Here is a 72,089-nt window from a genome sequence, read left to right on the forward strand (position 1 = left end):
AATTTTAAATATATGGGATATAATGGGTGTAATATTATTTTAGAAAAATAATCACCAGGGTTTTGGCATTACAAAACTCACAGCACTTGACTTGAAATGCTTAATTCCTCTTTCAGCATTTTGCAAAGAACATTGTATTAATTAATAAACAATGTCATGTTACATTATTTATTTATTTATAGTTGTAATTAATGTTATTCATCAACATTAAAAAAAGAAAATGCAGCTTGTCATATTAATAACCTTTGAAACTCTCCAACCTGAAGACACCTCGTGCATCAGAAAACTTTCAACTTTACCTGACTATTTCAACATACTCACACTTGTTACTCCTTCTAAAAATAAATACCTCTTCGTAAAAAAAAAAAAAAATAGACATTTACCATATCAAACACAACATACCCTCTCAAGTTTTTTTAATCTGACTACAAAACAGTTTCTAATGTGAGTCATGAAAATAATCATTATTAAAATCATTAATACGAAGTAATATATTAGGACAGGGACAATAATGCAATAATATAAGTAATGTAAACCTTGTGGTTAACCTGGTGTCAGAGCTGCTGTTATAGATTTAATCCTCATTACTAATCCTATCAAATAATCAATTATTCATAACCTCCTGACCAACACATTTAACACATTCTGTTCCATGAATGATCTACAATAGTCTGCTTCTTAGAAATCTCGTCGCATGAGTTATTCTGAGTTTAGCTGGTTCCTCTGCATGTGTGCATTTTCAGGCCTCTGAGCTGACGCTGAAGCAGATGAAGGTGTGTTGCTCTGTTTTCATCCTCTCGCTTTCTCTCTGTGCCCTCAGGGCTGTCTTCTCTCTGCCTGCGTGAAACCTACTGAAACGTCCCCTAATTAGTTTTGCCACTGTTTCATCCCAGTGTTTGAGAGTTGATCTGAGGATTTCTCTCTCTGTTTTTCTCCCTTTTTCTTGTTCTCTACACATAGACATATTCAAAGTGAAATTTACAACTTAATCAATACAACAAATGTCGTTTATAAAGGAATGGTTTTAACTCCCACGATCTTACTGGCAATAAAGGAACTATCAACTACCAATAGTAGGCAATAACTGCAAAATCACAGTCAGAAAGAACAGGAAGAATTTGATTGACCATTGCTATTATGCTGAACTGAATCACCTGCATTTCTCTGGCACACTGGGAGTGGATAAAGGTCCCCTCGAGCTACAACTGCAAATGAACCCTTTGTTCAGCACTTGCTGCTAGAAGAAAAAAAAGCCACAGATTGGAAAGCAGATAGCTCTGATCAATAAGAGGTGCACTTTCCCACTTTTCTCCCTGGCCCTCTTTCATATCTCCATGCTTTCTTCCGTCCATAAGGGGACAGGTTGGGGAATGTGCGTCCGTTAGGGCACTGATGAGTTGAGAGAATGGGGGGGAACTATGTGGTGGTGTAGGCGGTCTCGAGCCCCTTTATCAATCAGGTTTTTAATTATACACATCCCGGCCGACAGCTAGATTAGAAACCAATCGACACTATCGGCCACAAAATCTAATTACTGTTTATTGACAGATAAGGCCAGGCCCCCTTCACTTTCCCAAATAAGATAAACCTTTTATTTTGCCTCTCTTCCACGCTCAGAGGCCACCATGCTTACTGTCCATGAAAGACTTCATAATGAGTAGCTTGTTAGTGCTGAATAAATGGTTTTAACACCAGGTGCTACTTATAGATCAAACACAGCTTGGATACAGTATTAAATGCATCTCAAACAAACAGCTGGCAATTACTCGGTTCAGCTTTTTGGCGAAAGATTAAAGAAGACAACTTGGGATACCAGCATGGGGACATGCTAGTACACCACAGGGCAACATAAGAACACATACATTCACACTTAGGGATAATTTAGAATCACCAGTCTACCTATCAGCATGTTTTTTCACAAGATGGGAGGAAACTGGTGAAACCAGAGGAAGCCAAGGCATAGAAAAACATGTAAAAACAGCAAAAGACAAGCAGTTAGACGTTTCCCTAATGATATCCTGTCCAATGTTACTTTCTACGAAGCAGAACAATTTTCTCTTCTATATCTTCTAGTGATTAGAACATGTGACTACAACTGTGACTACATTTGCAAGCAAACAATAATTGTGCCTCACATGATATACTGAAGTATACTAAGGGGCCCATGTGCCACAATGTGTTAATGTGTCATTAGGCAAAATAGTTGAGAGTATTGAAATGAAGTTTTGAGCACCGATTTCATCGCATCTTCATTGCCGTCATCTAAAAACTCAGTATGTAGCAGAACGTCACTGCTCACGTTGTCAGTTTCACTGCTGTTGAGTTGAAAAGCTCATTTTATTTTGAATATTTCTAAACACTGTGATGTTGTAACTCTCCACTCACTACAGTCTTCTGTATGAAACGAACACTATTTTCTTCAGTGCATTACTTAAAGCTTCACTATTAACAAAGATGTGAATGTTTCTTGGGTTAATCTGCCTTAAATAATTGGATTATTGTCCTTTCATTTGGCTGCGTGGTAATGGCTCAATGATAAACATTGCAGCGTATGGATTTCCTGTCAGATCCCATGAAGTAGACATCCTCATTTTGCCTCAGAACCCCACCTCTTGTGTGAAACAGCATCATTTCAGAACGAGGAGATAGAATAATAGAGTGAAGGAGAGAAAGAAAGTAATCAAATGAAAGGATTAAGGATGTATAAAGGAGAAGGAGGTTATGTGCCATAGCTGCACTGCACATCTACTCCAAAGTCCATTCAAAGATTTTAAAAACCACTTCAATACTGCTTTCCATTTTTGTTAACCAAGTAACTCTACCAGATGAAGTGAAGTAAAGCAAAAATACCTCGATTGTGCAAGCTCGGAGAGCGAGAGCGTCTTCCAAATTTCATTTGGAGATGCAGAGGTTTGAGAGGAGTGGACTTTAGCTGAGAGTCTGGTGTCTGATTCAGTTTGAGTAAGGCAAAGAAGAATGCTGGGGATTTTGAATTATACAATGTTCAAAGGGGCAAGTTTAGATGAATGCTTGATTCCTTTTGATATGAGAACATATTTTACCTGTCTATCCAATCCAAATGTGAGTGACTTTAACTCGGTTTGCCATGATGCTGTAATTCAGTTAAGGAGCAGCTTACAACCGCAGAGGGAAAAATAGCTGAATACTCCTTTGTAAAGCAACTATAAATACGAGCCTTTCAAAATATGTGTGTGTGTGTGTGTGTGTGTGTAGTCTTCATTCAAATATTATTGACTGAGCTTAATATTATAAAATAAGCTGTCCTTAACTGAGAGAGCACTTTTTTGTTAATATTAAAAACTGCCTATATAAAGATGTGCAATATAAATATGTGCAATTTAGGGTCATCATAGTTTGATCCTGAGCTTGGGCTTCTGTCTCTGTGGAGCTTCAGTGCATGTTCACAGAGTCCACAGAGGTTTCTTCTGGGTTGTCCAGTTTCATCCCCTTTCCACAGAAGTTGGGCTAGTCATGATTAAAAAATGTCCCTAAATGTGAATGAGTGTGTGAATGGACCAAATGTCATATATAAGGTTATTTCCCACAATATGTTCAGTATTTCTAAGATCTACAGCAATCCTGAACAAAGTGGTTATTGAAGATAATGATAAAGATGTGCAGTTTATATAAGAAGGTACCAAGTTGTTTAATTTTAAATTCATATATATATATATATATATATATATATATATATATATATATATATATATATATATATATATATGAATAGTTGCATTCATGAACAAACCTCTTTTGAACTCTTTTGGATTCTTGTGAAACAGTGCTCCCTCTAGTGGAGCTAATCAAATGATTCACTTTGATTCTGGGACGCTTTCAGAGGTTTATAAGCGGTTTTATCCACACGGTGGCTTTTTAATGAAATCATATTTGTGATAATGACAGTTGTTTCTCCTTTAGGCCAGTCTTTTAACTGAGCCGATGGTGCTGGTGCTACTGCATGTGGAGAATACGAAACATTCCATTACAATAATAAATAAACACGTAATTAAAAACAGATCGGAAAAGTACTATAATAATAACAATACTACTGCTATTATAAGTGCAGGTGATTCAGAATCGCGCATCCCCTGTAGATCCTGCGCACTTCACCACATCACCACACTGAAATGTTTAGTCACCCAAGTTTCTATATGGGAAATTGATCATTTCCTGACGTTTTCAAAAGAAACCAAATATTTACTTTGGGGTGAAGTTAACACGAATGATATCCGACACCGTTGCCAAACTCTTAGCTCACCTGCCCTCAGACGCGACGCTAACAGTTATCTCGTAATTTATTCATCGACGGTGGAGTCCGAGCCCTTTAGCCCTTTAGACCGCTCTTTCTACCCCCGCAACTACGACATGGCTCCAGATTGGCACTGCCTGCCATCCTGCCAACTCGAATTTCCTTTCGCTAAAACTACACGAAAGCCCGACGTCGTTTGGGAAGAAGAGGGAGAAAGGGATCGTGAACGCGCGTGTATGAGTGGATGAAAGTCTCGGGAACGCGCTCGAAGGTGAAGTTTATTACCGCAGGTTAGTGTTTGGGTTGGAAACGCTGGAGCGCAATTCAGGTGTGTTGTGGGATACAGTTAGTCAAAGCTGGAGGAGGGTTCACACACACACACACACACACACACACACACACACTTGTACAGCACGAGGAGTCAGTTTGGGAAAGGTAAGCGCAGTCGGGACAGGAGGAAACACATCTCTCTTTACGCACTCACACCTGCCTGCAGGAGAACTCGAAAATGGCCTGTATGTGGGAAAAGGTAGAGTACTTTCCCTCCACCTTTCTCTTCTTTTCTCTCTTTTTTTTTCCAAACCAAACCTGGAGATTTATTTTTGCTTCTTTCTTTTAATTGAATTAGCTCACCTTGGCAGCTCGTGTGCGCGCACAGCCGCGGTTGCGCGCCGCGAAAACTTTGCGAGTTCAGGTATCCGGAAACACGGCGTGTTACCTTTAGCGTGCACCGGAGAGCATTTTACATGTCTGAATCAATAGCGTGGAGTATCCATCACACTTATTAAACCTCTTAACCTCGGGATGCTGAGCACTTAGAATGCGCTTCATCCACTCATAATACACTTTGCTGGGAGTTTCCTTCTTAAATGAATAGGTGCAATCTCGGACACGACATTGCATGTAATTGAGTGTCTAATTTTTTTATTATTATTTCCTTGAAATAATTCGAATTCTAATCATTCTTTTTCTAAACTGTTCGCGTCACGTGAACATGACGTGGAAAAATGTCCAGGAACGGAAATGACGCCACCAGATCTAAACATCAATTTAGAAAGAAAATATAGTGCGGTAATGATTAGTGTCATGTCACATTAAGGAGGGAAATGATCTCTCTCTCTCTCTCTCTCTCTCTCTCTCTCTCTCTCTCTCTCTCTCTCTCACTCACTCAATCACTAGCAGTAGTCTATAGAAGTTACCTTAGTTACATGGGACCTCAGGTATAGCTGTGATGCAGCATTGACATCATTTAAGAGCACAATGGAAGAGGAATTGATTTTGGTCTGAATGTGACTGTACACTGACCCCAGTCTGCTCCCTCCGCTTTCGGTGTGCTCACTTCATTAGGAAGCTCCAGTGCACTAGATGGCTGAGTGTCCCTGGCTAGTGGGGTGGCCTGTATGGCTTTTACACAGTTGACCTGATTTTATATTGTACACACCAAAACAGTGAACACGCCGTTGTGACCTCTGTTACACCGAAACACTTCGTCATCCAATTTCTAGAACCTGTTCATTCTGCATTTTAAGCTTTTTTTCCCCCCCTATATATTCAGTGCATGGCATCATTTATATTCAGGTTTGCATTGTGATTAAATTCATAGTGCATCAAGCAAAAAATTTGCACTACAATCACAGAAAACAGTCGACCGAATACACGGAATTAGGATATTTTTACTCTTTCTACAGAAATATCTTTTTTTTTTTTTTAGCTATGTTTTTTTTTAATTATGTATTATGTGAAATGCTGTTTATTCTATAAAATATACCTGCATATAAAAAACCATTCAATTTCTCACTAAATCAATACTCATTTATCCCTTTTCTGATTTAAACAAACAAACAAAAAATGTTGCTTAAACGTAAATCTCATTATTTATTAATTATTATATTGGTAAACTGAGTTAAGTACACGTGTAAGGAATAGTGCATTAAAAAATGCATGAAGCAGCACTTTTTTTTTCTTTTCTTTTTTTTTTTTTTTTTTTTGTGCAGGATCCCAAACGCCTGCCACTTAATAAGCATTCCAGAGGGATTCTGCGTTCCCCTTAAACCAAATCAGGTGGATTAAAATCTCGGATGAATGACCTTTAATCCCATGTTTTGCAATTAAATTACAGTATGTTACTGAATTTCTGAAACATCAGTCACCTACTCCGTATGAACCCCCACCGTTGATGTGTTTAAAAATAGTTTAGCACTATTTCCAGCGGTGGTCTTTGCAATTTCACATGCATGTTGGAGTGAATGAGTGTTTTACTATTTGATCTTATAGCATATATTCATATTAAGTAAGAGGACGTCATTTTATTTGTATATTTATTTCAGTTGCTGTTTTAGATTCAAAAAGTCAAAAGACTTCGATTTACACTTTGATCATTTTTTTTTTTCTTTGGCTGTCATGTTATACCAAACTGTCGTGTGCTTCAAACAAGCTGTGATGTCCATCTGAATAGGCGGCGTCTTATATGCAAAGTAAATTTGAAGGCCTGCAGTAAAGCATCAATGGGACCTGTGATGATCAATAGGGATTGCATGATGCTTTAGTATTGATTATGGAAACGTGAGCAGATGAATAGGACTGGTTTCTCTTAAGGTTATGCTGAACCGACTAATAACAAGACAATCCTCCCCCCCCTTCAGAGCCTTCTGGTGTATTCCAGCAGAAGGTGAGCACAAACAAATAGGAAACATGCACCGCTATAGTCGTGTAGTATGATTATTAAATAGAGTTTCTTCATTTGCCCAGCATGCCTCAGTCACGGCAAATGCTTTATAGGATTTATTCATTTAGGTTTTGTGGGACGCAGACAGATACATCTGTTCATATTACCCACTGGCTTTGCCAAAGCTCCTTTTTGGATGATACGGTGTGCCGTTGCTTTTATAAAATGGGATACAGTAACATGGAGACGCTCATCAACTGTGAAATGGTATCTGCATTCCCTGCATAGTTCCAAGGCTTGATCAACAGCGAGACACTGGTGTTTTTGAAGCCGCGGGACACTGAAGACAGGCGAGGATTTTCTGCCGCCTTAGAAGCTGATGGGTGTCCAGTTTGAGTTATTACTTGAAACATTTCTCACACTTGCTCTGAAACTTCCACAAGATGGTCACTGTATCATGGTGTGCATGAAACTTCACAGATGCTCTGATTTATGGCCAGAGCTGAAATGGCCACTGATCATTGATTTGGCAGCGTTTTTTTTTTTTTTTTAATGTAAAAAATGAATTGTGTGGACTTTTCTTTGTTGCTTGTTCCAGTTCATGAATAAACATATTGAGGAACAAATAAAAAATAAAAACTACTATATGGATATGCAAAATAAACTATATAAATGACATAAAAATGCATTTAAACACTAATAATATAATAGAATGCTCACTTAAAAATAGACAAAAAAAATGCAGAATTGCTTTTCAGATATAATCTGTAAATCTTTAGTTCATTCTAGGTGATAATAATAATAATAATAATAATAATAATAATAATAATAATAATAAAACAATTTCTGTAGTAAATAGTACACAATTTTTTTCTTTTTACAGGGAACAAGTCAGTTTGATTAATCTAGTCATTTGCAAAATATAAAAAAATTGCTTAAATAAATTAACTATAGAGTGCTATACAACATATGTATAGAGTTTTAACATGATTTTTGTTTTTATTTAAATTATTTTTAATTAAAATGTAATTTTGACAGAAATATCACACATGATTTTTTTGTGGTAAGTTTGCCATTAATTTGTACTCATACAATACGACTTGATGATAGATCTCAGAAGTGTGTATAGCGGGTGATGTGATTGTCTGTGGGGGCATTTAAGACACCCCTACCCCACCCCTTCCGACTCTTCTCCCCACCCCCTCCCATGTGTTCCACCAGCGCTCTATGTCGCTTTAAGTCCTGCCCCCCGGAGCCAGCCAACAGCAGCTGTTCCATATTCATCAAGCCCTTCAGTCTTAAAGAGCCCTATCCCGAGCATGGAAAGAGTCATTTCTCTCTCTCGCTCTCTCCCAGCCACTCCATCTTACCGCTCTCTCCCACCTCTGCTGCTGCGTCTCTCACTCTCCTTCTCTCTCTCTTTCTCGCTCTCACCCCCCCTTTAGCTGTCGCCAGTCCCCCCCTACACTCCGGCACATCCTCATCCACACACAGATACGTACACACGTGCACACACACACTACTAACTTCCACACACACACACGCACACACGTGCACTCGCACACAGGCGCACCCACTTGTACCTGTGCAGACTGGGGGGTACCGTGCTGCTGGGTGCTTCTCTTTTTTGCTTTTTCCTCTAAAGGTGTCTGCCTCTCTTTTTTTGTGGGGGGAGAATTAGTTGTCACTTGTTTTACTCTTTCCTCCTTTTCTGCTTCCTGGAATGCTAAAACTGGACTGATGGACGTTTCAGAACTTTGCATCCCTGACCCTCTCAGCTATCATAACCAGTAGGTGCACCTTTCCTCTCTTTCATTTCTGCTTTGTTTTAACCCACTTCCCTCACTGCGCTTCCTTTCACTTCTCTTTCTATTTCTCAGCTTTTTTTCTTCTTCTTCTTTGTAAAAAGTATTTGTTCGAAAGCAACTTTTTTTTTTTTTTTTTTACTGTAATTGCAGAGACTTTCTACTTTTATTTCGCTCTCTCTGTCTCTCTCTCACACACACTCATACACACACACACACACACATACACACACTCATGCATATATTCTCAGTCATTCTGTTTTGTGGTAAATGAGGCTTGAAGACACTTTTAACCACCGGATAGCAGGTGCTCTGAGATCGTACCGTGTAGGACGCAAAGAAATCCGTCTCCTGAAAGCCGGTGGAGAGCTGTGTGTGGCACACTCTTTGCACATTGCATTAAGTGCGTAGCCAATCAATTAGAGGCTCCTTAATGCGATTTCCTTTTATTTGTAAGAGTGTGTGTGTGTGTATGTGCGGTAAAAAGAAACAAAAACCGAAACACTTCTGAAGGTCCTTCATGCTGGACAAAAGGAATAAGTGACGAAGCCAGGAAGCAGCACTTAGACTCGTGCCTCCTGTTAAAGGTGCAGGAATAAAAGGAGAGAAGGTTAAACAGATCACATGGAGATTGGCTCGGCTGGGATTATTTGTTGGTGGAGAGGGAGAGAGGAAAGGATGATAATGGGGAGACGGGCTCAGTGCGGTGCTGCTCGGGACTCGCTCTCACACACTCTCCACACACTCACACACTCTCGCGTCTGTCCCGTCACGGCGCTTCATAAACTTCTGCTTTTAAATCCCCAATGCATTGTGATTCCCATACAGTTTAAAAATTATTGAACCACAATGTAGTTTGTACTTTACCTTCTGCACATATTGTGGAAGTGTTTTATATAATTTAATTTTTTTAACTATTTGTTTAATTGTTAAAAAAAAATCATAATACCTCTGTCCAGTTCTTCAAACTTCTATAAATATCTACATATAAATATGAAAACCTTTTTCTTTGACTCTACTGCTTGTGCAATATTTCTCCCAATTTATAGCCAGCCGAAGTAAATTTATTTCTTTATTCCTGTGCTCACTAGGTGATCTCTACATGTACGGGTATATATCATGCTGAAAGAACAATCATAAGCCACACTGAAAGCGCTCATAATTTAAGACGATAACTCTTTTCATGCTAAAAATCTAATCAGCCAAATGTGTGTGTTGTGGCTGGATTATCATAAAATGATACACACCGTGGCAGCTTGAAAGATTGATATGATTGAAAAGAGTAATGGCAAGTAGCTCAGACGTATGTTTTGTTTTTTGTTGGCTTTTTGCGACGTGTGAGACACTGAAGGAATGGAATGAAACATGGCTAAATTGACAGTGCTACAAAATAGTGTGTGTGTGTGTGTGTGTGTGTGTGTGTGTGTGTGTGTGTGTGTGTGTATTTGGGGAAGTGTGTCTGTCGGCTGCTGACCACACTGTGCCCCGGCCGAGCTCGTTAACTCCTTAGCCACGCATATTTTAATCTGCTTTGTAGAACTAAGCAGGATTAGTGAGGTTCAATAGAGCTCTTTTCTAGGTGCACAGAGAACAGCCTGGACTCGAACCTACACATTCACACAGTTTTTAAAACAGCTCATAAAATAGAGTGGAAAATAGGAGAAAATGTGCATGTAGGTGTAGTTTAGTGCTGTGATTTTTCAGCATATGCTGTATGCATATATTTTTCATTATAGTAAATTCATATGTATATATTTATTTTTCATCAACATCAGTTTAAATAGAAATTAATGTTAATATCTCAAATATTTCATATATGAAAATAAAAAAGTACCAAAAAACTATGAAACAATGAAAAGATTCCTCTCATTACTAAATACAATTTTTTTATATATATTTATTCTTGCAAAAAAACTTGCATTTAATGTCAATAATTATCATTTATACACAGCCTGTGTACACTTTATACTATTTCATAATTCTATGTCATCCCTTCTATGTTAATATATTGTTAATGGTATTTTGTTTATGTTTTTGTTTGTAATGATGTTAATTATATAAAAATTTTATAACAAGCTCACAGATACAGACAGATTTTTTTTAATTGTTACATACGCATTTCTGGGGACAATTTTTGCTACACAGAAGTGACTGGTAGAAGCTTGTTTAATACATACACACTGATTATACGCGTGTGTGCACTGTAACAGTTCGTTACAGATCAGGCCAAGTCATACATTAGTCCATCATATTATATCTAATTTGATAAAAAAAAATTATAATAATTTACTTTTCTAATAGTGTCTTAGACACACCACAGTATTGAGGTAGTGTGTAATCACAGAGACATTATTTAAATGTGTGACAGTAGCATGCTACAGAAAAAAAGAATGAAGCAAATTTTTCTACCAAGGCGGAGTGTATTTGAAACAAATACAACATATTTAGGTTTCTATTTTGTGCTAAGTTGATGTGGTAACATCAACGCTTAGGTTGGGTTTGTTGTGTGTGTGTGTGTGTGTGTGTGTGTGTGTGTGTGCTTGTGCTTGTGTGAAGCAGGTGTGTTCTAGAATGAAATGAATTAGTAATTTTTATAATAATATAGCATGTGTGTAAATGTGTGTAGATAGGGTTGTTAGATTACTTTTGTATTTGTATTTTGTGGTACTGCTAATGGATACATTTTATAATACTAAAACTGGAAAGCTCGAAAATTATTAGCTAATTGTAAAAAACAAAAAGTAAAAAAAACAAAACAAAAAAAAAACAGACTATAATTCTAAAAAAAAAATGTTTGTTGAAAATTAAGGTTAGGAAAAATAGAATATTTGGTCCAGTTTAAGTTTTAAATATAATTCATATAATACAATATTTTTTTAAACGTTCTAATAAATCATCTTTAACTGCAGAGATTGATCTCGAGTGAAACGCTCTTGTTCAGTGTGTTGAGTTGTGCATTAGTGTTCCACTGGTGAATTCAGTATAGATCTTATACTGTGACCCATCGCTTTATCCACACCGATAATGTAAATAATACATTCATTAGTATCAGATGTAGAGATCTTTGATGATTACGTGTGACATTTTCAGAGGACCGACATCGATGAGCATGAAATGTTTGCGGATCCGGTTTTCTGCTAAATCTAATAGTTGTGTTTGGCCCATGTGGCAATCGTGTTTGTCTGTTACGCTTATTTTTATAGTGTCTTCTTTGTTAAGTTTGCATGCCAGAGCGCAGGCAGCAGCTGGGGGGATATGTCTCTGTTTATTGCCCCTCTCGAGTTGTTGTGGTTCTTCTTTACTACTCCAAAATCTGGCAATATTGTGCCTTGTCGCTTCGAGTTTTTCTTTGCTCTTAGCATTCACAATGAGCAAGAATGAAAAGAGACAGGACTTTTTTATGTGTTCCTCACTTACTGACAAGCCTATCTTGTTTTCTCACTCACACCAGTACCCCCTTCCCGTGTTAGTCTATAGCCGAATGACAGTGCGATTATGTATTTCTGTGGCGAACCTCCATAAGCACTCAATGATGAATTACACTTAAATTTGTTTGACTTCATTCCCAAGTTGGCGCATTGAATGCTTAAAATGCACAACCCTCCCACTGCTTTTGCTCTTTTTTTTTTTTCCCCACCCTTCGGCTCGTTTTTATTTTATTACCTATAGAGAAAACAAGGCAACGGAATTGTATTAGTGTATCTTAAGTTAAAAGCTCCTTGCTCTTTGACCAAGTGTTTCAGTGCTATTGGGTTAATCAGATTTTTGCTGTCTGCGTGGAGATGCTATCGTGGCTAAGCAGAGCAGCCCCCCACTCCGACACTATCCAGATGGGATCGGCTTACGGTAATTTGGTTTCAGAATACATTACCCACACGGGCCTGTGGCTGCGCTCGACCTACCTTTTCCCTAAAACGAGGGGCTTTGACGAGACTAGGCAGCATATATACAAGCCCACAGCCTTCTGACTGACCTATGGCACGTGTCGAATCAAAAAAATCTGTCTAATCAAAAACACTGTACACTTTACACCCTCACTGGAGCGGTGCTATTGAAGGACATGTGCAAGAAGTCTTTCCATTAGCAAATGACAACTGTTTTTTTTTTATGCATTGCTGTCACTCTGTTTCTAAACACATCTCCTTTACCAACAGGGCCTCCTTGTCCCATTCTCTGGCCACTCAGAAGGAGCCCTCTCGCTTCTGGTAAGCCGTGCACAGCACGCTCATTCCTTGCACTGTAAATGAATTGATTCAGTGGTTGTGCACTCGTGTGGCCCACATGGGAGCCTTTACCCCCCCAAGGTTCTCTGGGATGCGCTCTGTATTGACCGTTGCACGCCTGCATTTTGTGTTGCGCATGTTTCAATGCGAGGTTTTTTTTGTGTTTTACTCTCTCTCACACGCACGTACAAGTGATTTTAAAGTTAAAATACCTTTGCAGATTGATACGCCCAGTATTCATTTTCCATCTTAGCCATGGGCATCTCATGTCTGTGTTTATGCATGAAGGGTTTACTTGGTCATAACATGACCTTGTTGAGCTTCTTCTAGTCGAGAGCTCTGCAGTCTCACTCCCTCATTCAGCACTCTCACACCTTGCGGCAGCAACCAAAGAAGCCCTCGTCACCGTCCCCTCTCATTCTCTCGAAGGTTACCTTGGCATCCGAGCCTTGGTGTGACAGTGTGTTTAAAAATAAAGTGGGGTCCATTAGCGCTCTGAGGATAATGTCTGCCTGAGCTGGGGCCAGATCACAGCGCAGTCTGGGGGCCTTGCATCCGCCTGCCTCCACCCGCCCGCAAGCAACTGCTATCACTGACACCGTGCGTCAGCACATCTTCCTGTTGCTCCAGCACCAAGAGGGCAGTCACGATTCACACACATTCTCATACACAGAAAAAAAAAAAAAAAAAACGTGTGAATGAGATTAAAAATAATGAGTTTAAAGGATATTTAGAAATGCTTTCTTTTCAATTGGATGTAATAGAAAGCAATTGCTCCTAGAGTAAATCTAATAAAAACCGACAGCAGTGTAACAGTCAGTGCTGCACATACCATTTAATGTAAGTACAACCTGCAGAGCAATAGCGTGGATCTGTGCAAACCCCTTTGCCTCTGTTTGCATAAGTGACACTGTCAATCGCACAGACCTCATGAGAACGATCCTCGCCCTGCCTTCTGATTTGCTCCCTAATTAAATGTTTATGCAGGGAAAATGCTAAGTCCGCCAATTTACACTTTGCGAGGATGAGAGGGGACGAACCACAATGTGCATTGGGTGGCTATGCGAGCATTTATCGTACAATGTTATTGGTATCGAACGTTCAGCCGTTTGAAGGTTATGTTTCTGAGCAGTAATTGAAATGCAAAATAACATTAGGATCGATGGTTAGCTCTGTTTATTTATGAAATCAATAATGAAACGGTCCGTCACAATGCAGGCTTTGATTCTTTCTGACAGCCAAACTGTGTGCACACTGCACCCGGCTACTGCAGCCCGTACAGCCTCAGCTACACGGCCTATAAAACCCACACTATCCTGTCTCCTCATACACACACATACACATAGAGACAGGACAGAAACATTGCAGTGAAAGTTCAGTGTTTTCAGCATTGCATTTTGATTTGTGATAGTATTTCAGTTGGGTAGTGTCAATAATTACATTATCATTACTAATCTATAATTCATTAATGTATATAAATCATTCATTATTAATAAACTCCATTAATAGTGTCTATGCTGAACAAATTATAAATATGATACACATTGCTTAAATGAGATGATCAGGATTTGTGGAAAGTTTCCAAGTAAAGTCTTCAAAGTACACACACACACACACACGCACGCACACACACACACACACACACACACACACACACACACACACACACACACACACACACACACACATATATATATATATATATATATATATATATATATATATATATATACCATATTTTTTTTATTTAGTCAAGACTATGGTGCAGCACAAAACATGGTTGCATGTTACACAAGATTATGTAAAGAGCAAACATGTATCAGTGCAAACCAATACAATGATTAATCATGATAACTAATCATGACATCTCAACAGCATCATATGAAAAGTTACAGGCTTAAGATAATTTTACACTAATAGTTATCCCTCAGGCGTGTCATTCTTCTAACTTTTCAAAACTTTAAGAAAAGTAAGCAGGTCAGTTTTAGTTTAGTGTCAGCATGTTATCTCGAGAGCATGGTGCTTTTGTTCTTCTGGTTCTGACCTGCTAACAGTAAGCAGTGGAGCAGAGTGTATTATAATGTAAATCTTATTTTACAGCAGCGTTATGCGAGCTGTACTGTTCCTGTGTGCCGCACGCCAAAGAGTGGAGTCATGCTGGGCGCTGCACTGGAAACTTTTTGGCAAATGCGTTTGGGTAAAACTGCCAGCCAACCTGGACGAGTGAGTGAGTGCTTGGACGAGAGCTCTGGTTTACAGCAGCCCCAGCTGTAGCTGTCATGCGTTCTTATTTGAAGTTCGGATTGTAGATTCTTTCCTGTAGCAGTGCTAGAAGGGTGCTATTTGAAACGCAATATAAAAAGATATTGCGTTTCAAATAGCAGCGTATCAGAATGGCGTGGAGTTGTGGGTAAATCTATTCAGTGTTTCTGCTCTGTAGGGTGCAACTTAAATTCAGTTAAAGGCAGTTGAATGTGTTGAGGACTAACAATATAATAGATGTTGGAATATAGTATCATTGGTATGGTTGTAAGTAAATGTGGTGTTGAAATTTGATTATTTTTTTTTTTTTTGCGTTTAACTAAATATAAAAGGCTGATCCATATTGTAAATTGAAAAGCTGTGATTAATTATTGCAATTTAATTTTTGCGCCACGTCGTTCATTCCCACAGCGAGATGGGACGGTTCAGATCCATTTGCGTCATTGCTGTGCATGCTGAGTGAAATTTTCTCCTAAATTGCAAAATATTATTGACTGGTGGTTTAGTTTTTGTGATTCAGCATGACAAGTGTACAGTGTTAACTTTTAGCTATTTACAGAAATAAAATGTGTGGAGGATGTAACACAATTGAGAGGATCGTTCCAGAAAAATTTATACTGTGGGTAAAAAGGTACCTTCGTGGTTAAATGATGCCGTGGCATTGCTTCAGAAACATTACACAATATATAATATATACATATGTCAAACGTCTTAATAGACCTAAATGCAAGGGAAAATCCTGCTCTGTGTAGAGTTTCACGATATATTTATAAAACAAAGTTTTTATTGTTTTATTGTTTTATCTAGTTGCCACACTTAGGGCCAGTGTGTGATGAACAGATTCTTCTCATGCACTCGTTATTGTATTTTCCTTTTGCTCTGTTTCTTCATGACTGAGCATGGGTGAGGGTGCAAACATTTCTACAGCTGATTGTTCAGTAATTGTCACTTGCATGGGGCCGAGTCAGGTGGATACGTTTGTCTCTCCTGCTGAATATGTAAGTCTGTGTTGCATTTTCCACTGGGCATTCCCTGTGATGAAGAGAGTAATTGATGACTATGGAGTGATGGGCTCTTTGTTCATAGCAGGCAGAGTTCCCCTCTAAACAAGGACAGCATATGAGAGGAAGATTAATGAACTAATTTCATGCATCGTTCCTTGCTTTAGTCTTCGTCTATTTCCAGCTTATGCACTCAGATTTGTAATATACACATAATGGGGTGCCTTTATAATAATAATAATAATTCCATCTGTTGGGATTGGAAATGGATGGGCTCAGCAGTATGTACATATGCATTAATTCTCAAAGAGCCTCGTATTCATTTAATGCGTGTTTAGTTATCTTGGATTGTCTGCGGTGGATGTAGAATTTGATTATGAAATGAGGTTTCCTTTGTGTCCAGTATGGCTCAATTAGTTCGAATAGGTGGACGAGTTATTTTTTAATGTGCAGCGGGGTTTTGATTACATCTGTCAATGTGCTTAGGATTTGGGAGTCTGCTCAGAAATCAGGTTAACATATTTGTGTCTGTAAGTCTTACATCACTATCATGAGTAGTGACACTGAGTAAAATAGAAATGGAGGCAACATGAAGAACAACTTCATATCAGAGCCTCACACACCACCAGAGATTTTGATGTCCGTATGGTGAGCGATGTTGAAGCTCTTCACTATGATTTATGTCAAACATACTTCTTTATTTTTTTATTTTAGTAAACTACAGACATCCGGAATGATTTCTACAAAGGGACACCCACCTACGTACTCATTTCACTCCATTTCAGAGGCCCAGAATATATTTGATGTCAGCTAATTATTTAGCAGAAAAAGCACCATTATACATAATTTATAGTGTAAAACGAAAAAAGGGAGCGATTTAAAAAACCCTCCCTAGTGTGTGCCAAGCGAGGACTGAACTACTTTTTCCATATGATGAGCTGTTCAATTCAATAGGGAGCTTTACCACTGGGCTTGCACAGTTTCTGGTTAACCCATTCACTGCCACAGAATGAGCATAGCTGTATATCCTGCGCACACTTTATCAAATGCAGGTTTTCTGCCTTGCAGGGATGCAGCATTAACAGTGTAACAGTGAAATTATGTACATAGAAAAAATAACTTTGCGATGTGGTCACTTAATAGACCATTTGAATTTATATTTAAGAGTAACTGCGCATATAAGTCATGCATAAAGCATTTTGGCAAAATTTACTGCTTAATAGTGCTTTATCTAATGTTCTCATATTCCCGCTTTGGTTTGGGTTACCGTCTTCGCTTTAATAACTACTGTTCCTCGAAATAGTTCCACAATAAATAATTTGTCAAATCACTGTAACATTAGAGTTGTGCTCGCTGTCTCTCTCCAACAGAGATGTATGTGTCCGGTGAAAAACACTATTTCACGTTGCAGACTCCAAAGTATGCCACAGTACTGCGGTGTGCTGTTTCTTAAAAGATCGTACAAATGCATCAAATGTCTAACTGTGTGTAAAGGGAATACTCAAGTAGATTAAGCGTTATGCGAATATTGAAACACGTTTGTTTCATACGTATGGGTGTGTTAAGCAAAGCGAAGCGTCTATGCACACTTCTTTAATAAACATTAATTGGATACAAATTAAAGTCTAATATTTGACACGGAAATACTCAATGAACTGTTGTTCTTTGCGCAATTCTGCAACACTGTGCAAGTCTCCCAGCTGATCAGTGACTTCAGCTATCTGTGGAATTGTCTACAATTCTCTCTTCTCATCTATAAAAAGGCTTACGTCAGTGAACGGAGTGTTCCTGTCTGAAGACGACCCCCTCGTTTCGACCCCTCCCCTCAGAACAGGAAGGAAGGAAAAGATCAATAAATGTGATCTGCGTCTGGACCCGGGCTATCAGACCAGGCAGGGGCAGCAAGCACGGCTAGGGCTCATGTTGTTGTCGCGAGTGAGCTCATAGTTTTATAAAGACTGCAGGGAGAAGCCGGGCAGAGGGGCTAAATTTAATCCTGGGCTGCAGACACGCGAGTTTAATTGCCGGGCTGCTGGGCCGGGCCAGTCCCCCTTGTGGTAACCCAGCACCAGCCGCCACTGTGAGTAGCCCACACGGACTATTGATCCACTGCCCTATCTCTCTTTTTTCTCTCGTTCTCTTGTTTCTCTCATTTGGCCTGCTTTGCTCCTCTGCTCCATCATCCAGATTATTCTCCACTACTACATTCTTCTACACTATTTTATCTTCCCCACTGTGTTCACTACTCACTCACTTAGTCGTTTGTTTTATATATATTGCCAAATATTTTTGCTTTTATATTTTATTGTCCTCTTAAATGTACGTCCGGCTGCTTTTCTCAGTTTCTGTGGTTCGCTGTTTAGGGAGAATACTGAATGAGCATCCCGAAAATGTGGTCTTAGTTAGAGATACAGACAGATTCTGGTGGAATACAGGACATGGTGTTATTTGCTTCAATTAAATGTGATTTGTATAGCACAATAGACATTGTAAGCATAGCAGCTTACAAAAATAAAAAGGATTCAGATATAGATTTGATATTAATAAAATGATTATAATTAATATGAGCAAGCCAGAGGCAATGGGACAAGGTAGATAAAATGAGGAAGAAACCTAAAGAGAAACCAGATTCATAAGGGTTCCCAGTTTTATCTGGGTGACACCGGATACTGTGATTATACATCATTTTCTTCTATCACTGTGTACTTTATGGGCAAATGGTGCAAGTGTGTAACCAGGAACTTTTTTTGATGAAGTTATCAGCTGTTCCCTGATGGAGATTTGAGTGCGCACTCTTAATATCAATTAATGGCCGAAGACACCTTCATGGTTTCTGAGCGGCCGCATTCACAGTAATCTCATATATCTTTTAAAGCGTTGATTTTGTAGATTTCACTGTTCGCTTACATTTCTGTCTGTGTCTCAAACATGTACATGTGCACACTAACACGCACACACACACACACACACACACACACACACACACACACACACAATTTAAAAAATTGCCCCCTAGGTCTGGGGCCCCAATATTCCCTTGGTAGCTGTTAACCCAAAGCATTTATGTGGCTAGGCAGAGGCATTCTCCATATTTCCTAGTGGTCCTCACTGGGCCAGTCTGGCTCATACCTCATTCCCCCCCTTCCTTCCCCTAGAGAATGCACTTCATCTAGAAGAAAAAAAAAACATTTCATTTGCATGTTCATATGATGAAACCAAATATTGTCTGTACACGCAGACAGAAAGATTAAATCCCAAAATGCACTAATGTTGTATTCATCAAATATGATCAAAACTGATTCAATCGCTTTACACTCACTGTTTAGTAAATTCGCCCCTGCTGTAAATGCTGCCACACCTAAGTGTGAGCTCTCTGCGCCAGTCGCTGCCTCCAGAGGGAAAGGGCAATGTGGCAGTGTGGCAGCTGCCCGCGAGGCTTGACTGTTGCCTGCAAGCCCAGAGGAGTGTGAGTGCCTGTCAGGAGTTAATTGAGTTCCTCCTCCAGTGGCTGCTCCCAGGCCAGACCCTTATCAGGCACATCGCCTGGGGTCCTCTGACTGATCCCCCTGCCTCCTCAGAGGGCCATCTGATAGCGCCCTGTCTGCAAAGGACTTCCCGCTCTAACTGTGTGTGTGTGTGTGTGTGTGTGTGTGTGTGTGTGTGTGTGTGTGTGTGTGTGTGTGTGTATGTGTAAGAGAGAGAAAGAATGAGAGAAAGTAAAACGGAGGGAGCTTGGTGGACTGGAATCTGCTCACTTCACTGTGAAGGAATTGCGTACAGGAAACACATACCTAGATTCAGAATTCGTTTCTGAATTTGTTTTCCTGTGAGCCTCATTGCACGCTGAGGTTAGAGAAGCAAGATGGCACTGAGGGTGAGAGACTCTGCATTCTTCCGTGGCCTTCAGGAGCACGGAGGGCACGGGATCATTAGAGCAGCTAATCTCCAGCGCCGCCGCCGTGGCGCAATGACATTACAGCAGCTAAAATTCTGTTAGGGCTGCTGCAAGGAATCAGATTAGCCTCAAACTGAACATTATGCTTTTGTGGCCACCACTCAGCATGAATTTTGATGGGGAGTACAGTGGATCAAAAGGGGGGTAGGTGAAAAAAAAAAAAAAAAAACGATCGATGTGGCACTCGGAGCATGCAGAGATAAAACACAGAGAAGAGCGAACTTTAAACGTAAATGCAAGGCTTTTCTTTAAGGTTTGGCTAAATATTTTGGATGCACCAAAAAAACGTTTGAAAGTCAAGATTTAAATTATTGAAAAAAGGTGTGATGTTAGTGACGTAAGAATGGTCGGTTGATCTAAAACAATATTTTAGTTATGAACCCAGTGCTGGGAATTCAAACACTTATGCAATTATGTTAAGTGTCACCTCCATGCTAACCCTTGGCCTTTGAACTAAACCCCCCTGAATATGAGAAATAAGGGCTAAATCAAAATGTCATGCTTTTTGACATTTTAAATATATAGTTTTAATAGTGAATGTGGGAAACGTGCTCTCTTTCTCTCTCTCGATAACTCTTATACGCACACATATATACAATGACGGATGAGAATTATTTTATTACCAGTGAAAAAAAATTTTCTCAATTTTTCCCATTTTCTTTTTTTTTTTTTTTTTGGGGTGGAAATGACTCTTTTTTACATTGGCTTCAAAACAGGCTCAGACAAAGGCCTTATTCTGCAAGGTCAACGGTTTTAACAGGAGGCAGTTTTTTATTATTTATTTTAGCAGTTAACCTTTTTGTGAATTTCCAGAGGTAGCGGCAGCTGTGGCTACGATGAATATACATGGTGGGCGAGTGAGAGAAAAGCTTAGCAATGATTTAATTTGACACGTTGACCCTGTATTCACAGACACGGGAAGCCAGGATGGGAAAGTAAGGGTGACCCGATGACCCTAAGTCTTGAACCCTACAGTCACCCACACTTACAATTAAATCAGCCGGGGAGGGAGAGAGCGACGGCAGAGGAACAGAAAAGATATATAAATACGATTTATTTTTTTTATTCTATCCTATAGCACATTCATCTCCTCTTCTCTTTGTGTATATGTTTCCTGAGAGAAACACTTTGTTTTGCTGATGATGGGGAATCCTGACAGTGACATGTAAGCTCCTGTGTGTCAATATTTGTCATTTGTTAGCAGTATGCTAATTATGCTAATACACTAAAACAAAATGCTCGGGGTGTGGGCCTGCCACTCAAAAACTAACCCCAGCAACATGATTTGCATAAAGTTAAGTGAAGCTCAATTTCGATAATGTGAACAAATGCTGACCTCTCACCCTGCTGTCTGCACCTAATACTAACGTATGAGTAATGGATGAGCAATCCAATGCAGATCCTTCTTCTTTTTTTTGTTCTGTGTGAAATACAGTACATGTGCAACAACATGGATTGATTATAACATTAAATTTTTATTAGTTAATCGGTAAATATTCAGGATTTCTGTGTTTAAACAATGTTTCACTACTCCCAACCCAGGAAATACCTTAAATCGTTCACATTTCTGTGTTTTTGTTTACTTCCTTTTTAGTTTGAAATGTAGTTGCTTTGGCATGCTTACAATATGGGTCTTTTTTTTTATCTTCTATTCTTTTTTTTCTTAAAAAAACAAACAAAAAAAAAACATTTAATCTACAAGCATGCTGTCATTTGTCCCAGAATCCGAGCTCGATGATTAGATTACTCTGACAGCAAGTCTTTTAAAAAGGGAAATGTCTGGAACAGCTTGTGCACACAAACACTGATGTTCTTCATAATGCTCATAATATATGTCTATTTCAAAGCTGCATGAAAGCATCCTTTCTGTTGCAATTTCACAATAGTGCATTTCTTTTTCGGCTTGAGTAATATAACCTGAAACACGCCTTCTTATCACTTTCTAGCGATGCCCATGACAGTAAAGTCTCGCGTACATTTTAGTAATATGTAGATCTAGACAATTCATATGGAATATAGCATCCTGGTTTAAATATCCTCTGTTTTGCACTTTTTATTTCTCAGGCTGTTAAACAGGATGGCCGCTGAGGAGCGGCACCTGCCCTCCAGCTGTGGCTCATACATAAAGACAGAGCCGTCTAGTCCGTCCTCACTGGTGGACACAGCCAGTCACCCAAGTCCCGGTGCACACTCAGACGCTAGCGGCGGCTACGGCAGTGCCATCCACAGCCACTCTAACGGCCTTGACTCTCCTCCCATGTTCACGCCGGCAGGACCCCTTGGTGCAGCGGGCAGCGCCTGCCGCAAGCGCTATGACGACTGCTCCAGCACGTTGCTTGACGATTCGGGCCCAATCAAATGCGAGTACATGCTCAACTCTATCCCAAAACGGCTGTGTCTGGTATGCGGAGACATTGCTTCTGGCTACCACTATGGCGTGGCTTCCTGCGAAGCCTGCAAAGCCTTCTTCAAAAGGACCATACAAGGTACTGGTACATATAACATGCCATAAACAGTAAAACGCCACTGAATTTCTGCTTCATCAGCATTAAAATAAAATTGTTATTATTTCAAATGATTAGATTTCTGAATGATGCGTCTGCATTCAGTCAGTGATATACACCCTCAATGTATATCCCATTTGGCAACACTGGTGACATCAACATAATCAATTGATTTGCTTGTCTGCAAGGCGTGTATTATTACACTGACACATGATCAGATGACCACACTGACCGGACATGCATAGGAATTAGAGACGGTATATTTTTCACTGGTTTCGGGCCTTCATTGCTGCAAATAGCACAAGGCCTAGGAATTTTGAACAGAGTTAGAAATAAATGCACAATATAACTTGTTTTCACGAGATTCAAATACTGATATTGCAGTTTCTAGTTCCAATGAAAGGCATATTTTTTTAAAACTATTTAAACCTTTAGTGTGTGGTTTTAATACATTTTCATTATTGTGATAAAATTAGGAAAAAGTTTTAATGTTCAGCAATATAAACATGTTTTTTTGGACATATTGCCTAGTTTTAATAAGTGCATCCATTGATGAATATTAAACCAGTCGATCCAGGTTAATCATTTTGTTAGTAAGACTTCGTTTGTGAAAGTTTAGCTATATGATCTGTGCACTGGCTGACACACAGTGTAGGTACCAACTGTCAGCAGTGAGGTCACATTGGTTTGGCATAGGCAATGCAGTCAGTGTGTTGTGACCCAGATATTAATCAGATGAAGTCATATTGATGTGTGTGTGTGCGTGCATAAGGAAAAGACAGAGTAAGAATAAAGCATGACTACCCATAATTACAGCCTGATCTCATTGCTCTGCCATTGTAAACCTTTAACAACATGATGACACTAATGCATATCTCTAGGACTAAGTCGCCTTATTACACAGGTGGATATTGGCTGTGCTTTAATGTACTAAATATAACTGTTAGATAGTGACCCGGTGTACATTTACAAATGGGAAAAGTTGAATTTTTTTATTCATTTTTTTTTTTTATTCAGGTGTTTGATTTCTGTTCTGTCAGCGATGTTGAAATTGGCCCAGAGGTCCTATCAGCTTCAAACAGTCTATGTACCTTTTTTGCAGACAAACAGCTGCCTTTGTCCAAATCCTTCTATTTGCACTCACTTTCACAGCAATCTCCTCTATTGACAAAAGATGAGTATTTTCCCTCAAGTCACATATTTAGAAACAGGCTTTTTAGCCTGCTACAGTGAGGTGCACAAAAGCTATTAAACCAAAAAAGGACCCTTGGAAGAATGAGGCATTTTAAGTGGAGTGATGGCCTAAACAATTAAAAAGAGGAGCGTTTCAAGAAAGAAAGAAAGAACGAAAGAAAGAAAATGTCAGAGACCTTTCTGCTTATTCCCCTTCTCTATGTCAAGTTGAAATTTTCTTCTCTATCTCTCCCTCTCTTTGGCTCTTTTCTTTCTCTTGGAGGGCTGCCTGTAATGGACCTAATCTTGTGCCGTTTGTCCGAGCCACAGGAGTTTTGTCAATAACAATCAGCGTTCAGAAGGAGTAATTAAGGCCGAGGCTTTTCATTAGGCCAAAGGGAGGGGGCTGTCTCCGGGGACGACCGGCACAATTAGAAACGCAGGCACGCGTCGCTGGGTAATTTCAGTGAAGGGGAAGGAAGAAGGGATAAAAAAAAAAGAGGAAAGGGAAAAAAAACTGTGGACTTTCTTCAGATTGGAAAGGGACAGTGCTGCTCTTTTGAAAGAGCGAGAGAGAGGCGGGCTAATGGCATAATAAGCAGACATGGTCCCCGACTGAAGATGGGAGGATTTTGGGAGGGGAAAAAAAAAAAGTAAAAAAGAAAAGAGAGCACTGAGGGCGACTGAGAGGATGAGTAGAAAAGAGAATGGGCAGACAAAGAGCCCTTAAAGGAAAAAACAGGGGAAGTGATGTGAATTAGACGTGATTAATTAAGTAAATAATGAGGCTGACGAGGGTTGTAAGTGTGAGCCAGCGTCCCTTTAATGAGGACAAAGCAGGAGAGGTGGCGTTTAATTTGCCTTGTCATTTTAATCAATTCCATTCAGCCTTAACGCCACTGCAAAATGGCTTTTTTACTGCCAAACATGTAATACCTTCTCCACATTCACGAGTCTTATTGAAAAATGAGTTGTCACAGCTGCAAAGGCTGCTTTTGCCTTTTTATCACCAAGACAGTATTGTTAAAACAGAGTGATCTAAAGCCTCACACTGAATAGCAGGTGATCTGCAGGCATTTAAACTCTCCAGAAGTCATACCCGAGCATATTCAATTTATACAGTGCGCTTTGTGCTTTTCTCCCCAAACATCACTCTGCCGCCTTTTATTGTAAAGCCATGATACATGTTGTGTAGCCGAACCAAGAATAAACTTTTTATTGTTCCATATTTCATGTGCTTTATCTTTTTCTACACCTTCCTGAACTCAGCCACCAGTTTTCTATAAACCCGTGTAGTTTAATACCAAGCTGAAAAAAGGTCAAAGGAAATATTATCTCTCAATAAGTTGCAGTATTTTTGTCTAATTATTGATGTAGGATGGTATCTTCTAGCATGTGTTATCACAATGAGAGAAGAATTTTTGTCATAAAGTTCAACAGAAATTTCTTTCCGTTCTTTAATTCTCTCATTCCCCCTCTTTCCTAGCTTCATTTAGCTTTCTTTTTCGGTTCACTTCATCCCAGCCCTCCTTCTCCCTACAGACAAAGACTCCACTGGCCTTACCTTTTCAACACAAAGGTGGATGGCAAATCCATCTCCTGTCACCTATTCATCCACTGTAAAGCTCCCTTGAACCTGTATGTTGAGATAGTTACATCAGTCAGAGCCAAGCCCCAAATTAACGTCATCTCTGATCACCATCCATCCACGACTTTCACCATCCTGATCCCCCCAACCACCATTGTCCCAGACACCTTGTGCACACCACCAATCAAACACTAAACATCTTCTAATTTTCAACTCACTTTGAACACGAGTATAGAATGAAAACTAAACCATATCAACTGCCCCCTCCCCCTTCTTCTGCCCAGTAATAGAGCTAGACAGTCAGCCTGTAAAAGTCAGTTTAGATTTTGATGAGAAATACCTGCCATTTTACTGTAATTTACTTACCAGCCCCTAGTCTGCCCCACACCACGCCCTGGCACAGGTCCTGAAAAGCCATAAAAGAAATTGAGACAGATAAATATTGAGAAGATAAAACTCTTTGCTTGAAATCTTTTTTTTTTTTCCACTCAAGTTATTTTTATGTTTAACAAAATAAAACTTAATATGAAACCAGATCAACTGAAAATGCTGGAGATTTAAAAAAAAAAAAAAAACCCCAAAAAAATCTCTGTATTTATATTTACCTCTTTTTTTTTTCTCTCTCTGTTGTTTCTGGAACTTTAGCTATAGACAGGTATTTAGTAACACGAGCTTCTACTTCTTTTTTTAACCCTTTAGAAAACATATCAATGCGTATCACTTTGGGTATAAATGCATGGCCATTATATTTGAATGGATTCCTGTATTTTAGCATAGCTGTCTGTAGTTGGTGAGTACAAGGGTGTAACATGTAAATTAGAGCAAGCTGGACATCCGAAGGGACTCACAGGACTTCCTGCTGTGCTGATGATAAATTTTGCCATTCAGGCAGCCAGGATACAGGCTCCATTTACCAACAGTGAAACATTAGATGCATTTAACAATACCACATTGTAAAACAATAGAAAATGCAATTTTTCATGCAACATTCCTTTCTGGTGTTGCAGAAAGAATCCTTCAAGGCCACAAAGAGTTAAAGTGACTTTGAACCTTTCATTTCACTTAAATAATGTCGGTGGACTAATCAAAGACTGTATAGTATAGAAAAGAATCCACTGGATTAAGCCATTCTCCCGAAACTGCAAATGAAAAACCACCCCGATGTGTTGAGCATCTACCAATCCTCAGTTATCCAAGAAGCACATCGGAAATCTATTTGATTAAAACTGTTTTGTTTTTCACATCCACAAAAGGGAAAACAGGAAGAGGAGCAATCCGACTTCATCACACTCATTTTCACACCTTTATTTACTCCAAACCCAAAGAGATCTGTGGCATTTGCATACTGATTTGTATAACCCAGATAAGAGGTGGAATTTCTAATTATTTAATATATCTAGGGACCTTCCACTTGATCTGTGCAATAATGTGTTAACATAATTGCCCAAGTTGGGAATGGAAATAGAGGGAAGCAGAGGAACCGATGGTACGGTATAGTAATAGTTTTTCTACTTGTAAAAATAGAGCCAAAGCTTTAGGAATTAAATGTGTATGTGGTGCTGTCAACTGTGTATATCATGTTGCATCTTGTAAAGTTTGTATTTTTGAAATCCAAATAGCGAATTGAACAAGTTATGGAAATTCGTGAAGTGCATGAGGATTTTTGTGCAGGTTTTGAATGTAACATTTAGACTTAATCAAATAGAAACCCAATTTACATGATGACCATAAGCAGTATGTGTGTGTATATATGTGTATCTTTTTTTAATAATATTCAGAACCTGTCCATGCTAAACCGGTGTGGTATTGGCATTCACAGTGGACTTTTATTCTGCATTCAGAGCTCTCTCATGCCATTACCCATACACATCCTAATTGAAATGCCTCCCTCTAGTTAAATGTACCTACATGGACACACGTAGAATGGGGTCGTATATCAAGCACTCTGGCTATTGTTAGCTGTACAATACAGCAAAAACAGCTCTTTATTGTGTACCAATGAAACCCCTATTCATGTGTATCAAGCGCTGAAGTGCTTGACTTGAATAATGCATCAGTGCAGTAGACACACTATATGTAAATGGGGGTGGGGGGCCAGGTTCCGATTTGGTAAAATGCTAAGAGTGGTCTGGTTTGGAAAGTGATTTGCTAATCACAAAGATATTTAAATAACAATAAAAACGTTCGTCAATACAGTGTATAAAAATATCATTTTTTAAATGTATTTTTGATGGTGAAGTACAACCAACTCTTGTTTTTTCTGTTTTTAATTTGTTTCAAATCGAAGTTGTCCAGTAAAGGACATCTGTGGTAGGTCAGTGTGGTGCAATAGGTTCTTGCGTGTCATATGATTTGGCCTTTTTGCTTACCGCCATGTTCTTTTCTATGCCTTCTGTCATCTCTTATGACCAAATCAATTTATTGAAGAGAATAAGAGATCATTCTACAGATTTATGAATGAATTATGAATGATGAACAATATCTGACCTGATGAATATATTGATGTAATGTCTGAATAGATACATCTCAGGGCCCTATTGTGCAATACATATCCCAGGAACTGTTCTGCTTTAAGCTTGTATTTATGTGTTCTCTAAGAAAAGCATGTATTAGGCAACAGTGCTAATATTCCTTTATCTCGTTTTCTGCTCAGGTAACATAGAGTACAGCTGTCCAGCCACCAACGAGTGTGAGATCACGAAGCGAAGACGCAAGTCCTGTCAAGCCTGTCGATTTATGAAGTGTCTGAAAGTCGGCATGCTAAAAGAAGGTAATGAGCTTCTTAGACATTTCTAACTGGAAATCATGTTCTAGTTTTTTTTCCCTGTCCATCTAACAGACATTTCCCTGATTACCTCACGTGCAGGCTCCATGAATTGTATGTTTTATTCCATTTACATCGGCATCACTAAAAGTGTATCAAATGACTAAACATACTTGCATACCATTTTGGAATTCCAAATCGGAGTAATCTCTACACTAGGATGCTATTTTTGTTGCCGTTCTGACATAAAATGAAGCTTAAAGTTATCCCTTTTGGCAGCTTAACCTACTCTGTGATACTGTGGCAGGTACCTTAGTGTTTTAATTTTCTCTTAATAATACAGTATTCTGGCATTTAAAACAGCTGTTATGAGAGTTCTTTTGCCAGCACTCTACAAGACACAGTTCTGATGCTGATGTAAGAAAATGTAGTTGCTGATTTGCCAATGGGCTAATGCCAGTTCAGAATAGGGTTTAAGGGCCCTGTTGGCATGGCCCAGCTGTCCACCCTCTATGTCCCAGCCACAGAGCAGTAAATAATGCCTGTTGGACAGAGAGACAGAAATATGCTGAATAGGTCGATCTTTGCATCTGACTAATAGAAGTGTAACAGTATTCCGACTGGAAGGTCTTCGCCACGGTCCCTGAGCACACACTCCAGCCGCTCTCAGCTCTCCCCAGCATATTGATCTGCTAAATGTTTTCCGAACATCTCAGCTCCCTTCCTGTGGATGCTTTTTTAAAGTCTTGCCACTTGGGAATTCAGTGACAATTAAACATGCTGGTCATGGGTTTTATTTTTTTCTTCAATCTTGGACAGGTTTCTTTCTTCCTACTGTTCAGCTCTCTGGAGGGCCCATGTTTTCTAGTTTGTCTCTGCCTGACCAGCAACATGTCTTGTTATTATTGTTGTTATTATTATTTTTGTTAGTAAAGTGGAATTCCTTTTGAATGAAAAACAGAAGTGGGCATTAGTCCAGAGATCAAATGCTAGTTCAGTAACATACTTTGCATATTTATGTTTTATGGAATGCAAGAGGAATGTAATATAATGCGCTTTTTAAAACGGCCAGATATTTTTATATAGTATCTGTAGGCGATATTGCATGCATACATTGAGAACTGGTGAATAGAATATCCGTTTTGGTGGTGTAATACACCCAATCCATCCATTTAGTGTCTGTAAATGGCTCTTCCTCAAAGCAGCAGAGTGCAATCTATATGGACCTAAGTGAGGTAACGAAATCTCTCAACTGCATGTTGAGATAGAGGGAGGGAGAGCAAGAGAGGGCAAGAGAGAGAGAGAGAATGAGGGAGTAATCGCATTACTAGCTGATGAAAAATTAATGGAAATATATTATCTAGAGGAATAAGAGACTAGAAAATAGGGAAAGATGGTCATAAATGAATCACCAGTGTCAGTGCAAAAAAATGAAGCTTAGCTTAAACAAGAGCCAGTCGACTACATGGTCATAGTCATGTAGAGCACATGGCAACCGGTCTGTATAATATGATATACATTAAGTATACATTTCTCTCGGCCGATGCCTTTGTAGCAGATAATGCGCTGAGAGTATATCATAAAGAATTCAAATCATTCCCGAAATTATGGTTGAATAAGTGATTTTGAAATTGTATTTTTTGATTACATTCCTTCTTTTCCTTAAATTTAACATTTGTTATTTTGAATTGGTGGTTTCTTTTTGCCTACGAATGAAAGCGTGCACAAATGTATGATATTAACCTACTTCATCTCTGTTGTTTAGACTATTTTTTGCTCGTGGGATATTTCTCAATAAGAGGAGTCTTTAAATGCACCCCACACAGTTCTCAGAATAGTTTATTGCTCACAGGACCTAGATGTCTAAATGTGTCTGATAATACCACATGAGCTAATAGAAGCTTTTTAGTTGGGTGATTTATTCAGGATAGATTCTGTGCCAGAGAACAGTGCCATGTGGAGTACATAGCACACCTTTCTCTAATTTTCCTCTAGTCCTCCATTATTTAGAAAAGGTCGTATCTCTCGTCCTTACTCATTTTGTTGCAGATAGCTACATCCTCCTTCAATGTGACTCGACGTCTGTCCTCAGCATACCCCTTATTACTTATGAACAAGTAACTTGTAGCACTTAACACGAAGCTCTTAAGCTCCATCCATGTCAGTGCCAAGTGAGCCTGCATGTACCCACACTCTCACCTTCACCTATAATTTCCAAACACTATCAAAATAAGTAAATACATTTTGCAAATGAATATGAAGACGTGAAAGGCATCTTGCTGTGCATTTGGTATCTCTCCTCAACGCAAGGTCGTGCGTCTGTCTTCCTGCCTACTCTACGTGAGCGCGAAATCAATCAGGCATTTCAAGGAGACAAGAACAAAACAGAGACCCGTGTCCATCTCTCTGAAACTCTTCCTGTCGCTTGGTAACTGCTGAGGAGAAGACTGCCCCCAGTCTGGGCTTTATCAGTAGGTCAGAAGTGGAAAGGTCATGCAGTGAATGGATACCATAAAGCCTTATTATAAGTATGCAGCTTGTAGAAAATGCATCCTAGATCATAATTTTCAATGGTAAATAATTGTTCTTGCACTTTCTTCATGCTTGAGCTACCAGGGACCATCATTGGCTCAAACAAATGTAAATTTCAGAAAGAGTCCAAGTTTACATTTATCACTTATTTTTCTGCATTAAATTGTTAAACATCCAGTCATTTTCAAAACAGAAAATAGTCATGTAATCATATGATGTAACACAATTTGGTTGTGTTTTGGTGTGTGGTCAGACAGTGTAATGTTCTTAGAGATATGCAACAAAAGTCGGTCTGAAGCTCCAGTGAAATCGCTTCATTTCCTCCCGTCTGTATAAAAGAGGAAGTGATCAATAGATCTACTCAAATGTCAAGGACTACGTTTTTCTTTCCTCTGATCAATGGAAGAGGATCAGAGCTGAGATGATAGGAAAAGATTCTATTGAGAGATTACACTGATGTGATCCAATGGCTACAGTGCCTTAACAGACTAGCAGATCCATATATGTCTCTGATCCATACATGGAGTGTGAAATGTAGAGAAGAAATGCTGAACATGTCAAAAATAAATAAATAAGGCAGCTGAAATGCATGGTTAGGTTGAATTTAGTAAAACATGTACTGGCAAGTAAATCCTAGACAGAACCCAAACTGAGTACACAGAATAACAGCTACAATTAAGTGATGCACATAGAGAGGTTAATGAAGCTAAGCTCTGATGTGGACAGTCTTCCCCAGCCACATGGTGACCCATGGTTAAGAAACAGACAGGTCTGTTTGATGATCTCAGAGAAACACTGACACCAGAGTAGCGTCCTGAATGTCTGTGGCTAGTGCTTACTATGGCTCCCCAATACCGCAGACCAACCTCCCAGGACACAGATACTAGATGCAATAGCTATTCCAAGCGTGAAAGATGATGTACGCTGGAGAATCCTCAGCGTCCAGTGTACTTAGGAGGTCTGCAAAGAGGGCTTGCCTCATCCAGTGGTTCAGGAATGACAAGCTAAAATTAAAACTACAGTATATAATAGCATTCATACTCTAACAGGATTAATTAGTGCATTTGGTTCATCATCAACTCAGTCCTTAGTAAGATTAGCACGGGTCTATAATTTGCAGTTTTTCCGGTGGTAGTTAGACCTACAGATGGTAAACTGTCAGCAGATGTAACCACTTGTCCATCACAAGAGCATTGATTTGACAAGCACAGTAAATATAAACACACTGGTGGACTTAACTGACTTCTGATTTAAATATCTGGATGGTTCAGAAATATGGCTGAAGTAAACCTTTTTCTAGGTTGTGTGAATGGCTGTGGAATGCACTTAAGTAAAGAGGGCCTTATGTACCATTTAGAGGGGTACTGATGGAAGGTGCTATACTGAAGCCCATAACAAAGCCTAGCAGGTGTTGTTCATTTTGATGACTTTTTTTTTTTAACATTGTATGTCTTGTCCAAAACTACACTGCTTACACCTTTAGTCCATTTATCACTACTTCAATAGACTTACCACGTATTGTGGAACAAGAACATTTTTCTTCAGTAGACAACACAGTTATTGTCTGCTATGTTGGATATGTTCTTCTAGCATAGAGGAATGGACAGTAAGCATTTTTAAAATCGCAACATGCATAAGGGTAAAAATGCCTCCATGACCTTTTTCTTGTAATCCACAGGCTTTCTTTATCATGGACCTTCTATTCATATTTGTATTTAGGTATGTTTTAAAATTATTACTCTTCATTCAAATGAATGTGTTTGTATTCAGTGGCATCCCTGGATCAGACTGAAATTGCATTTTTTAATTACCCAAATTGTGCCAGTATGTACTTTATTAAGATTGGCTGATTTTTGTGAAAAAGCTTTCCAGTACCTTCAGCAGTTTATTCCCACAATGTAAAGAGGTGTATGAGTCTGTCAACTCACTGGCTGCCAGGTCCCCTGAAGTTGGCCAGTGTTTTTAAGCCGAGCAGGTGAGAGGATTACAGCAGGCGATAACACATGTTTTCCACCAGAGAGGATTGGGAGGGAGCGGGTTGGGCATCCCACTTCTTCATGAGGCCTTAAATGTTGTATATTATCTCTACTGGAAGACAGACATATGAATGACTGCTCAACCACAACTAAAGCAGCCCTGCATGGTTCGCATACATTCATGCATGCCATAGAGAGGCAAAATACAGGCACTCTTAAATTCAATGGAGAATAATCAAGGAACATAAGCAGAAATTCAGAGAGCAGCAAAATTGTGCTGTGTGGTGAAAGCCATTCTTCCAAATGGTGCGATTGTGGTTTTGCGGTTCTTATTAGCGCATGCCTTTGAGGGTCACTAAGCCACAGGGTGTCAGTTTTCTTAGTTTGGGATTCAAATGAGTGCTAAAGAGTGTCTAAAAGTTTTCAATGGGTATTTCGGGCCACCAGCAGCCCATGACCTTATTCACCTAACTGGTGGTTGGTTCATCATCTGTGTTTGTTGCCGTGATCTTTGCAGTTTTAAAATGTCGGTGTCATTCCGATCCTAATTTAAAACAGTAAAAACATTTTATTTATGCATTGAAAATTAACAAAAATGCATTGGAATAATCATCTGAATGAGAATGACTGTGAATTTGCACATGTATCTTAGTTTGTGATTCTGAGAGATTCCTATTATAAGGTTGCTAACTTGCAAGAAGACTGTGTGGTCTCCAGTCAGAATCGTATTGCGTGCTGATTGTTAACCAGACCTGGTAGATGTAATGGCAATGATTTATTCTAGATAATAAAGTTTACATAAACATCTAAATGACTTTTGGAAGAACCCACTTCCAGTTTAACCTACTAGAGTGGGGGGACCCTCCTTCATCTTACATCTTTCAGGATTCCGTGGTTACTCTTTTAGCCTGTCAGTTTGTCTGTTACCTCTAGTTCCTTCTCATCATCACTCATGAGAATGAATGCCATGACATGCTTGCAAGGCATCAGGAGCTGCCAGTCAGGGGTTGTGTGAAATAGTGCTGACGAGGGGTAAAGGCGGCAACCATGAAAGGCAGGGTTTGTTTGGCCCTGGGACATGGCCCTGTGCTTTTCCCAGCTAAAAACAAGTCCGCCTAAGCTCCTCTTGGCACTACCAACCATCCCAGCCATGCTGACACTTTCCCCTCTCCCAAGGGACAGGCACCCAGAACAGGTGATAGATCCAAAAATAAGGTTTCCTACCAACCCTCACTGGCCTTCTCGGACCGGCCCACACAAAGTGAGTAGGGACAGGCCCTTTTGTAGGGGCTGTGCTTGGTGAGGGATTATTATTGTTTTTGTAAGAAAGAGGAGCCTGGGGTCAGCTGGCCCTTGTCCGGCCCCAAGCACGGGGATAATCCCCATGCAAATGCCAAACGCTTTGGCCCTGAGCCCTTCTTCTCTTCATTGGCACCCCGCTCGCTTTGAAGAACTGACACCCAAAAGCCAAACGCTATCTGCTCTCCACCAGCAGCAGCCATCAGAGCTGTACAACACACACTCACACACGTATACATGTACGTGCTTGTTGATTAAGCTTACAGTTGCTATGTCTGTAGTATGAAGCAATGCTAGAAGAACAAGAAAAGAGTGTGACATGCTCAGTTCCTCATTTGCATTTCAGCATGTCATCAGTGACCTGGCTGTCTTCACTTGTTTTAGGTTGTGATAGCTAATGGGAATTGGCTAAAGTCACATTATGACATTGCAATTGTTATCATTGGTGTCAAGAGGGTTCACCTCATCACTTCCTCTACAATGCTCTTGAATGACAACTTTCCAAATTTGTCTTTCTGACATTTTTTCCCCCTTCTTTTAAAAGTGATTTTGGAGAAACAAGTCTTGAGAAAGAAGAGCATAAACTTGGTATGCAATATTATCAACTTATATGAATCATTAATTATTGCCACTCATATTAATCATTAAGTATAGCCACTTATGATTGTATACAAAGCTTACCTGTTTTCAATTATATCAATGAATTCAGTCTTTCACTCAATTCACTCAAAATGGTATATTGGCAGTCAAGTGGTCAGCTGCGTTTACCTTCTATCACTTCAAAGAAGTATCAGTGAGATCACAATACTCCTATGATACGCCACTAATTTTCCATTAGAGAACTCCATATCCTTTCTCTCTGCCTTTTACTCACTCTCTCACCCTGACCCTGTCTGAGTGTAAGAGAGACTGGCTAGTGCCAAGCTTTAATTCCTGTCAGCATCTGTTAATTATGGCGGGCACTGTTCTAATTAAAACAGATACCCATGTACCTCAGAATGTTCACACCGGCTTTTCCATGGCTGACACTAACATGTGACATAGAGATGAGCATGGGATGTTTCAGAGCACTGGACTCACACTGGGCCACATGCTCAACAAGACCTTCCAGGGAACAGTAGGAAAACATACCATGTGTAAAATATGTTCCTTCAGTGCTCTGACCGATTAAATTTAGATTTGATACATGCAATTTATTTATGTTGTGTATGAATGCTTACGGTTTGCATTTATTATAGCCTGATCATAATCTGTTGTATGTTAGATGTCATTAATAGTGTAATTATCTACTTTGTAAATTGTAATTTACTCTTTGATCTTTGCTGCAATGCTCATCTTCATGATTATCATAGTGAAATTAAACTTTTAGTTAGAAGAAATGAGATTTTTACTGCGATTTAGCAACCGTCAAATGATTTCCCAATGTTTGCTATGAAGGGAGGTACCATAGGGACCAGTGGGTAATTAGGTTAGTGGGTTGTCAGTGTCAGGAAATTGAAAGACAATCCTAATCAGATTTCTGTTTCTAGGGAATCAAATAATTTATATAAGTAGGAGAAATCAGCTCGTTCGTCTGGTAAAACAATAATGCAGTTTGTTTCAGCTGTCCTTTGTTGTGTATGTGATTATTTTAAGTGAAACCGTCTCTCAAAAGGAAATTAAATGAATGATGAATATCAGGCCACATTGGAAAATGTCTAGGATGCGATTTTACAGGGACTATAAATATTCTGGAGAACAAAGAGTTGTTTGAGCTAGTCAATCTTTTTTCTACATTGAAAAAAAAAAACTCTCCAGAGGGTTAACTGTACACCATGCACCTCGCTATTTCGATGTGGATTTCCATGGTAGTGTAATCACAGAGTCAAACATTTTATCTGCTTTTCCTCTCACTCACTTTCCTTCAGCTCTATTTTTTCCCCACCCGTCCTCATGCGAGGTCATTCTCTCAAATCTCGTGCTTATTGTGTTGATTTTTTTCCCAAGCCATTGGCAGGATGACATTAGCATAATTTTCAGTAGTAACACTCCAGTCTCATTTCCCATAGCTCTGGGATTCTAATATGATGAAATCATTTAGCAAGCGCTCCCCCATTCGACAGCTCAAGTAGTTGGACACGCTTTAAAGCCAGCGAGCTTCAAAGTGTGCTTTAAACTCATGAGAACATTACAGTGTGTTTATTTTCATCCAAAGCGTCCGTAATTTCAACTTTCAGGTACATAATTCATCTGTAATGAATAGAACTGATTTTGTAACAGTATGCGTTTATGTGAACGGCAAAGATATGGATTTGCATGGTGTGAAATATAAAAATGTATTAACATTCTTATCAAATAATTGACTAATAAATAACAGATGTTGTGATGAGCATTGTGGCATTTACTGCACTACATTAGCTCTGAAGTGACTCCAGTCGGGTAGCAGGGGAAATGCACTGATAAGCTTCTACACTCATCCTGCTAGAGTTAGTTAAATAAAACCAGGTTGATTTATTGGACCGTGTGTGTGTGTGTGTCTGTGTGTGTGTGTGTACACACGACAGCATAGTAAGGTGTGCTTGGGTGTATAGGTGCTGGCCAAGCTGTGTGTGTGTATATGAAATGAGTAAGTGTCTCAACTCCGTGGTTAGCATGCTCAGTGGCTCTGCAGAAAAGCTAAATAATTAGAAGGCCGGTCTGTGAGATCATTGACCTTTGTTTAAATATTCATGTGTTTGTTGTGCAGTGGACAGTGGAGCAGAAGCAGCAGACTGCTCTCACATATGGAGCACTGCCACTCCTGTGACACACTCCAGCAAAACAAGCACCAGCCTGCCTCTGCACACTGTCCTCTGTCTCTCTGTCTCTCTCTCTCTCTCTCTCTCTCTCTCTCTCTCTCTCTTCACCTGTCACACACGAGTCAGGGTATGTTTGCGTGTGTTTGTTGTACTTCTGCTTTCCCTGTCTTTCTTTGGTTTTAAGTGACCGTTAAGGAGATGGAATGATTTATTTACACTCTGATCGTGTTACCTAAGAGGATTTTAAGTGTGCATGCATGTGTGTGGGTGGGATGTGTGCTGGATTCCCAAACTGTTGCATCACATCAACTTGTTTCCTATTTTTTTTCAAATAGGATTGAAATGAAGTAGTTTTAGATTAAATTGTCAATTTGATATGAATTAATTCATGCATTTGGTCTCAAATAAAACATTTGATTGTGCATACAATTTTCTGCATAGGTTACGTTATACTGTACGTTATATAAACATATAAACCCGGCTGTTCTATGCTTATCCAGGTGTTCGTCTAGATCGGGTCCGAGGAGGCAGACAAAAGTATAAAAGGAGGATTGACGCAGAGAACAGCGCCTACCTGGGCCTCACTCTTCCACCTCCAGCAAAGAAACCATGTAAGATTTCTCTAACATGCAATATCTCTCTCTCTCTCTCTCTCTCTCTCTCTCTCTCTCTCTCTCTCTCTATCTCTTAATCTTAATCATTGAGGATATTTAACACTGTCCTTTTCTTTTAAGGACATTCACTCTTTTTTTGTTAGTTTTGCAAAGTGCTGAATAAATGTACACACAGCAGATTTTCATTCGAATGAAGAATAAATGCAAATGTTTCATATACAAACAGTTCACACTGAAAAAAATCCATTACAGAGACCTGAAAAACAGACTTTTTTTCACAACAGCACAATTTGGACATGGAAGTAGGTATTTTTCTGTTTGACTGCCTCTTTTTCATCAGGGAAAGCTCACAGACCCGAACATTGTTCCATATTTACAAGTCTCCTGAATCAATACTCCTGTTACTGGGTTGTTGTTTTTTTTGTGTGGGTTTTTTTTTTTTTTTTTTCTTTTCATTCTTTTTCAGCTGCCTGGATTGGATTTAAACTAATGACCTGTTCTACAGAGTAGAATTGAAATCCTCACACTAATATTATATGACCGTGATATTTTTATTATAATAAATAAATTAACTAACCCTAACCCTAAAGTTAATATTTCAATTCACCAATGGCATAATTACCAACTAACACACACGATGGCAGTATAGTTCATAAAATATCCAGATACGTGATCATGTGTTGAAGTGCTCTTTCATAAAAGGTGATTATGTATCCTTACTTTTTGTTCCTTTAAGGATTGTTCTAAATTAAAAGCTAATCAGAATATACATCTGTGTCTCTTGTTCTACTCTTCTTTCTCAGTGACAAAGATTGTGTCTCACCTGCTGGTAGCAGAGCCAGAGAAGATCTATGCCATGCCAGATCCCACCATGCCCGAGAGTGACATCAAGGCACTGACCACGCTGTGTGACCTCGCAGACCGCGAGCTGGTTGTTATCATCGGCTGGGCCAAGCATATTCCAGGTGAGTTCGCATTAGATGTGTTTCTTGCAGAGAAATACTCTGCTTAGATTTTAACTGATAGATTGATGAGAATGACCATTGCTGATAAAAAAAATTTGTCATTACTGCCATGCCATGTATTCTCAAACATGTTTATTTAAGTCATGGCATGGAATCTAAATGGATGGTGCAAAAATCCTGCATCCTGTCTTGGAAAAGTGGACGTATATTCATCTAACGTTTTTTGATGCACCGTGGTACACTCCTTACCACCAGACAGTACACTTCAAGCCTGCCTGACATTATACATTTTTTTATTTAAAATGTAGGCAATACAGTTGAAAATTCCATGGGCATATAAGCAATTTCTCTGGGAATCAAGTTTGTTGCAAAATTGGTTCACTAGATTACTGAGTTTAGATTTTATTGAGGTTGGTTTAAAGAATATTTATTGTCGGTCTCGCCATATACAAGTATACACTATGAAAAAAAAAGTTCTCCGTGGCATTGGTGTGACATTACAGTGGTTACAGACAGAAATGTTTCTAACCGACAACATGTACTGCAACAATTCAAGTCAAGTCAAGTTTATTTCTATAGCGCTTTTCACAACAGACATTGTCTCAAAGCAGCTTTACAAAAATCAACAGTTAAGGTGAATGGTGTGCATTTATCCCTGATGAGCAGCCATGGTGACTGTGGCAAGGAAAAACTCCCTAAGATGTTATGAGAAAGAAACCGTGAGAGGACCAGACTCAAAAGGGGAACCCATCCTCATTTGGGTGACATCAAAAGTTTGATCATAAAACTTTCAACAATACAGAACACTGGAGAGTGAGAACTAACATGAGTACTGGAGTATAAGATAATAAGTAATGTTCTTTCTACAGTCTTCTACAGTCTTTATGGTTATAAAACTAGGAGCTACTGAGCAACTCATAAAATAGCTCAACATTTGTGATCATCACAGATCCAGCAACAGCTTCTCCATGCCAGAGCCTTTAAACACTCCAGGAGGTCCAATGTCAAACTCCACACATGTAGTGGGATCCAATTGAGAAAGACAATGTGGTAGTACAGTAGACAAAAGTAACAGTATATCCAAAAAACTGGACAAATACAATAAATACAGAAAAAAATTGTAGGATGCAGGAAATATAATACAACCACACAATATGTGGGGTATAATCACCACTAGCATATTTTGCTTTTATTAAAGTTTCTTGTCTAACTGCCAAGAATGATAGAAGGAATAAGTGTTCAAATGCATATGCACAGTTCTACATGAAGATGGTACCACTTTGGGATCTGTCAATGTAAAAAAAAAAAAAAAAAAAAAAAGCATTTCATCACTGAATGTTACAGAATGTTGTAGATGTTACATCAAAGGGTAGGTTTGGTGACATTGTGTATTTTTAATCTCACCAGCAACACCATGTGAACAAAGACTGGCAGCTATAAGGGCTGAGGAATTAGTGTAAAGGCATCTAACATGGTGTCTGGTATCTTCCACTTATTCTAGCTACATATTTTTAAATAGACTGTAAGCACTGCCTCATCCAGACTAAAATCAATTTTTTTGTTATTTAATGAAGGAAAAGAAAGATACTTTAAGGTAATGTAGGTTTTAATCATGCCATTATGGCAGTGGAAGGAATTACAGTAAACCTATGCGAATGTTAATTAGAATGATCCAGTATTTCATTCCACCTTTTATGTTTCAGCACCTGTCCACATTACACAAAATAACGTTTAATATGGAGATTATATATCTGCTGGAATCCACATTAAAAAGGGTCTGTTACATTTATACCTTCTGGCTATTATATAGTTCATACCAATAACCATGATAATTATCTGTGCAAGGTTTTAACATTTCAGTTATAAAAATCAAAAAGTGAAACCGACCAACAGAAAGACCAATGCACAACTCGGTTACGTTTTTGGGGAGATGGTAATCGGTAAGCTCAGTGAAATGTTATCTAGTAAGAAGATTAAGAAGACTTTGATCCCTATTCAGTCATTCTTACAAATGCACACACACACACACACATTGCAGTGCTGTGTCAGCGCAGAAAAGTTTAGCAAAAAAGCTTAGCCACAGATCACTTAGGACCTATATATAGAGAGAGATATAGATTATAGATATATTATATTTTCAGTTTTGTTGTTTCAAGACACTGGAAATCTAAAATTATCTGAATCCAGGTTTCGTCTTTACAGACTCACACAAAATGTCCAGAAATGTTTTTTTATTTTTATCCTATATCTCTGATAACATTTAATTTAGTATATGATATATTTTGGGGGAAAATAAAACCATGTGCAGTTTTTGCTAACCCAAAACATGGTACAATGATTTTATATAATACAAAATGGTATTTGTTGTAGTAACTGTAGGCCAAAATGAAAAGATGGTTAGATTTAAATTTACATAGTGCTGTCAGTCGTCTCCCCAGTGACTTTGTGTTGCACATGGAGGCTGATTGAGTTGGGTATCGTTGTTGTATCGCTATGATTCAACCCCAACAGCGAGCAGGCAGGCGGTGGCTCCTCCCCACTGCGAGGCTACTGATTACATTCTGATAGATTTTCAGCCCTTTGGCAATGGAATTAAAAAAAGATTAACAGTTCATTATAAAGTGGCAAACATTGATTAGGACGTTGACAGATGGCCAATGACCAACATCCAAAGGTAACAGTTTATATGTCCAGAAAATTGGCACTTAACTTCCTCAATTGATTTTTCATTGTCCATTTTGTGAGGATAACATTTGAGCAGTTTATGAAAAAGTGGCAAATTTCTCTAGAATGGTCCTATCCAGCAGTAATCTCAGAGTGCTTGAGAGATGCACATGGACAACAGCAGTGTGTAATCATCTAATTTTATAGCATCATAACTAGTACATTATTAATATTCTACTGCTGTATGTCATCCACCAGATATACATAAGTGCATTGCATTTAATTGTACAGATCAGGATCAGTAGATTCCCCAATACTCTCTCTGAAATTTCTTGCTACACCATAGGGTCAGTGATTTTAAGAACAGTTAAGTTATTGCTGCTAAATTGGGTTTTATAAGCAAAGGGGAAACATTTGAAGCAAACAGTTACAACAACAAGAAAGCATCGGCCTGACATTAAGGATTTGTTATCATAGAGAGTGTGCATACTTTGAATAAATTCTAAGCAGAAAGCCTGGGTTAGTCTTTAAGTTAAAACTAAAATAACTAGCTTTTCCAGAAAAAGAATGCCTACCTTTTTTTAATATGTTTATACACTTTCTATCTTCCTTGTCACTTATTTGCCGTATTTATTATTATATGATTGGCAAAATTAATAGCTTGTCATGCAGAGTTTATCTACAGTGCATTATGTTTGTCACATTTATTATATAATTAGTTTTTTTTACACAGTTCTGTCTGTCGTATCATCTAAATATCCTGGATAACAACTATATATAGTGAATTCTTCCCCAATCTGCCATAAATTGAATTGATTATTAATCCCTAAGTTGAACAGCTCAGCACTGGTTGACCTGGCAATGCGAGAGTGCACTCTGTAAATAGTTTGAGTGACGTCTGGCATTGCTGTGCTTATTAAGGTCGATGTGTGGGAAATGTTGACAGATGGCTTTTTTACTCCCAAGGTGCTAAAGACCTTTCACATACATGCGGCCATTGCTTGTTCTTCTCCATCTCAAATTTCACATTGTCCAACTGACAGAAGCATTACTGTAGTTACTTACAGCCCGACACACTATAAAATGCAATCTGGTTACCGATTTGGATAAAGTACAGAGAAAGTCAACGGCTGAAAAAAGAAATCCTCTCTAAGGGACCTCGTAGGCTGCTTTGCTTTGGTGAACATCGTAAGCACGGAAAATAGAAAAGTAGTGGCAATGCTGATATTGCAAGAACTTATCACAGCGTCAGTAGTCAGATTTCTGTGGCTGGAGTGCTACACTGAATGTTAATGTCATATGCCATGGTTTGGAATAAGGCTTTACACTCTGCGTGCAACCCAGTTGCTTCATCATATTAGACAGCTGTTAGTCTCCTGCCTCCAAGCCCCAGATTCAGAGGGCAGAATTTTTCCACTAGGGAATTCTGGCCTGAGAGAGTCTGCAGAATTGTTTCCCACATGATCCTGCTGCAGCCACATAGTAGCTGTTCTTGTCCTGTGATGCATCTCATTTTATGAGCGAGTTTTTGTATGAACTTACACATTTTTATTTTTATTTTTTTTAATGCAATGCTTCGTACTTTCTAAATCACTGGAAATTTGGCTAAAATACATAACACAATTTAAAGGTTTCTAGAGACAGAAATTCCATAGTCTTCATAGGTATAGAAAGCTGAGAACCTTATTAAAAATGATCACCTCTCAAAGCTTACAGCTATCATATCTCAGCACACACCTCATGGCACAAGATTACTCCTATCTTGCCCCCCCGTTCTCCCCACCCACCCAAAGCTCGCTGTTTTCTCTTTGCCATTAAATTGTGAAATCTCCTTACTGTGTTGCAGAGGCTGATCCCTCTCAAGCTGTGTAATCTCCTTGTAATGGAGTGTGAATACTGCCGGCCGATAAATCAGCACCTCATCAGCGGCCTTTATTAAATATAGACACCAACAGACAGGCCTTAGTATATTCAATTTACCCACTGACGGAGGCTTTAGCAGCCCAGATCAAGATGGATGGAGCAATCAGGTGTAGGCCCAGGCCTCACGCCCAATGCTTGAGATGCAGCATGCAGGGATGGAGATTTGAAGGGGGGCTTCCGGGACCATGCAAGGGACATCTGCTGCTCTGGGCGGGGTTACGCTCAGAGAAAGGGCAAGATCTATTTTTGTTGTGTTAGCGCTGTCAAAGCAGAGTTTGTTTATGTGCACGGGGAGGGAAATGTGTGGGCGTAAGTACACATACCTCCTGTAAAAACCTTCACAAAATCAAATACTTCTCCCTTATCCATCAGTCAATTAAATTTACTTTTCTGTCTAATGCGTTTATGTAAAGCAACTTACAACCAATACCTGATAAAATGCTTCGCAGTTAAGGGTTGTTTCTGTATTGAAGTACCGAGTAGTGTCAACTTGGCTTTGCTGGGATTTGAACTTACAACCTCCTGATCAGTAGCTTGGACACCACAAATTCACACCTTAGGGCAATTTACTGAAACCCAACTACACAGTATCTCAATCTCAGGACCGAACACTGGACCCTGGTGCTCTTTAGAATAAGCTTAACTTAAATTAATTTTTAATTCAATTAGATTTTTTTTGTTGGTAAGAACAAAACATCAACACATTGCAGTGGGTCTTTTTTGGCCAGACCTTTTACACAGTAGTCAATAGGACATGGCTACTCATTAGCCAGTGAATCTGCTCAGCAGCAGAAATAAATGAAGTGTAATTACATGACTGATTAAGGATCGTCTCTTCCTTGTCACTGAGCTAAACAGAGATATATAATGTCCAGTGAAGACAGTGGCTCTCTGGGGAGGACTAAGTAGCAGTGGAGTCAGGTCAGAAGGTCAGAAACAGCAGATTAAGACAAGGGGATTACTGTATTTAACATTACGAAACTTCATATCGTTCACACTCCACTGGCCAAATGACCCATCATCGTGGCATGTGCTCATGTCTAATGGGCTTCTTATCATTTGAAGCACTGATACTGTAGATCTCAGCTTGAAGAGGCTTTCTATTTTAATGTATTCTGGCCGAACAGATCTGTATGTCGACGCTAAATAAATGTCAGAGCCTTGTTTTGTATTATTACAATGCTTAGTGAAGGGCAAGAGTTTAAAATATTTTATTTGGACATCTTTCTTTGGCGGTTTATTCGTTTTAGAAAATAACTGAAATTCAATTGAATGTGTTGCATTTATTATGGGTTGAAATGCAATTTGATCAAATCTGATATGCGTCTAGCTCCTCTACTGTCTCTCTGAACAGACTCGCATCAAATTAAGCATCATTAGTGATAGAGTCATGCAAACTGCAAAAGAATGGTTAAGAATAAGAAGAGGAGGCTTCATATTAATGGCTTTTTACTCTCTTTAGGATTTTTGTGATCATTCGTTTATGTTTGTTTTCCTGTTGTTTACGCATTACTCTTACCCAGCCCGATGACGCACACATGCCGTACTCCAATATTATATACATTTATATAGAACGTGACCTCAACTTAAGGTCAGTGGAAATGACAGAGGCTCATTTAAGTTTAAAAGATTGAAAGCATAAACAAGTCAGTCGACGCAGTGACATGCAGGTGAAACAGGGAAGCTCAGCAGGCAGCAGACTCCTTTTGGAAATACAACCGTGGGGAAGAGCTCTCGGCAGGTTATGCCTTCGATAGCTGATGGCTAAAGCCAACATATAAGACTGTATGGCTTGTCTCTCTGATTAGAAGCCATGATAGAGCAGTTCTGTGTCTAAAGTGCTGGAAGTGAAGCCTTTTCTCTTTTTTTATGGCTCTTTTTCTGTCACTCTAACTCAGTAATTTATCTGTTTGCTTTGGCTTTTTTTGCGTTTCTCTTTTTTTTTCCAGCATAGCTCTTAAAGTGTGTTGTGCATTTCCTTCTCTCTGTCTCTCTCTCTCACTCTCTTTCACTCACACACTCACTCTGTCATCAGATTGAGGGTGAAATATGAGGGGGTGCAGCTGGAGGGGGCCACTATACCTCGTAATTACATCTCCTTTTATGAGCACTGCTAATGGCCCTCAGGGATAAGGAAACAATAATAAATTAATATGAATATTAAGTTCCGCTCAACACGAATGTGCAGTACTTAATTTCAGCCTCTCTCCTGGTGGACAAAATGACAAAACGCATCCTGCTGATTGATCACAGGATGAAAGTTAAGTGCAAATGCCAAATCATGGCTTCTATATCTTTGGAAGCTATTTTACATCTGATACAAACAGTTTGAACGACACAATTCGGATTCACCCAAGCATTTATCCTGTGTATCCAATTTTTGTCAATACCGCGCATTGTGTTTACTTTAATGTTCATGTTGTAGCAAATGTAGTTAGCAAGTCTGTCTGCCTAAAAAGAAATAAACATCAGCAGTACAGGATTTGACATAAATTCAGGAGGGCATGAGGTCAAGGAGGAAATACAATTTCATATATAAGCTTGTAAATGTGTTAGGATTAAAACTTGCTGTTTTGCTGTTATTTTATTTATAAAGGACTTCTGGGGCTATAAAAGTCTTTCTTCTTTTTGCAGAGCTGAGGCTTTTACCCCGTTTCAGAAACGTTGACTTTGACTCAGTGGGCATGAAATATGTCACTGAGAGCCAGCCAAGCCTGTCTTTGTTATAGCTGCTGTTTCGAGCGATGAGCTTTATTGAGCTGCATAAAAACAAGCTAAAAACTGATTACTTTTTATACTAGTGTTGAAGACAGACCCGCACGGGGGATTCGTTCACAGACTTGATAAATTGAGTTTTCAAAAACATTTCAGCCTTGATATGAAAATGTGTGGTATGTGAATGGGCATCTCACTCGGCTGAGCGCTAAGATGATGATGTTACAAGGCAACTAATACATTTGTAAAAAATATACTAAATGCTATAATAAAAAAAAAATCCAGCATATAATATATTGATATAATACTAATAATAAATGCCTATATAACCTTGATAGGTTAAGCCAGACTCTCAAACTATCCTGAGGTCATGGTATATACTGGGCTTGTTTCATGCTTTTTGCATCAGTTTATCAGTGTATCAGTCACTAGTTTCTAATTTAAAATAAACTGAATATCAACTGAAAAGACTCTGATATTAAAAAAAATTTGTTTGTGGTATTTGCGTAAGGTGAACCATTTTCAGCGTGTGGAATGAAGTTCAAAGTTTTAGTCTTGACTCATTAAACATTTGTCTGATAAGCACATAAAACCTTAAAAAAAAAATCCAGATTTTTGAAAAATAATTATTTTAAATATATGATTTTTATTCTGTAACATTTTATAAGATCCATGCAACATTATATAATTGTATTACCTTCACTGCTGACAATTTTTTTTTCCTTTTCATTTTTTTTTTTTTTTAATTTAATTTTTTATTTTTTTACCTGAGGACAATGTTTGTTACTGAAGGAAATTGCTTCTAAAACTGAGATGATGTGCATTACATTACTGTCTAAAGCTAATGTCTATCGACACTAAGCACTCTGTTTGTGAATTTGCCAAAGGCATAGACGCAGCAGCTAGGCTCTCTAGGTCAATATTGTGTCATGTTTTGTCAAAGCACACAGGGGCAGTTGGTTGGAAATTAAGATGTAAATATTGATATTGCATTAGTGCAGGAATCGCCAGCTACTCGTGCATTTCAGCAAGGCTCTGCGGAAGTGCCCAGGCCCGAGCACCATTTGACCTAGAGAGTCGGAAAGTCACTTCATTACTTGATTAAATTGAGTGGAAAAAGGCGAGAGGCAAAACACAAGATCCCATTTGGAGTGATAATTCAGTATTGTGGAAGGAACAAGAGCGAGAGAGAGAGACTGGGTGGGCAAAACGCACCGTTCCGCATTTCACCGTCTCACAACAAACCGTAACAGACGATTAAACGCCGGGCCTTTCAGTGTGTGTAATTGCTGGCAGCCGAGTGTGATGGGTGTGTAGAGTTGGATGTGTGGTGCTCAAGGGATGTTTTGTTGTGTTTTTGTGCATGTCGAACATTGCACACCCTCGCTTATCCTGTCAGGTCCAAGGAGAGCAGCATGGCTCATTGATAAGCCGTCTTAGTGATTGTCATGCAAAGTTCATGTGCTGATAAATTTGTGTTGCGTATGCATTAAAGATGTAACGCAGTACCACTATCTCTGTTTTGTGCTCCAGATATTTGGATTTGGATTCAAACCTTGTGGCCTTAACTGGAAGGGTTTTTGTATGTTTGTGTGTCTGTTTTTATATATATATATATATATATATATATATATATATATATATATATATATATATATATATATATATATATATGAAACATACACGTTTCTGTGGATCTTTCTGACAGCTATGCACTTCCTATGCTTCCATTGATAATGAGAGAAATCTGTTTCTTTCATTATCTGTTCAGTTTAAATAAGATTGGGTACATTCCCAGTATGCATATACACTGCACGTGTGCGATTGTTTTATATCACAGCACCGACCGATAAAAGATGCTTAGCAACCGTTTAGACATATTAAGTGTTTAATCTTTACTCTTCAGTTAGTTGGGCGGATTTATGCGTTAAGTTTGTTGTCAGGCTTCCACTCTGTCTTTTCTTTTTTCTCTTTCTGAAAAAAAAAACTCCACTCTGGCCCTATTGATTCCCTTTCACATTGTGAGGGTCCCTGAGGCGCTGATCGCAATCTGTTAATTAATGTATCCCCCAGCACACGCAGCTAGTGTTCGCCCCTCTGATAAGGGAAATTAAACACTCAGGTACCCCCTTTTTTTCCCTTTTGCCTCTTCTTCTCTCCTCCATTCTGTCTCTCAAACACGCTGCCACCACTCCAAAGTGTCACACGTGGAGCAGATAAACATCACCCTCTTCAACTCTTTCTCAATCAAATCATTTATATGAAAGCGGGAAAAACATTGGAGGCAGGTATTGCATGTGACCCAGTCAATACTGTAATCTATCACCTTCCTAATCACGTGGTGGCAGACAGGACTGCAACAGTAAACTTGTAAAAGCAATCATTTTAATCATCAGATGCTGCAACCAGCGCTAATATACTGTCAGGATGGAGATGCCTGGCAGGCACTGAGTGAAGGGAAAGAATAGAAGGGAGGGGGTTTCGATGCTGCCAGAGGGCTGTGAAGAGTTTATCGACAGGTGAGGGCAGAGGGAAAAAGGATGAGATGGTTATCAATGCATCCCCATGACACACTGCCTTTAGCCACTTTGAAATCAGTTAGCTTGCTGGGGATTAGTGATTTGCCTCATTCAGGAATTATTATTTAATTTATAACAGCACAAAATTGTAGTTCTCAGACTGAAGTGCTTGTCAAAAAGTTTTTTTTAATGATTGCCAGTTTTGGTCCTTCTAGATCTCCTGGATTTGATGATGTCACTGAATGTGTTTTAAAAGAAAGAGATTTACAGGGAAGTCACCTTGCTAGACTATTATAATGACTAACACATTAGTTACAAAATATGAATGCTTTTTGTAGTTGAAGTTGTTTGTACTTTTTTTTAATTCTAATTAATTTCTTATTGATTAGAATAAAAAAGAATTTATGGTTGTTTCATCCATTTATTTAATTATTTTCAAGTCACAATATTAATGCTATTAAATGCTTTTAGGCCTCTGACAACAGACATGGTTTTTTTTGGGGAAAAAAGAATTAACTGACGGTTTCAGCATCAAATGACAAAATAAAAATGACTAGATAAAAATAAATACAATTAAAACAGAGAAATAAAAAAAAAAAATGACCGAGCAGCTTTCATGGCTTAACTGTAGTGTTCACAATTTTTGACTTCTAATTACAGTGATGAGAAAAAAAGTTTTTATTCTTTCTTAACAAATGCAGCACCAAACTCTAACGAAATGTAGTTTGAAATGAAAAAAATGACAGAATGTAAGAAGACACCTTTACATCGTCATAACTAAATATCAGAACTGATATGAGGGACAAATTAACCATGTTTGCTAAAAGATGTAGTTTTTGTTTTATTCTCTGTGCTGACTACGGTATTCTTTTCAGTAATGTCGGCAACTTTGGAACAAATTAAACACCATGTCTCTTTTGTGTGCCTCAGGTTTTTCCAGCTTGTCACTAGGAGATCAGATGAGTCTACTGCAGAGCGCTTGGATGGAGATTCTGATCCTGAGCATCGTCTTTCGCTCGCTGCCCTACGAAGACGAGCTGGTTTATGCCGAGGACTACGTGATGGACGAAGAGCACTCCCGGCTTACGGGACTGCTGGACCTTTTTGTCTCTATCCTGCAGCTTGTGCGCAAATACAAGAAGCTGAAGGTGGAAAAGGAGGAGTTTGTCACACTCAAGGCCATTGCTCTCGCTAACTCAGGTAGATCTGATGGCATAGAATTCCAATTTGTATCATCTAAGGAAGCTTTAATATAACAGAGAATTCTAGAAAATATGGGGATATTTTACCATTCCAGGTTGATGCAGATATATAGACTGTGATTATTTATTATCACAAATGTATTAGATTCATTTTCATGTTTCTGTGTGGAAAGCATGTTGGTTGAATTGTTGTTTAAACTCCAAAACTACCCTGAGAGATGCACCAATTTAAACAAAATAACCCAAGAATAGAGTTCATCCTGAACGATCTCTTATCTGCTCCATCTTGATGTGGCCTTCTAAATTGATACAGCTGAGATAAACATGAAGGACACACAGAAAGAGAAAGCGGACGAGGGAGGAGGGAGCATTTAATTGAACGCCTTCCGTGTTGTGCCATTCCTCCATTCGCTCTTTCTCTATCTCCATAACTGTAGCCACGGGGCCCTGCAGCCACAGGAGATAAATTTAGCATTTCATTAGGAGCGTAGGGGCTGTCAATAAAATGTGTTAAGTCGAATGGAATGAGTATCAGGGAGTGATGGGCCTCGTTTGTTCCAGGGAAGAAGACGAAGCGCCCGTATTGACAGCATGCTTTTCAGAAGGCACGGTCTGTCCCTCTCTGATCAATGTCTGGACAGAGCCCGCAAGCAAGCATTCTCTATCCCCCTATCTCCCTCTATAGCTCTCTCTTCCTCTCTCTCTCTCTCTCTCTCTCTCTCTCTCTCTGCCTCTCTTTTTGTTTGCCGGAAAAAAGAAAAATGCTGAGGGTGGGCTTTGCTTTACTTTCGGATGACAGACCTTTTGCAGAGAGGTGGGGCCGGGAGGATCAGGATGGGGGGAAGAGCAGAGCATGCCGAGAGCTCAAACAAGGGCTCTGTGCAAAGGCTCTCATGGGAGTGCCTCTGTCTGACAGCTGTGAAAATTCATAGCGATTGATTTTGTAATTAGCAGTTTATCAATCGGATCGACGCGGCCTCTCTGATGGATTGCAAGGAAATTGTTTCTTCAAAGTTGTTTTTTTAATGCTCCCCATACACACTCTATCTCTTGGGCACAAAAATACGAATGCTCCATCCTTTATTTCTATCTGTCCTGCTCTGGCACACACACACACACACACACACACACAGAGACAAAACACACACACACACACACACACACACACACACACACACAGACAAAAAAAACGCACACACCTTAAAGATGTGAGATTCATGTGAGAATAAACTCTCAAACATTGTAGAATATTTATATGAAGGCAAATAGTACAATCTCAGTATTATACATGATGTGTTTAGATCTCACATATAAAGCCATTAAATGCCCGTGCTTGTCACTGTCATATACGAAGACTAGAAAGACTAACAGTATAAAATCGCTTTCTCAGAACAGTTTTTTTATTGGTGTAATCCAAAGGCTTTCACACAGAGTTGTTTCTCCCACCGACTGTCATCACTTCACTCTCTTGTTTCAAAAACTTGTTTCACTAATGGTCAGACTGAGAAATATCTCAAGGTCTTGGGAATGCAGCTGTTCCACTCAATGAATTTTAGAATTCTGAAATCTGTTTTCTTTTTTATTGTCCCACATGGTAAAATATTCACCAAGGTGAAATCAGCCAGGCAGCCAGTCACATCCCTCATCTGAGGTGTCAGACGCCCCTTAACAACTGCTGTCTCTGTGTCCCTCTGTGTCCCCCTCGCACTCACTCTCTCCGAGTGTGTCTGTGTGTGTGCATATGTGTGTGTGAGTGATGATACAGAGTAAGGTTTAGCCTTATTATTCTGCCTGTGTATTTAGTTATGTAAAAAAATTCAGCATTTTACAGAACAAAAGAAAATACTGGATTAAACATTTCTATATTAGTCAGAGCCAAAAGTCCTGAGAGAATCATCTAAAATTGGTAGACATGGTGTTTCATGTACTGCTGATTGCACTGTGATCTCTGTTTCCTGTGATAGCGCAGGTCAGGTCTGCTGTATAGACTCTATACTGTATTTTATTTGCAATATTTCCATAGCCTGGTTCTCTTAAAAAAGTAATACTTTTTTTCCCCCCAATTACAAATCACAATATTTAAGACATTTAATAAAGAACACTACTGGAAACATAAATTGATTAACGTAATTTATGAATATTAAGGACATTTATTGGCAGAGAGAATGTGATGTTTTAATTGATTTTATTATTATTCTGATTATTGTTATTATTACTGAATTTAAGTATCGGTTAAGTAAAATTTTGAGTGTTTTTGTCATTTTTGTTTTGTGATATATACAACCATTATTGTTTTATTCATTAAATTTGTAATTTCATGTCTGTGACGTCAAGGCAGGGACTATTGCAATTAGAATGTAGTGTTAATGAACACGTGTTGTGTGTGTTTTCTGTCGTTAGACTCCATGCACATAGAGGACGTGGAGGCAGTTCAGAAGCTGCAGGATGCTCTCCATGAAGCGCTTCAGGACTATGAGAACAGCCAGCACACGGAGGACCCGCGGCGGGCAGGCAAGCTGCTCATGACCCTGCCCCTGCTGCGGCAGACCGCCACCAAGGCCGTGCAACACTTCTACAGCATCAAGGTGCAGGGCAAAGTGCCCATGCACAAACTCTTCCTGGAAATGCTGGAGGCCAAGGTGTGAGCAGGTCAGGCTACGACAGCCAGGACTTTAAGAGACACAGTAACTGAGGAGAGACAAGAGGAGAGGCACACTGTTGATTAAAAAGCAGGTTACAGACTCACCTCTCTCCCTCTATGTCTTTTCAAATCCCTGTCTCCCACTATCTCTCTCATGGACATGAGATGTTTTTAAAGAACAACCTTTAAAAAAAAAATAAGCAAAATGGAAAAACTCAGTATAAATATAAATGATGAAGAGTTTAAAAATATATAACAAATCCTATGTACTTGTACAGTAATGATTTTTTTTTGTTTATAGTCCGTGATTATGTACGAAGAAAGAAATCTCTCTAAGTCGGAGCGTTCTCAATGAGGTGGTCAAGCTTTTTTTTTTTTTCTTTCAGTTTTTGAAAATCTAACTCTATACATGTCATGATTAAATCAGAACCAGTATGTAACGTGGAGCATCGCATGTCAAACACGTGATTGTTCAGCCCCAAGGACTCGTCCAGGACTTGTAAATATTCATAACAGGGCGATAAAATAAGGACTGGCAAACATCGTGGAAAATGGCAGCCATGTTGTCTTGCTCTGCTCAAAGGGATGAGAAGACGCGTAAATCATAAAATGTGAGCTTTTTTTTTCACTTGAAATGTGAATATACCTCTTTAGAACAGTGAACCTGCAGCAAGGATTTTATCATACCATGTACAGGAAGTGACACAACTGGTAAACATGTTTAAACAAACTAGTTGAGTCAGGTAGCGAGTCATCTTACTGTGTAGTAACTCAGCAATAAAAGGGAGCTGATGGTACAGATCTAATCGAACTGCTTCGCAATGCTGCTGCCATTAGAACTGATTTCATATTACATTTCATACATTAGGTGTACAAGTGAGTGCATTTCAGCAATAAATCGCACCACTTGCCTGTTGCACTGTGCCCATTTGCTGATGGTCGTTAGCATTGCTGATGTTTCCTCCAGCCCAAATTTGGTCAGCGGTGTAAGCTGGTGCTAAATGTTAGCTGGCAGGCTGACAAACAGACCTGATTTGGGCAGAGTGAAAGATGAGTGAGGAATTGGTAGGGGGTTGGCTGTGGAGAGGGGAATGAGGTTCAGAGGAGGAGGTATTAAATGATTTATGCCAGGTGGCGTAAGTCCAGGAGATTCCATGTTCAAACAATCAGAGGCCCATACGTCAAAGAAACTATTCTGGGTGCGTTAAGCCGCGGGTAAAGCCGCCCCACACAGAGGAAGAAAGGTGCCCGGCATCTGCTCAGCCCGTTTTAGAAGTGACCAAGACTTTTTTTAGTCACAACACTTTTATAGCAATGTATCCAAACGAAGGTGACCAGCAGGTGCAGGTTTTTCACACCAGCGATATTTTTAGGCCTGCAAAGGTGGCAGAAGCCTGAAGAATAGTGTGTGCACACATTGAGGGCTCCTGACCCCATGTTGACACAACAGCACTGATGCATTGATTACTAAAAAGGGCTTTGGAGCATAAACAGCTAATTATCCTCCTAAACCTCCTCCTCGGAAGGTTTCCAGCTATGCGAGTGGCCTTGAAGGTTGACTAGAAACCACCTGCATCACTCTATTCCTGTCTGAGAGCAACGTCGGAACAACTGTGTAAATTGCGCTTGGAAGAAAGGCGCCATGTTGTTTTGTTTGACCTTTGTGGTGCATGATTGGAAATGTAGTTCAGTACTTTAGATTTCTGTCAACCCCTTTTCCTCCATTTGAGAGAGTCGAGACGGAAAAGAATGGCTTATACTACTGATGTCATTTTATGTGTTGTAAATTGTGGCACTGTTGCAATTTGATACTGTGATCAAAGGAACTGACATAGTGAAACTCTCTCACTATGTCATTGGCCAAGGAGCATTCTACTGTTCACTCATTGGCTACTTAATGGAGAATAGGCATGTACCTGTTCAATAAAACTGTTTAAACTTGAAGTGGCCACAGTTCTGTGTACGGAAAAGGCTCAGCCAAGCAAATAAGGACAATGTAATACAGGGCATTTTTCATTTTATTGTGCTGACAATGTGGGTGACAATAAGGACCAATTCTGACTACAATCATGCTGTAACTATTCCTAAATCACTCAGTACTGTTGTTTTGTTTGATTTGTTTCCATACTGCGGTTCATAAATTGTGACTCTAGCATGCAGATTGACTTTTCTCTGTGGTTAACTCTTCCAGTTTTGGCAAGACAGCTATACCTATAAACATCTTTGTGGTCTATCTCTATGTACCCTACTTACTTGAACTACATGTACCACTCAGCTAACCACCTCACCATACAAGTCTGTTCGAAAGTCATGTTATCAGCACATGCATTTTGAAAGCCCAGTGTGAGCTTCATATACACTGTATCTCACTTGTGTTGTTTAGTTATTCTTGTATTCCACATCAGTTATTTGTGAATGAACAATTTTAATGTGAAAAACAAAGAAACAAACAGATGTTCCCACTCTAAGCCCTTTAAGCATGCTCCAGTCAGAATTGGTCCGCTGTGTTCAAAATGTCAAGAACGAAAATGGATTTTATTTTCTCCTGAAATATATTTATTGTGTGTATTATATCAATTTGGTCGCACTGTACAATAATATCTCTGATTGTTCATTTAGGAATTCATGTGTCACATTCTTTTTTGTTTTGATGTCAAAAAATGAGAAAAAAGGAACAAAGAAAAGATATACTCCCAAAGTACTGTGGCTGTTTCTCTCATGTTGTTTTGAACACACACCAGACACTGTACACAATGCAGCACAAGCTCAGTGATATGGAAAGGCCTGGGACTGTCCTCAAAGCATCAGTGGGTTTTAAAGGGTTGACTGAATATGTCAGCACAGATACAGTTGTCTAATACGGCTCACTTCAGCCCGGGCTATAGATTCTGCTCCAGAGATTCTTACTTTTCCTACTATAGCCTAGCACTCCTGCAAATTCACATTTCACAAGAGCCTGACTATTATAAAGGATAGTGATGACCTTTAGCTTGTCCATTCATTTTAAAAGCTCTAAAAGTGTGCAGGACCTGCAAAGCAAATGCTGTACAGATGGAGGATGATCAAGAGCGTGCGTGTTTCTACAAATTCTGACTAAACAGACCTGCACTGTAGCCCTGTGTTCAATAATAATAGTAATTGAAAAATGTAATACCACTTATTACCTGTATCTTTAGCTACCATTGAAGTTTGGGAGTAAATTATTTATGGTTAATATAACTAATTTTTTAATACAATCTCATTCTTCTTTTTTATATCAACCTTATTCGATACTCGAACGTATTTGTCACCAGTACTATTGGTCTGCAGCTTATTTCGATTTAAGGCTTAAGCACTAATTGATTAATCAAGAAATAAAATCTCTAAATTATCATTAAAATATTATGCAAAATAATTTTTTGGAAATGATCAAGTAAACTCTTTAAAAAATAAACAGTCACATGCTTATCCATCGTGGATTCAAATATGTACTGTAGAGCTATTAATTAAACGCGGTTTGAAAAAACAAAAACAAATGTGAGCTATTAAAAAATTAAACGGAACCATATTTTAGTAGTAATATACCCTGTGTGTGTGTGTGTGTGTGTGTGTGTGTGTGTGTGTGTGTGTGTGTGTGTGTGTGTGTGTGTGTGTGTGTGTGTGTGTGAGAGCCATTCTCAGTGTTAGGCCTTCCCTATCCACTCATAGATTACCATTCATCAGGATGCAGTCTCCATCAGTATGTGTTCAAGGCCTTTATACTTCCTAACTGAGCTCCATTATTCTCAGTGTTGATGATGGCCAGAGAAAGAATTGCATGTCAGTGTGAGTGATTGGGTTTGAACTGAGCTGCAGTATACACTTTGCATAAAGCAATGGCTCAAATTACACTTAGGATTGAAAACGGAGCGTGCGAACGTCCCCCGAGAGCTTGTGGCACAGAAATAAAATATAAGCCTCACTCCTTCATCAGTCTCTTGCTTTTCACCTCCTTGTCTCTGCATCCCTGCCACATTTCTATTCTCTTTTTAATGTTTTTATTCATTCACTGCTACATTCATTTGTTGTGTTTTTACGAAGTAAGGATGTGAGGAATGTCCTTTTCTCCAGTTTGCTGCAAAGAATAAGAATCGTATTACTTCAGACACAGTGGTGTTTGCTTTTACTCCTATACATTTAGACATTGTCCACATAATTCTGCACTAAGGAATACAGGTCTGTGTGTATTCATGGCAGAAAGACATGCAGCAGAGTTCTTTTTGTCAAAAGCATTTGGATAAAGTCTAAACAATGCTGAAGTTGGCTCTAAAATTGAATGAGTACAATGAGTTCGAGTACAAATATCTGACAGCCCACATTAAATATAGCACTTTATAATGTAGTAAGTAAATAAGTTTTAATTACATAGTTATAACTACCAATATTTTCCCTATTAAATTATATTTTCAATACAGTGGTACAAAAATATCCAAGAAGACTAAAAAGAGGGTGTCATTATTTTTCTAAAATTAAGGAAGCGTGTTAGAAGAAAGAAAGTTCAATACAGCTAAGGCTGCAGAGTGGTGCAGCAGGTAGCACTGCCACTTCACAACCCCCGAATCCATGGTTTGATCTCCGGGTTCTTGGGTTTCCTCTCACCTCCCAAAATCATGTAGTAGGTTTGCCCCTTGGTGTGTATTTGTTCTTGTTTGTTTCCCCTTCATTACCCAGTGTTCCTAGATGGGCTTCAGATCCAGGAGAAGGTGATTACTAACAATTAATTAATGAAAGAATAAATGTAAGATGTATATCAGTGTAAAATTACATTAGTCACAGTATATCAGGAAAAGAAAAAGATGACCTGCAAACCCTACATACATTAATAATAATAATAATAATAATAAATAATAATCAATTTTACTAACATAACATATATTCTTATTCTCATTAAAAAAATGTTTATTATTATATTTTTTTATAAAATGTTTATTATATTAATAATAATAATAATAATAATAATAATAATAATAAAAAAAACACAGTTAACAACACATGCAACATGCCACATTTACATGTGGGTAAGTTTATTATTATTATTATTATTATTATTATTATTATTTACAATTTATATACTTTTAGTATAATTTCATTTAACTAATGAACTTATATTATATATATAATTGTATTATTTAGTATTTATTTGGAAAGTATTAATACTATATTTTACTATATTATCATATTTCCATTGCATTATAATTTTCCCTACAAGTAAAATCAAACATTGTTCTTCTCTTCAATGTATTAAGCAGATAGAACATGTGCTCAGATGAAGAGAAGCAGCAGAGATGCACAAACACACTGGTGGAGCAGAAACAGAAAGGATCTCTCAGGGCTCAACACTCAGGATGGACCTGACCTTTTCTGCATGTCAGCCAAAGGTTAGAAATCTCCACTGGCTGTAAAGGAAATCCACGTTTGCTGTTACTGCTGGACATACTCCTAAATTCAAACAGGATCCTAGGGATGATCCCATGAGAGGCTGCATGACATTCTTATGAGCCTATAAACCCTCCTTCTTGTTCTGTCTATTTCCGGTACTTTCACTCAATAAATTTGACATTTCTTAATAATTATATGTAATTCCTACATCCTGAGGCGCTTCAGTATGTTCAACAACTAAATTATTAAAGTGTTATTGCAGATATGACAAAAACACATACATGTGCACAGCAAAGGTTGCCAATTAAAGAAAAAATACACTACACAAAGCCAGAAGCTAGAAAAGCTTCAATGAACTTTACAATAGATTCCACAAGTCTCTAAAATTTTACAAATATCTAACAGAAGATCTTTCCAATAATGATGTGCTATTATATTTGTAGAGAGCGCTGTCTAATATCTCATTCCAAAACCTCTCATAAGGGTTCAATTGGGCTGCAATCTGGTGACTGCGAAGGCCATGATTTGATTTACATCATTTTCAACTCCAACAAACTGCAATCTCATGTCCTGGTGATGGAGCTGGGGTCATTCTGGTAAAAACCACTCACATTTTTTCAGATATCCCTTCCAAAAATGATTCAGAATAACGCCAGTTACCAGCTAATTGGCTATCCTGATCTAGTGACTAACAGGCAACTCAGTGTATCTACCGCGAGAGCATGCATTTCATATTCAATCTGTTTCATGTTATTTACTTTAACCAATCCAAAGGTGAACATGGCCCATATTGTCATTGTAAATCTGACCTTATTCAAGAGTGAAAAGCTGAAAACACTATGGCGCACTTTGTCTTTTACCGAAGGGATCAAAAATCGTAAATACTGACCTGCTTACTTGTCTTGAGCTCATGGACTCATACTTTATGCCGTATAATGCATATGGCCAGCCATAATTCACACATTTATATTCATAAATGTGATTTTGTATTTAAAATACGACCTATAAAGCTTGATATATGGAAATTGACAGATCATATGTGATTCCTGGATTAAATGTCTTATAGATCACATGGTTTATGTCGTTCCGCCCCCCCTCTCTCGCTTGCCTTGCCTGAGAATGGAACCTTGACCATGCAAGTAATTTACAGTGTTATGGGATGAGTGCAAAACATGCTGTAAATAAATAAGAGTCAAATCCATTTTATTTTAGGACGTAGGGGGAGATTACACACCCCACCACCTCCCAAACCCACCAACCAGCCCACACACACACAAACACCACCACCACCACCACCACCACCACCACTTCCTCACACTGATGCCCTGCAAATGGTGATGTTCCGTCACAGTTCATGTCAGCATATCATTGAGAAAGGGAAGGGCCCACAAATGGGCCAGAGAGCTGAAGTGTGCGGTCCATTTGCTAATTTCAATATGATCGCCGTCTGCACGGGAATGGCCTTGGGCGCACTGCTTCTGTCTCCTCGCTGTCCGCGACGACCTTGTTTCTGAGAGTGAGACTTTCATAAATAGGCTGCACTATGCTGGCCACATATCCACTACACCCAAATCCCATTTTCTGTCTATAAAGCATGGAGCAATGCATTCTGGGGCAGTCTGAGAGGTCATTCCCAGAGTCAACATGGATGCAAGAAGAAGAGGGCACATAAACCTACAAACATGAATTTATTATATATATATATATATATATATATATATATATATATATATATATATATATATATATATATATACACACACACACGCACACGTTGTCCAGCAAATATGGGTATGCACATATTTAAATATACAGTACATATACATATATAGTACACTAAGTCTATTCCACTATTCCACTCCTGTAGCTCAGACAAGATTCAGAACCTGAACAGGTCGTTCAACCCTCAACTGTTATCACAGTAAAACTTACCTTGACATCTGAAGGCTCTTTGTGCTTTATAAAGGGAGAATGCAGTCGAAAGTGTCTTTTACAATGTCAGTCTGCCACGGCACAATACAGAGATACAGAGAATACCTCTGTCTGTCCCTTACACTGATCAATACCAAGCTCCTGCAGCTGCTGTGTCTGCCTAATGGCTTTGTGTAGTTAAAGCTCACATATCGGCAGGCATTTTGGGGCTCTTTTATGGAGAATTAGCATTGTCACTTCTCAGCTAATTGAGAATGGTTAGAGCATGGATTATTCCAGAAAATATCAATTAGACAAACAAAGAGAATGCAAAGGTGATTTTCCATTATTTTTTTTTTTTTCAAAGTCACTGCAGTTGTATATCAGTGTCACTTTGCCTTCTGTGTCTATGCAGTGTAAAAGATAATGCATTCACCTGCATGTCAAATTCTGTATTTTTACTATGATGTGCTTTCTGAAGCATTTAACACTAATGCTGTACCTACCTAAAGGCATTTATCAAACCCTATTCTGCACCATGTGCTCTTTAATCCACTAGCAATAGCACAACTTGACTTATTGTCTCTTAAGATACAGAGAAGATGAATTCTTAAGTCTTTGTCTTGTCGTGGAATGAACTTTTTCTGGCTGTTCAAACAGCGAGTCAGTGACTGTCGTTAAAACAAAGACTGAAGACGCAACCAAATACACACACAAACACACATAACTTGCTGCTGTTCTAACAACGGTTTTTTTAATTTATCTTAATGACTTTTATTTTTTTTCCAGACACTACAAATGAACTCTAAAAGTCATTTCGGATAAGTGTGTTTGCTAAGCGCTGTAAATATGTTTGATGCAAAAAATCTAATACTAACAAGGAAGTTTTGGAAAATACACACCACAACATAATCTCGATCATAGAGCATGTTTCACACAATTGAGAGCCCATATTGTCCCATCTGTTTCTGTAACTTTACAAGCCTGTGAATTCTGATTAAAACCCCTCCAATTAAAGCCTTTACTGTCACTGCTGCTTTTGGGTGTATATTAACTTCCCTTTCTACCCCGAGTACGAAGCAGACATCTGTACACAGGAGAAAATATTGAGAGCAGAAATATAATGTGAGAAAGCACTGAACAGTCCAGTCCACACTGTATTTTTATAATTTGATTTCCCTAGATAACTAAATTAAGTCATTCTGCTGCAGGGGATCATGGGTAATTGTAGTTCTCTCACTTGTGACAGTCTGGAGTGTTAAGTAAAGAATAAGAAGACAACTGTTTGGAGTGCATTGGGTGCAAGTGGCTTGGATTTCTGCTCCTATTTGCTTAAGGACAGGTAAGCTGAACCTTGAAGCTGGATTGCATGCAGGACAGAGGGGTGTAATGTATTCTAATGAGAAGAGCTCCATCTATGGACCACCTGTTGAACTGCACTTCACTTTGTAGGCCTAGGTACACATTCCTTCGGGAAACAAATGAACAGTTTAAATTAATACCATTTTATATTGTTTTCGTGTGTATATGTGTGTGTGTGTGTGTGTGTGTGTGTGTGTGTGAGGGGGTGTTAGAATGTATCCACTTACCATATTAAAGTGCTGAATTTGATTTTTTTTTTTTTCAGGGCTTGTGATACCATTTATTTGTAATCTTATTTGTAAGTTTTAGCCATTACATGAAAACGTTTAGGAGGAATTGCGTGTCACGCGCAGAGATAAAGGAAGATTCAGCACTTTTGATGATATGTGGTTACATTACGGCTTTCAAGGCTGGGCACTGAGTTAAAATGTCCCAGTAACATTTCCTTTTATTTATATCTGTAGACCTTGGTTGGGGTAAATGAGTTGAGACAAAAAGAGTGAACGAGAGTCTGGGGTAAGAACAGTTTCTTTAATGAGGAGGAGACGCACCATTCCACATCCTCACCGAGGTTTCCGGTAAAATGGCGCTTTTCAACTCAGGTTACTCAGTGTCCAAATTCAGTGATATTATCCTAAATCTTGACTCTTCCAACCGTGTCTGTCAGTGGTCTGATAGGAGAAATGGTTTATTTTTGGTGCGTGTTTGTGTGTGTGTGGTGAGAGAACATCCTTCCCTAAGCATGTGAACATTAGCAGCTTTAGCAGGCCGAGCCATTGCCTGTCACTTCCTCAGACTCGTTTCCACCCGCCTGCTTTAAATTTACTGCCTCCTTTAATATTCTGTCATACTTAAAGTTTTATTGCTCCATTTTTACGACCGTATCCTTATGTCCCGATGAACTTTTCTATGCAAATCGCTTACTCTCATCCTTTCCCGCCTACACAAAAGTTGTATCGGTGGTGTTTGTCTTTCGTTTCCGTTTTGTTTATGAGGAAGATGAGGAGATGCCATTTTCAATCAGAGAGAGTTTCTGTGTGGCTGTTTTGAGGGAAGCTGACATACATGTTTGTATGGCTAGCGACTTTGTGTCTGTGTCTGTGTGTGTGTGTGTGTGTGTGTGTGTGTGTGTGTGTGGTAAATCACATTACCTCAAACAGTGAATTAATTGGTTTTCCTTGATACCCATGTCTGAAGCTTGTCTGAAAGCTCAATCTGATGCAGGCAGACAGCAAGTTTATTCTTACTTCTAAGTAAAACAGACAGTTTGTGTTGTGCTGCATCCTAACAAACATTTAAACCTATTTTGACAGGCTAAATACTTTTTTAATTTAACTTGATGAGTTACTTTTCAAATGTAGAGCTATTTCCTAATGTGACAGTTTCGTGATTATAATGTAACAGTGATGGTAACAATTTACATTATTTAATTAACATTATTTTCACAGCTGTACCAAATCCAAAATACTAAATAAATCTGCATCCAAAGTAATGTAAGTAATATATGTATGTATTGTTATATATCTGTGTGTATGTTAACATGTTGGTCTATGTATGTAGTAAACATGTTAACCTAAATGAGTATGTCGGTTAGTATGTAACGGTAGTATGTTACATGTTAGCTTAAATGATAAATGGTAATGAAATACTTTGGCACAACAACAAAAAATTCATGTTTATTAAAGATTTTTCCTAAATGTTGGCACCTTCCCGTGCTCCTGCCTCCTGTGCTGGTAAGGGCCAGTAAATATTTTGTGCTAAGGGACATTCAGGTATTACTGATCATTTCATTTTACTCACTTTAAACGTATTTCATTGCAATGGTTATAGTGGGTTCTTTGTCCATTTTTTACTATTTTATTTGCATGAAATAAAAATATATCAATAAAAGGTGCTCTTTTTGTGTTCTCTAAGCTGGATGAAGTAGAAAGTCTTATTTAATTCTTAAATCCTTTAATATTTAACTGTAAAATGTTTTTCAGTTTACAAATTAAAGATTACAAAATGTTTTTATCTGGTTAAATATTATATATATATATATATATATATATATATATATATATATATATATATATATATATATATATATATATATATAAGATTAAAGTCTACAGGGTGTCCCAAATGTTTTAATACAAAGAGGTTAATATTATTATTATTATTATTATTATTATTATTATTATTATTATTATTATTATTATGAAAATGTCTTCCTAAATTTCCATACTTCATAAATATTGAGTACGTATAGTCTATAAGTATTCTCCTGGCTGGACTGGGAGCACGGTCGCACGGTAGTGTAACTTTAACAGGAAACCTGGTAAACACATCTCACACTGCCAACCTGTGAACCAGTGCGTGTTTTACAAAAATATGACAATTATGTAGAGGATGTTAAATTTAAAAAAATAAAAATAATAATAATTTCCCTTATGAGACTTTTTGGACACCCTAAAAGCTGAAAAGTGATTTTTACTGAAATACACACAAATATTTAAAGAATTTTAAATTTAACAATGCATTTATTTTATGTTATGATAGAAGGTTATTCTGAAGTGCCAATAATCCGTTCACCATAATCCTTGTCTCTTATCTGCAAACTATTTGTACAGTCATTTGTATGGAGTATATCACCACTGTAGTCTTAAACTGTGTTTGAGATGCGACAAAGAAATATCGGGGTATTACATTTAAAATTGAGCATACAAGCAGGCACCCTGTGTACATGCAATCAGGTTCCTGTAATTACAGTGGTCCTTGTTATTTATTTATTTATTTTCCCTCTTTACTTTTTGCAGTGTTGGACCGTCTCAACCCTCTGAGTGGAGAGTGCCCTGGCACATTAAGTTCTGAGAAAGCTAATTGCAGCCAGCAGGCTCGCACCACTTTTCTCCACCTCATTTGTCAAACTAAGTCTCTGTTTTAACTTTGTCGATTTCTTCCTAACCCCTTCCAATTAAAGCCCACTAAAGCTCGCCATGGGAGATAGAGAGAGGAGAGGACAGCTGTCCCGTGTTACAAATGACGGTGGCTTACTGTCTACCTCAGTCACCAGGAATCCATGACATCAGCACTACAGTGCCCTCATTGTGTGTTCAGTAGAGGTTCGGGTCTTCGGCTTAGACTGCATGAAACAATTCGAAAGAGGAAATGTCTGGCAAGCTCTGTTCTCATGCATAAAAGTACTACTGTTATTATGTTATAAACAGGATGGATGGCATCCGTCACAACACTATTGATTCAGTTTAAGTAATGTCAAATTATTTATTTTTGTAAATTGTTCTTTTTGTAAAATTGTAACTGGATTATGTAGAATTATTGTGTGTGACGAGCGGGACAGATGGTAAAGTGTGATGACTGTGTTTGTCTGTACAGCATGAGTTTTTTTTTTTTCTCCCCTGCTGCTTCATCCCAATGCTCATAAGGGGACTGCATGTTCTTGGCTCAACACTTGTAATCACCTCACCTCTGCGTGTTGTCTCTCTATGTCTCTGTCTCTCCCTGTCCTCGTCTTCTGTTTTCTTTTGTAGTCTCGATTTTCTCCATAGGAAGAGCTCAGCTGGTTTGACAAGCTTGTGGCAAAAGCCTGGGGGTAGGGGTGCAGTGAGGGAGAGATTTATGAGTGTGGATGTACCTCTGCGGAATTGAATTTAGGTATATGTTTCATTTTTTACTTCACTGTCTGCCTAGCATTATTGTCTGAGAGGGCAGAATGGGCAGAGTGTATTATCTGTGGCTCAAGCAGACTGAGCAAAGCTATTTAAGCTGTCATATGGTTTTATGCACGTGCTTACAGCCTTATAAGCTACTTCTAGCTGAAGTACAACATGGCTTATATTTTTCAATTTTTCTATATGTTGCTGATTTAAGCAGTTGGAGAAAATGTTTGGCGCTCTTTCAAACATGGTGTTTTAAAAATGCTTATACATTTTCAAGAATGAAGAACTTCCTTGTACAATGAAGGATTCAGTTTGTGCATTCTCAGCGATAGAAAAGAATAAGATCAAAAATTAAGCATAAATATTTTTATAAAATAGCATTGAAAAACATAAAAACACATTTTAGTGTTCGGCATAATCGAGTATTCAGTGTAGACTGTATGCAATTTTGAGGTATTTCTATAACATAGGAATTAAATAACAATTATTACATTGTGATTCAGAAAGTAGACAGTGGTGAAAAAAGTAGTAATCACATGTACTTGAGGTCAATCGAAATAAATTGTTGATGTTATAGTCACGTAAATGGCATACTGCAGCATTTAATACATTTTTATCTGTTAGTAAGCATGTGTGTTGATGCGCGCTTTCTGCTTTTGCTTTCACCTACCTTATCATCTTTCCCTTACTCAACCCACTCTATATTTGCATCTGCACTTTATGCTGCACCTGACGCCAGCACAGTTCAGGTTTGACACCGTGTACTTGTCATTAAGTAGCTGAAGGTGGAACGGGGGACAATCCTGGCTAGGGCAGGATGCCGTCCTGATATGCAGGGTGCCTCTAAGTGTCTGCAAATGGTCCTAACGAGGGTGGCAAATGGAGACATAAAGAGAAAATGGGTACACTTTTCATTTGAGCCTGACATACTGTTGCTGCCCCCCTGAGCCCTTGAGAAGGGCCGAGGACGGTGGGCGGCCATGCTTAAAATTCCCCTCCTCCTCCTTGGGCTAATTGTTGAAGATATTGACCTTGGGTAGGGGAGAGTAGGATGTTGGGGGTGGGTGGGGGGGTTGGCAAAGTGCTGGTTGGTTGTAGCACTCTGATGAAAAGGCTTTAGTTGACCTAGAGATAACACAACCAAAATAAAACAGCACACAAAACATAAGATGCATCATGGAAACTTGATCTGAAGCATGTATTGACTTAGACAGATGTACACATCAGCACTGATGCAGAGACACAGAAATATTCACTATTACATCCCCTACTCAAATGCTGTTAGAAGTCAGTACAAAAATGTATAATCTCAACCCTTTTTATCCTTTTTCATGTCCAACCATTGATTAGTGATGATTGTGCACCAATATATAGAATCTTCCCTGTCACCAGCACATACAGATACACCCGCTGGCCCCCTCATGCCCTGACCCCAATCCTTGTACAACAAGTTCACCATTGCGTTCTCACACAGGCCAGTCGATGAGTGTCAATATAGTAGATTGGATGGGTGAAAGGAGAGTCGATTTGGTGCTGATAAGCAAGCGAATGCTTTGTTTTAGTAATGACGGCTTAAACGAATAACTCTGTCCTCCAAGACAGCACTTCAAACATTATTTTACATCAGAAGACATGTGGAAACAAAGCCAGCTGTCTCTGTGCACACCAATGCTGCATATCACCCAGAGTACACATACAGGGATACAGGCTCTAATGCATGCTTTATGCTTATTGATGATGATGAGCTTGGCCCTTCTGATTTTCTTCATGTTCTTCAATTTACATGACATAAAACAGTCATTTCTAATAAATGTAAAATGTATTAGATAGATTAGGTATAAGATAAGATAAGATAAGATAAGATAAAATAAGATAAGATTCTTATAATATCTTATTCATATAACAGAGGAAATAAAGTTGCTGGTGTTTATAGCAGACTGTTTATGTCTTTATTTATTTGTTTTTATATATTACTAAGGATCATAACCCCATAAGTGAGGTTTGCTTTATTTATAAATGTCATTGTCAGAGAAATTAATTCAGAAAATTGTTCTATTTAGTTTTTTACTCTACATTTCTATTGAAATGTTATGGGAGATTTGTTAAGCAAACAATATTTTAAATAAAGAGTGTATGTTTTGTCTTAGATCCTTTTTTGCTATCCTGACATTCACTAGCAAAGGAGTTCTGCAATAAATATGGACACATTTTTCTGTCCATCTATCTCAGGTAGCTGAGTGACAGAGTCAGTGGAACAACAATGGGGTCAGTGGAACAGCTGAGGTCTTGTGGACAAAAAAAAGTCACTATAATATTCACTTTTTAATCGATATGCTGGCTGTCAGTCGGTCCTTATCAAGTCTTACTCTGTCTGAAGTGTTTTAAATAATTTATTTTACATCTAGAACATCTAAACAATTCATTTGTGACAGTATATACAGACACCAAAACAAATATAATAAATACACTGTTGTAGAAATACTCGACAAACGTTACAGTTAAAGTTATAAAGTTACTGTTTGGACAATGTAGACCTGAGCCATAAGATTCATATCAAATATTCATATTTAATATTTATAGAGTGGTTGGAAAGCTTTGTGGAGATTTGTTTTTATTTAGCCATACATTCTGGCACAAAGGTATTAGTATTGTCAGGCACTGATGTAGGGTAGTGCCCTGGGGTGCAGACAGCGTTCCAGTATACTCCAAAGGTAATCAAAAGGTTTGAGGTCCAACTCATGAAAACAATATCTTTGAAGAACTTGTTTTGTGGAGGGGGATTGTCATGGAGCAGGTTTGGGTCTCCCAGTTCGAGTGAAGGAAAAACTTCATGCTACAGCATCCAAACACACCTATGCAATTGTGTTAACCCAAAACTAGTAGTTTTGGAAAGAATCACATATGGCTGGAAAGTTGAGATGTCAAATAAATACAAGTTCAGGTGTCCATCCAAATGAATTTTATACAAATTCATTTTTTTTCTCAACAGCTTCCAATTTTGTGGGGTGGGGGTGGGTGGGCTCATTTTTCTAGAAAGGTTCGGTGTCCTAACACTTTATTCCACATAGTGTAGCTTTCTAGATTTTATCTACACCTGCAGTAAAATTTTACTATTTCTCAACCCTGTGTATTCTAGCATTTAATGTATTTCCATGAACGACGTTTCATTATTTTCAGATGATTTATTGCTACTTTAATAGTATTTTGCAATATAATTTGACCATTCTAATGTGTTGGTCTTCAGATAATAATTTAAAGTTCATTAGATATGAATCAAATCGTACTGCTCACAATGCAACCATTACATTTGTTCTAATTATCTTGATCTCCATCACTCTGTCTTTTTATGGCAGAAATATCTAAATTATGCACATATGTTATAAACCACATGAAATAGCGCTTTCAACCTCATGATAAAGCTGGAGGAGACAAAAGACATGCATTAGGAATATAATCCACAAATACAAGAAAAGGACTTGTTTGTTTGACAACAATTTCTCAGACACTAAATTAAAGAAGCTGAACTGCATACAGGAAGTCTTGAACCAGCTGTTTTTTCGCTCTGTTATGTAGTAGGAGGTCACAAAGATTTTTATATTTTTTACTTTAAACACCTTGTAATTACTGCCAAACAACAGGCTCGCACGTGCCAATGCCGCTCCTCTTCAATAATCCGTCTCTTTATGGAGTGACAGTTGCACTATACCTCCACAATTACTTTTCAATTAGTGCGATGAACATTTTCAACACTGCAGCGCAATCATTTTATAGTCCAGTGTCTTAGCCAATTAATGGCGCTAGCAACAGCGGCGAAGTGATAAACCATCTGGCCTGGCTCCCGAAGAGATAGAGCACACTTAATGGAGTGAAAAAGTAAAAGCAATTAATGTCACATTAATATAACGATAATAATACCTTCCCTTGCAGCGTTGGTGAGCTGAAGCAGAAGCTGGGTCTGAACTGGGGAAACTGGGTACTCATCCCCGGGGGAGAAAAATACCTGAGAAGGCAAATTCTGGGTGAGTTTATGGAGAGAACGCAGAGCTTTGCGCACATGATGTGAAGACAGAAAAGAGGTGAGAGGACTGATACATATATAATTTTTTTAATTATGTGCATAAAGGAGGAAACTAGAAATCTTTATAACTAAGATACAGTAAAAAAAAAGTGGAGAGAAAAAAAAAGCCAGAGAAATGCTGTGTGTGTGTGTGTGTGTGTGTGTGTGTGTGTGTGTGTGTGTGTGTGTGTGTGTGTGTGTGTGTGAGAGAGAGAGAGAGAGAGAGAGAGAGAGAGAGAGAGAGAGAGAAGAGATCCTGTCTCTGGCGACACTCCCCTGTCCCTTTCTATCTCCTGACCCCTCTATGTTCCTGCCTCCTCTCTGTTTGTGTTAATTCCTCTACATCCGCAGGGTGGCTTATATTAGAATATCTTAACCAACCGCCCACATTAGCATAGCGTGATGGATGCTGCTGAATCTCTGTGCCAGATAATGTCCACATTTTGCATTTTAAACTAAGCTACGCCGTGAACGTGCTATCCATTCTCACGGGACACAATTAGGCTTCATTGGCGAGGCAGGAATTTCTCTCCCTAAATAGTTTGGACTTGCAGAAATCTTGCTAAAGGATTAGGAAAGGTTCAAGTGGTGGTTGCTGGAGGAACAAGATCATCAACAAGAGACATGCTATCCTCATCATCCTCATCATCATCACTATCTTCCTCATTTTTTCTGACTTTAAATAGCCCCTGTTTTGATGCATGATTAATATTTTAAAATCTCTTTGCACTGCATTTTGAATAGTAGAGAGAAATTGTGGGCGAACACTAACATACAGTGATGCTGACATTCAGCATCTGGGGCTCCATTCAAAACTCTGTTTGTATCTGTTAAAGAGGCATCTGTACGTTGCCAGTGTAAAGGGTGTTGATGCTGTCTACAAAGCTGTCAGACCCTCCGGCAGCTAATCAATGGCCATAAATCATGGCTGCTCTTTATGTGGCTAGAGAGAGTTGTACATTTATAAGCTCCTTTATGAGATAACATCTTGACACTTGAGCTCACGTCATACACACTTGCACTCGCTTGCTCAGCTGTGATCTGGCATGCCTAAACACAAGATCATATGCAGGATATTTTATTGATGATGTGGTCATGTTTAATAGCAACGGATTAGACTTTAGTGATTTGTAGCCTAATGGCTCCATTCCATCGTTTGATTAAATGCATGATTGTGTTTAAGATTATTAGATGAAACGTATGATTATTAGATGCGTGAAAAATAAACGTGATATGTTAATGTAGTGCATTTAATCTAAAATGGAAAAGAACGTTGATGCTATCTCATAGTTATTGAAGGTTACACGAGGGACGAAGAGTAGAGAGTTATGCAAGTTATCTGAGAAAACGTGTGTTTTTTGGATATGTTGTGGGACACAGAATTGTGGATTATTATAATTATTATTTTTATCATTTATAGACTTTCATATAGACAGGTATTCGATGACAGCTAGTTGATCTGTAAATTCTTCTTTAGAGGAGCAGTAAGTTCAAGAGAAGAGCTTTACCCTTCCAGCATTCTGCATTATTACATGGCCTGTAAAAGCCAGAGGAATGGTCTTTGGGCAAAATGTGGTAAACGTAGAGACCAATTTAACCATGTAGGTGCAGATGAGCTTTTGGAATTAAAGGTGTGTGTGTGTGTGTGTGTGTGTGTGTGTGTGTCTGTGAGAGAGAGAGAGCGAGAGAGAGAGAGAGAGAGAGAGAGAGAGAGAGAGAGAGAGAGAGAGAGAGAGAGAGAAGAGAGAGAGAGAGAGTATGCAAGTGTGTGTGCAGAGACAGGGGTATGCAGCAATGCGTCCCGGCTTTCCATGGATGATGGATAGCAACAGTAGGGGGAACAAAACCAAGCATTTCTCATGCTGTCACCGCAATGAAACAGGGACAGAGCAAGATTTGGTCACAATGTGAACGCGAGGACTTCGGAGAGATGCCAAGCCATCATGCCACTTCTATTGGAAGTCAAAGACTCCATCCATCACTATGTTTGGTCCCTTTAGCATTTGACTGAGAGCAGTGTTCGGTGCTGCCTCGCTGTCTTGTGAGGGGACTTTCTAGAGTCACTTAAAAGTGCTAGCTTGATAAATAAATTTTTGCCACCATTGTTTTCTATTCCACTGAGGTACAGAAACAGGTGTGAGGGTCTATGGGGACATGTTTTTATATCTTAGTGTGGACCATATGTCCCCATAAGGATAGGAATATCTCACAATTTTGATCCTGTGGTGTTCTTTGAACATTTGGTTAGTCAATGTTCAACTGTTTCCTTTTGCTTAGGTTGTTAAGGTTAGATTTTCTCTAGCATAGACTTGATTAGCTGTATAAATGAGTGTGTAGGTGGGAGGTCCCCACAAGTGAGTGCTTTGGGGTATGTGTGTGTTTTTGCTGGGGTGGGGGTGGGGGGTGTGGGGTCAGGTTTTTATTCGATACCCATTATACATCATCACCCATTTACACATTTAGTCCCTATAATGACAAGAATATATGTTAGGAATTTTTTTTCTAGTTTACCAGAGTTCAAAGGTTAAGGCTAGTCAAATAAACCACAAAGACAGATTTGTCTGTGTGAGTGTGTGTTTGTGTGTGTGTGTGTGCGCACGCATGTGTTGCAAAGATCAGCTGCCATAAACATCTAATAATAACCTTTTGGATAGGTTTTGTGGTGATGTTTAGCAGCACCTGTAAACCCCACTATCACATTTCCATGCCAGAATACATGCACTTGAATTAAATGATATATTTGCTCAAACAGGTTAAAGACCTCACATGCATCTGTGATACTGTGCTCATGCTAAACTTATAAGACTGATGCTTAATAATAGGCAGATAGCCTTAATAACGGGTCATTATATAAACATGAAGGGAGTGCTTGAGTTATGTTGGTTCTGTGCATGCTCTGACTATTTCTCAATGAACGCTAATGTGTAAAATCGCATTTAAAAAAGTGACTTTCACACATTAATTAGAATTCAAAATTATTGAAACACCATAATTTCGGTGCTATTGTTCTATCTGAATGCAAGCTTAGGATTCCCTGTGTTGCTTTGCTTTAAGCAGCAGCCTCTATTGCCTGCTACTGTAGAAGGCAATGACCCCTCAGTCCCCAATGGCAAAAGATCAAGTCTATCTCTACCACACTCTGAATGGCCCTCAAAGCACAAAGCCACCCTGGAATTCTGCTGAGAGAACTCTAGTACACACTTTTGTGCCACAATGAAGAGGAGAAATACTGCTGGTTGATGGTGATCAAAATTGCTTTGTGCTCCAATGTGAATTGTGTGTTTGTGGGTGGGGTAGGGGGTGGGCAAATGAAAGGTTTGTATTGGGGCAGTGGCCGTGGGGCACTCGGGGCATTCTTAAAATTAAAAGTTGTAGCCTATTAGTCTGTGTTTGGTAGCTGAGCACGCACCCATGCCTAGCATAGGAGCTAATGGGAAAAGATGTGTGGAAGTGTATGATTTATGGTTGCACGCAAGCAGGGGTGGAATAATTTGGTGCAGAACGGGTACTTACTGAACGGCAACAACTCGCCTACTTATCCGTACTTTCTGGTGATAAATTAGCTCTTGTTTAAAGTAGCCCGGGACCCATTTTTCATTTTGATTACTACACTTGATATCTCTTTCTTTCTTACTCTTTCTTTGTCAGCAATGGTTCTTTGCATTT

At 38.7% G+C, this 72,089-nt stretch overlaps 1 protein-coding gene across 10 annotated transcripts; it reads left to right on the top strand.

The window, feature by feature from the left end:
- Positions 1–4,408: 4,408 nt before the first annotated feature.
- On the top strand, positions 4,409–54,736 carry esrrb (estrogen-related receptor beta). Of its 10 annotated transcripts, none has more exons than XM_046856215.1 (8): positions 4,409–4,560; positions 12,895–12,945; positions 22,246–22,667; positions 28,100–28,216; positions 37,295–37,405; positions 38,212–38,373; positions 49,125–49,394; positions 51,797–54,736. In XM_046856215.1, the coding sequence occupies exons 3-8, from the start codon at positions 22,259–22,261 to the stop codon at positions 52,039–52,041; spliced, it is 1,314 nt and encodes a 437-aa protein (XP_046712171.1). In that variant the 5' UTR covers positions 4,409–4,560; positions 12,895–12,945; positions 22,246–22,258; the 3' UTR covers positions 52,042–54,736. The 10 variants fall into 10 exon arrangements, with proteins under 10 accessions (XP_046712171.1, XP_046712174.1, XP_046712177.1 ...); XM_046856221.1 differs by lacking the exon at positions 4,409–4,560 and adding an exon at positions 4,651–4,705; XM_046856220.1 differs by lacking the exon at positions 4,409–4,560 and adding an exon at positions 4,670–4,799.
- The last annotated feature ends 17,353 nt before the right edge of the window (positions 54,737–72,089 follow it).

This window comes from Silurus meridionalis, chromosome 8 (assembly GCF_014805685.1).
Source record: "Silurus meridionalis isolate SWU-2019-XX chromosome 8, ASM1480568v1, whole genome shotgun sequence".
Lineage (NCBI taxonomy): Eukaryota > Metazoa > Chordata > Actinopteri > Siluriformes > Siluridae > Silurus > Silurus meridionalis.

Excerpts from the sequence above, each read along its gene's own strand:
- esrrb (XM_046856212.1), top strand. The coding sequence starts at position 8,676 with ATGGACGTTTCAGAACTTTGCATCCCTGACCCTCTCAGCTATCATAAC. Across the intron at positions 37,406-38,211 it reads ACCTCCAGCAAAGAAACCAT|TGACAAAGATTGTGTCTCAC; the intron begins GTAAGATTTCTC and ends CTTCTTTCTCAG. Across the intron at positions 49,395-51,796 it reads CATTGCTCTCGCTAACTCAG|ACTCCATGCACATAGAGGAC; the intron begins GTAGATCTGATG and ends TTCTGTCGTTAG.